Genomic DNA, 72,089 nt, shown 5'->3' with positions numbered 1-72,089 from the left:
TACGATCAAGATCAGGGACTCACGGGAAGATATCACAACACAACTCTAAAAATAAATAAGTCATACAAGCATCATAATACAAGCCAGGGGCCTCGAGGGCTTGAATACAAGTGCTCGATTAGAGACGAGTCAGTGGAAGCAACAATATCTGAGTACAGACATAAGTTAAACAAGATGCCATAAGATGGCTAGCACAAACTGGGATACAGATCGAAAGAGGCGCATGCCTCCTGCCTGGGATCCTCCTAAACTACTCCTAGTCGTCAGCGCGGCCTGCACGTAGTAGTAGGCACCCGCGATGCAGTAGTAGTCGTCGTCGATGGTGGCGTCAAGCTCCTGGGCTCCAGCATCTGGTTGCGACAACCAGGTAGAATGGAAAGGGGGAAAAGAGGGAGAAAAGCAACCGTGAGTACTCATCCACAGTACTCGCAAGCAAGGATCTACACTACATATGCATGGGTATCTATGTAAAGAGGCCGATATCGGTGGACTGTACTGCAGAATGTGAGAATAAGAGGGGGATAGCTAGTCATGTCGAAGACTACGCTTCTGGCAGCCTCCATCTTGCAGCATGTAGAAGAGAGTAGATGGTAAGTTCACCAAGTATCATCGCATAGCATAAACCTACCCGGCGATCCTCCCCTTGTCGCCCTGTGTGAGAGCGATCACCGGGTTATATCTGGCACTTGGAAGGGTGTGTTTTATTAAGTATCCGGTTCAAGTTGTCATAAGGTCAAGGTACAACTCCGGGTCGCCTGTTACCGTAGACACGGCTATTCGAATAGATCAACTTCCCTGCATGGGTGCACCACATTACCCGACATGCTCGATCCCTCTGGCCGGGCACACTTTCCTGGGTCATGTCCGGCCTCGGGAGATCAACACGTCGCAGCCCTACCTAGGCTCAACAGAGAGGACAGCACGCCGGTCTAAATCCTATGTGCGCAGGGGTCTGGGCCCATCGCCCATTGCACACTTCCACGTTGCGTACGCGGCCGGAAGCAGACCTAGCCCCTTTAATACAAGCGCAGCCTTACAGTCCAAAGCGGCGCGTGCCGCTCAGTCGCTGACGTCAAAAAGAGCTTCGGCTGATACCATGACGCCGGTTGCCCATATCTTGTCCCACGTGGCGGTTAGTGCGTATAAGGTCAACGACCCAACTCAGATCAAATACCAAGATCTCGTTAAGCCTGTTATTATGAAGTAACCGCGGACGCCGACCAGGGCCATGCCCACCTCTCTCCTAGGTGGTCTCAACCTGCCCTGTCGCTCCGCCACAAAGTAACAGTCGGGGGCCGTCGGGAACCCAGGCCCACCTCTACCGGGATGGAGCCACCTGCCCCTTCAGCCCCCATCTCCGAACAGTATCATAAGTAATGTAACAGTATAAAGTATATAACATATGCCCGTGATCACCTCCCGAAGTGATCACGGCACAGTAGTATAGCATGGCAGACAGACAAGAGTGTTGGGCCACTGATGGAACACTAGCATCCTATACTAAGCAGTAGGATAGCAGGTAAGGGTAAGAACTGTAGCAACAATGACAGGCTATGCATCAGAATAGGATTAAGCAAAAGAAGTAACATGCTACACTACTCTAATGCAAGCAGTAGAGAGAAGGAATAGGCGATATCTGGTGATCAAGGGGGGGCTTGCCTGGAAGCTCAGCCGAGAAAGAAGGGTCGTCAACACCGTAGTCAATCGGGCCACCAGCAGCGGCGTCAGTCTCGTAGTCTACTGGAGGGAAGAGGGGGAAGAAACAATTAATACAATGCAAACAAATGCATATCGATGCATGATGCTACCTCTTGAGCACTGCGTTGGTTTTCCCTTGAAGAGGAAAGGGTGATGCAGCAAAGTAGCGTAAGTATTTCCCTCAGTTTTTGAGAACCAAGGTATCAATCCAGTTGGAGGCTACGCGCGAGTCCCTCGCACCTACACAAAACAAATAAATCCTCGCAACCAACGCAATAAGCGGTTGTCAATCCCTACACGGTCACTTACGAGAGTGAGATCTGATAGATATGATAGGATGATATTTTTGGTATTTTTGTGATAAAGATGCAAAGTAAAATAAAAGCAAAGGAAATAACTAAGTGTTGGAAGATTAATATGATGAAGATAGACCCGGGGGCCATAGGTTTCACTAGTGGCTTCTCTCAAGAGCATAAGTATTTTACGTTGGGTGAACAAATTACTGTTGAGCAATTGACAGAATTGAGCATAGTTATGAGAGTATCTAGGTATGATCATGTATATAGGCATCATGTCCGAGACAAGTAGACCGACTCCTGCCTGCATCTACTACTATTACTCCACTCATCGACCGCTATCCAGCATGCATCTAGAGTATTAAGTTCATGGAAACAGAGTAATGCCTTAAGCAAGATGACATGATGTAGAGGGATAAATTCATGCAATATGATAAAAACCCCATCTTGTTATCCTCGATGTCAACAATACAATACGTGCCTTGCTGCCCCTACTGTCACTGGGAAAGGACACTGCAAAATTGAACCCAAAGCTAAGCACTTCTCCCATAGCAAGAAAGATCAATCTAGTAGGCCAAACCAAACTGATAATTCGAAGAGACTTGCAAAGATAAGCAATCATACATAAAAGAATTCAGAGAAGATTCAAATATTGTTCATAGACAATCTTGATCATAAACCCACAGTTCATCGGTCTCAACAAACACACCGCAAAAATAAGATTACATCGAATAGATCTCCACAAGAGAGGGGGAGAACATTGTATTGAGATCCAAAAAGAGAGAAGAAGCCATCTAGCTAATAACTATGGACCCGAAGGTCCGAGGTAAACTACTCACACTTCATCGGAGAGGCTATGGTGTTGATGTAGAAGCCCTCCGTGATGGATGTCCCCTCCGGCGGAGCTCCGAAACAGGCCCCAAGATGGGATCTTGTGGGTACAGAAGGTTGCGGTGGTGGAATTAGGTTTTTGACTTCGTATCTGCTCGTTTGGGGGTACGTAGTCGGTGGAGCAACAGGGGGCCCACGAGGGTGGAGGGCGCGCCCTGGGGGGTGGGCGCGCCCCCCTACCTCGTGGCCTCCTCCTTTGTTTCTTGACGTAGGGTCCAAGTCTCCTGGATCATAATCTTCCTAAAAATCACGTTCCCGAAGGTTTCATTCCGTTTGGACTCCGTTTGATATTCCTTTTTTGCGAAACTTTGAAATAGATAAAAAAACAGCAATTCTGGGCTGGGCCTCCAGTTAATAGGTTAGTCCCAAAAATAATATAAAAGTGAATAATAAATCCCAATAATGTCCAAAACAGTAGATAATATAGCATGGAGCAATCAAAAATTATAGATTCGTTGGAGACGTATCAGGCATCCCCAAGCTTAATTCCTGCTCGTCCTCGAGTAGGTAAATGATAAAAACAGAATTTTTCATGCGGAGTGCTACTTGGCATAATTTCAATGTAATTCTTCTTAATTGTGGTATGAATATTCAGATCCGAAAGATTCAAGACAAAAGTTTAATATTGACATAAAAATAATAATACTTCAAGCATACTAACAAAGCAATTATGTCTTCTCAAAATAACATGGCCAAAGAAAGTTATCCCTACAAAATCATATAGTCTAGCTATGCTCTATCTTCACCACACAAAGTATTTAAATCATGCACAACCCCGATGACAAGCCAAGCAATTGTTTCATACTTTTGACATTCTCAAAACTTTTTCAATCTTCACGCAATACATGAGCGTGAGCCATGGATATAGCACTAAATGTGGAATAGAATGGTGGTTGTGGAGAAGACAAAAAGGGAGAAGATAGTCTCACATCAACTAGGCGTATCAGCGGGCTATGGAGATGCCCATCAATAGATATCAATGTGAGTGAGTAGGGATTGCCATGCAACCGATGCACTAGAGCTATAAGTATATGAAAGCTCAACAAAAGAAACTAAGTGGGTGTGCATCCAACTTGCTTGCTCACGAAGACCTAAGGCATTTTGAGGAAGCCCATCATTGGAATATACAAGCCAAGTTCTGTAATGAAAAATTCCCACTAGTATATGAAAGTGACAAAATGAGAGACTCTCTATCATGAAGATCATGGTGCTACTTTGAAGCACAAGTGTGGTAAAAGGATAGTAACATTGTCCCTTCTCTCTTTTTCTCTCTTTTTTTTATTTGGGCCTTTTCTCTTTTTTTATGGCCTCTTTTCCTTTTTTTATTTTTCATTTTTCGTCCGGAGTCTCATCCCGACTTGTGGGGGAATCATAGTCTCCATCATCCTTTTCCTCACTTGGGACAATGCTCTAAAAATGAAGATCGTCACACTTTTATTTTCTTACAACTCAACAATTACAACTCGATTCTTAGAACAAAATATGACTCTATATGAATGCCTCCAGCGGTGTACCGGGATATGCAATGAATCAAGAGTGACATGTATGAAAGAATTATGAACGGTGGCTTTGCCACAAATACGATGTCAACTACATGATCATGCTAAGCAATATGACAATGATGGAGCGTGCCATAAATAAACGGAACGGTGGAAAGTTGCATGGCAATATATCTCGGAATGGCTATGGAAATGCCATGATAGGTAGGTATAGTGGCTATTTTGAGGAAGGTTTATGGTGGGTGTAAGATACCGGCGAAAAGTGTGCCGTATTAGAGAGGCTAGCAATGGTGGAAGGAAGAAAGTGTGTATAATCCATGGACTCAACATTAGTCATAAGGAACTCATATACTTATTGCAAAAATCTACAAGTTATCAAAGCAAAGTATTACGCGCATGCTCCTAGGGGGGTAGATTGGTAGGAAAATACCATCGCTCGTCCCCGACCGCCACTCATAAGGAAGACAATCAATAAATAAATTATGCTCCGACTTCATCACATAACGGTTCACCATACGTGCATGCTACGGGAATCACAAACTTTAACACAAGTATTTCTCAAATTCACCACTACTCAACTAGCATGACTCTAATATCACCATCTTTATATCTCAAAACAATTATCAAGCATCAAACTTTTATTAGCTTTCAACGCACTCATAAAAAGTTTTTACAAATCTTGAATACCAAGCACATTAGGATTATTTAAGCAAATTACCATGCTATTTAAGACTCTCAAAATAATCTAAGTGAAGCATGAGAGATCAATAGTTTCTATAAAACAAATCCACCACCGTGCTCTAAAAGATATAAGTGAAGTACTAGAGCAAAACTATATTACTCAAAAGATATAAGTGAAGCACATAGAGTATTCTAATAATTTCCAAATCATGTATGGCTCTCTCAAAAGGTGTGTACAGCCAGGATGATTGTGGTAAACTAACAACTAAAGATTCAAATAATACAAGACGCTCCAAGCAAAACACATATCATGTGGTGAATAAAAATATAGCTCCAAGTAAAGTTACCGATGGAAGTAGACGAAAGTGGGGATGCCTTCCGGGGCATCCCCAAGCTTTGGATTTTTGGTGTCCTTAGATTATCTTGGTGGTGCCATGGGAATCCCCAAGCTTAGGCTCTTTCCACTCCTTGTTCCATAATCCATCAAAATCTTTCACCCAAAACTTGAAAACTTCACAACACAAAACTCAACAGAAATCTCGTGAGCTCCGTTAGCGAAAGAAAACAAAAGACCACTTCAAGGTACTGTAATGAACTCATTCTTTATTTATATTGGTGTTAAACCTACTTTATTCCAACTTCTCTATGGTTTATAAACTATTTTACTAGCCATAGATTCATCAAAATAAGCAAACAACACACGAAAAACAGAATCTGTCAAAAGCAGAACAGTCTGTAGTAATCTGTAATTAACTCAAACTTCTGGAACTCCAAAAAATCAGCCAAAATAGGACGACCTAGACAATTTGTTTATTGATCAGCAGCAATTGGAATCACTATTTTATCACGTTCTGGTGATTTTTAACAATTGTTTTCGTGAACAGAAAGTTTCTGGAAATTACTGCAAGATCAAATAACTATCATCCAAGAAGATCCTATAGGTTTAACTTGGCACGAACACTAATTAAAACATAAAAACACATCTAACCAGAGGCTAGATCAAAGATTTATTCCTAAACAGAAGCAAAAGGCAAAAAACTAAAAATAAAATTGGGTTGCCTCCCAACAAGCGCTATCGTTTAACGCCCCTAGCTAGGCATAAAAGCAAGGATAGATCTAGGTATTGCCATAATAGTGGTATGGCAAGTTATGAAAAAATTTCTCATATTATCTACGTTCAGCAGCAAGTTTTCTTTGAGGCAAGCAAAATATAATCAAAAGGGCTAAATTTAATGGGACAAAAGTCCCCAAGATCAATCTCGGGAGGTATGGGTTCCTCCCTAGGCCCTTTGTATTGCACAACCAATTCATCATTACAAGCATTCTTTTGGCAAAAAGTCACAAGCCTTTGTTCAAGAGGAAAACCTAGTCCATTATTCTGAATAGCAAAATCATCATTAAGCTCGGAAATCCTATCAACTAGAATATCAGCTGGAACTTTTTCCTAAGATTTTCATTATAAGCAATCTGATCCAAAGATTGTAAACGCATCATGTCTTCTTGATTAAAAAGGATAGCTTCAATGGTAGGATGACTAGCATCTACCCTATAATGCGCAAAGATTTCTTTGGCCTCTTTTATTTTGAATCTAAACTCATGAACCAAAAAGATAGTGGCAACACGCTTAACAGAAGAATGCTCAATATTAGAGAATTCTAGGAAAATTCTTTGTATGCAAGGATGCATGTGCATAAATTGCCTTTCAAGTTCAACTATAAGCATGGCAAAAGCGTCCGCAAGACTACTAGTTCTATGGAGAATAGAACCGCCCATAGAAGGCAAAGTACCAGCACAAGTAAAGAAATCTTGAATAACTCCTTTTCCAATAATATTACCACTACCAATTCGAAATCTTTTTGTATGCAAGGTAGGGGGTTCTTCAGCAGGAGCATCAGAATTTTCTATGATATTATTATTGTCCATATCGGCAATAATTTCCCCAATTTCAGACATAATGACAAAGAGAGCGAGGGGCAAAAAGAAGAAGGCGAACGAAAAAGAGAGGACGAATAAAACGGCAAGGGTGAAGTGGGGGATAGGAAAACGAGAGGCAAATGGCAAATAATGTAATGCGGGAGATAAGGGTTTGTGATGGGTACTTGGTATGTTGACTTTTGCGTAGACCTCCCCGGCAACGGCGCCAGAAATCCTTCTTGCTACCTCTTGAGCACTGCGTTGGTTTTCCCTTGAAGAGGAAAGGGTGATCCAGCAAAGTAGCGTAAGTATTTCCCTCAGTTTTTGAGAACCAAGGTATCAATCCAGTAGGAGGCTACGCGCGAGTCCCTCGCACCTACACAAAACTAATAAATCCTCGCAACCAACGCGATAAGGGGTTGTCAATCCCTACACGGTCACTTACGAGAGTGAGATCTGATAGATATGATAGGATAATATTTTTGGTATTTTTGTGATAAAGATGCAAAGTAAAATAAAAGCAAAGGAAATAACTAAGTGTTGGAAGATTAATATGATGAAGATAGACCTGGGGGCCATAGGTTTCACTAGTCGCTTCTCTCAAGAGCATAAGTATTTTACGGTGGGTGAACGAATTACTGTTGAGCAATTGACAGAATTGAGCATAGTTATGAGAGTATCTAGGTATGATCATGTATATAGGCATCACGTCCGAGACAAGTAGACCGACTCCTGCCTGCATCTACTACTATTACTCCACTCATCGACCGCTATCCAGCATGCATCTAGACTATTAAGTTCATGGAAATAGAGTAACACCTTAAGCAAGATGACATGATGTAGAGGGATAAATTCATGCAATATGATAAAAAAACATCTTGTTATCCTCGATGGCAAGAATACAATACGTGCCTTGCTGCCCCTACTGTCACTGGGAAAGGACCCCGCAAGATTGAACCCAAAGCTAAGCACTTCTCCCATTGCAAGAAAGATCAATCTAGTAGGCCAAACCAAACTGATATTCGAAGAGACTTGCAAAGATAACCAATCATACATAAAAGAATTCAGAGAAGATTCAAATATTGTTCATAGATAATCTTGATCATAAACCCACAATTCATCGGTCTCAACAAACACACCGCAAAAAGAAGATTACATCTAATAGATCTCCGCAAGAGAGGAGGAGAACATTGTATTGAGATCCAAAAAGAGAGAAGAAGCCATCTAGCTAATAACTATGGACCCGAAGGTCTGAGGTAAACTACTCACACTTCATCGGAGAGGCTATGGTGTTGATGTAGAAGCCCTCCGTGATGGATGTCCCCTCCGGCGGAGCTCCGGAACAGGCCCCAAGATGGGATCTCGTGGGTACAGAAGGTTGCGGCGATGGAATTAGGTTTTTGGCTCCGTATCTGATCGTTTGGGGGTACATGGGTATATATAGGAGGAAGGAGTACGTCGGTGGAGCAACAGGGGGCCCACGAGGGTGGAGGGCGCGCCCCCCTACCTCGCGGCCTCCTCCTGTGTTTCTTGACGTAGGGTCCAAGTCTCCTGGATCATAATCTTCCTAAAAATCACGTTCCCGAAGGTTTCATTCCGTTTGGACTCCGTTTGATATGCCTTTTCTGCGAAACTCTGAAATAGGCAAAAAACAGCAATTCTGGGCTGGGCCTCCGGTTAATAGGTTAGTCTCAAAAATAATATAAAAGTGAATAATAAAGCCCAATAATGTCCAAAACAGTAGATAATATAGCATGGAGCAATCAAAAATTATAGATACGTTGGAGACGTATCACATGACATGACAAGTAACGGTGCTAGGTGTGCCCTAACGCAGTAGGAGGTGAAGTCGGCGAAGGGGGAAAACATCTGAGAAAGTATTCCCGGTGTTTCGCCTTTTCGGACAGATGAATCGGAGGGGGAAAGTTGCGTGTTCGATATGCTAGGGATGTGTGGTGGACGAACGGGCTGCGTATTCGGATTCGTCTCGTCGTTCTGAGCAACTTTCATGTACAAAAATATTTTCATCCGAGCTACGGATTATTTTATATTAATTTTTAAAGTTCTAAATTATTTTCTAAATTATTATTATTTTTAAATTCGAAAATTAAATGTTAAAATGCTATGGGTGTACCCACAGATGGGCTTGTGTGGCTGACCAGTAGGCCCAGTTGACTTAGTCAACTGCCCAGTCAGTAGAGGCTGACTGATGGGGCCGGTCAAAATCAACAGCCCAGTCAGCATTGACTATTGAGTGGTCAAACTGACCAGTGGATCCCGCTTGTCATAGTCATAGTAATTAAACAGGGTTAATTAGCTTCAACTAAATGATTAGGTTAATCTAATCCGGATTAATTAAGTTAATTAATTCTTTAATTAATTAATTAATAGTTTAATTATTAAATTATTTTTTAATATCTTTTTTATAAACATTCTGGGGCGTGGGGCCCATATGTCATAGGCATAGGGGGCCTAATGGGCGTGGGCGCTAGCGGATCGGGCGACGGGCGCTGGGACAGAACCCGCCCGGTACGGGGAGGTCACTAGGCGACGGGGAAGCAGGGGGCCGCGTACGGGGGCCGGAAGTGGCGGACGGCGCCGACGAAGGGTGATGCCGACGATTGGCAGTGGCGGGGCGGAGGTGGCCGACGAGGGAGCGACCAAGCGGCTAACGAGGGGCTCCAGGGGCGGGGAGGATCCGCGGGCGACCAGCGTCGAGGAGCAGGGGGTGTGGCCACACGCGGCGCGCGTGCGCGGTCGACGCGGTCGGGGCACGCGACAGGGGGGAGCAGAGCGCGCGGCGATGCGGGGGACGTGCCCGCGCGGGCGGAGCAGTGCAGCAACAGCAGTGGCGAGCGGAGGCGGGCGCGATGGCGCGAGCAGCGGCAGCTGGGCAGAGCGCGGCGGCAACGCGAGCAGGCGGCGCAGCCATCGGTGGGCTCGGGCGGGAGCGGGCAGAGGCGCGGGGGCCGGCGGGCGCGCGCCTGGGCGCGTCCAGGGAGCGGCGTGCATGGCCGGGGGCGTTCAGGGCGCGGCCATGAGCGCGGCGAGCGCGCACGGGGGAAGCGGGCGGGCGCGGCCAGGGTCATGCGCGCGCGTGCGGGCGCCGGTGAGCGAGGCCCTGGCCGAAGTGGCCGGAGCAGAGGAGGAGGAGGAGATGCCGGGGCCTCACCACGGGGCCATGGGGTCTAGGCAGTGGGGGTTGAGGAAGAGGACGGTGACGCGACGCCGACGAGGAGGAGATCCCGCGAGGGAGAGGAAGGCGACGGTGGCCGCAGCGTCGTGGGTTCGGGGGAGAGGAGGCGCCGGTGAGGTGGTCCTAGGCGGCGGCGTGGTCCGAGCCCCCAATTTTCCCGATCCAAATCAGGATCGATGGGGGTGGAGGAGAGACGTGGGGGAGTGGAAGGGGGCGAGTGGGGGCGGTGAGGGGTTAGGGTTTCCGTCGGGGTGGGGATAAGGGGAGTGAGGCGTGGCCGGCTGGGCCGGCCTGGTCGACGGAGCCGACTGGGCCAAGAGGCCCAGTGGGAAAAAGGTGGGTGGCCTTTGCCTTTTTTTGTTTTCTTTTTTTATTTTTTTTCTGTTTTATTACATTCATCAATATATTTTAGTTTTGTAAAATATATTATTAGTACCTAAATTAGTTTTATGAATTACACCATGGCCACAAAAGTTTAAACCCCAAATAAATTAGTTTAAAATTTTATAAAGTATAAAAGTTATTTAACTAAATGTTTTTGCTGCTGTTTTATTTATTCAAGGGCATTTAATTATTTCATAAAAATGTGGTCTCTCCACCCTAATTACCTATGCAATATTTGGTTCACTCCGAACATTTTAGTTTAAATATTTGAAAAAATTTATTGTTTGCTTGATTTTGAATTTGAATTTGAATCGGTTTCAAACTAACGCGAGATTAGCAACAGTAATCGAAGTGACGTGGCATCATTAGTAGGGGGTTACTGTAGCTTAATTATCCGGGCGTCACACCTATATAGCATCGACTCCGACTTATAGCAAGCATGATGAATATAAGGACGATGACAGTGGATAATAATTGTCTTACATATTTAGGAACATAATTAAAAAAAGCCACATGCGGCAACGCCCGAAATACACAAGGGCAAAAGAAGAAGGAAGACAACGATCTGGCTCGCTGATCTCTACTTTCTTGATGCGTTGCTGTAGGCCGCGGGAACTAGTCTCCGCGGCGAGCGGCGATGAGCTCTTTCTTGTCCTCAAGATGCTGCATGAGAGCATCCATGGATTCCTCCACCAGCCTTCTGCGCTCGATGCGCAGCATGGCATTCTCGTCCATACGTTTCTCAACGATGACGCCGGTCCTCTTCAACAAGGCAGTGGTCTGCTCCTGCTGCTCCGCACTTCCGATGATCTTCGCCCTTAGCAGGTCGCGCTCGGCCCGGAGCTTCGCATTGCTCTCATTTAGTTGCCGGATGACGCCGGTAGACTGTTGAAACGAGGCTTTCAGGTCATCCTGCAACCTCGCCCAGCTGGACATCTGATCCATCTGCCTAAGGACGAGGGCACGCATGCACCTATAAGAGTCCTCGCCTGCCCGTGAGACATTTTCCCGGGCCGCCGCGGCGCGGGAGGACATCTCTGCTGCATTCGCGGCGCGGTGGGACATCTCTTCTGCTTCCGCAGCGCGGCCGGACCAGTCTGCTGCATCGACGGCGCGGCGGGACCTCTCTGCTGCTACGGCCGCGCGGCGGGACATGTTGGCTGCTTTCACGGTGAGGCGGGACATCTCTCGTGCTTCCGCTTCCAGGCTCGCCTCTGGTGGCAATCTCTCGACCCAGAACTCACGCTGGCCATGGCAGATGCAAGGGAACGATGATGAATGACTTGTTTGCTTTTGTGGATGAGGAGTTGAGGAGGAATGTGCAGTCATCTTGGAGTAGTAGTATTTATAACCGAGTAGTAATATGCTCCTAAGTGGGAAACCGTTTGGGTTTTGATCTGTGTGAACAGGTTTACAATTTGGAATGTGACGGGACGCGGCCTCCCTGTTCTTCTAAAAAAATTGTGACGGGATGCATTCTCAAAATTTACTGACGGTTATAAGTGCGGCACTATTCCCGGAAGGCGTAACGTGGGCACGTACGCCTTGTCGGCCGCGTATGTGGCGTTTGCACCATAGGGTGCACCACAATAGGCAATGTCAGCACACTTCTTGTTCCAACAACCGTGCACACTCGTTATTACCATCGCGCACGCTTCTTTTAATTAGAATGTGTGTGCCCGTCTAGCGCACACATGTTGATCTATCTTACTGTTTCAGTTTGTTGTGGCTAATCGCAAACAGTTCATCCATGTGAAGTGTATGCCATCAATCGCAGACACTTTGATCTGGCTGACCCATTTCTGTTCTGTTGCCTAATCGCAAATAGTTAATCCTTCTGAAGCGTATGCCCTCAATCACACACACCTTGATCTGGCTGACCGTTTCTTTTGTGTTGCCTAATCACAAACAGTTCATCCGAGTGAACCGTACGCTCTATATCGCACACGCCTTCATCAGGCTGCCCGTTTCTTTTGTTCCGCCTAATCGCAAACAGTTCATTGGAGTGAACCGTATGCCCTGGATCGCACACGCAACTAAAATCTGAACCGTGGTTGATGGCTCCGCCATCGCAAATGTTTTGCACCTTTTTGACGGTTCTTTTACACCATCATTTGCGATTATTGCATCGCACACAGTTTCGTCGAAGGGTCACTGATCGTAGTGTCACGCTAGCACCATCCTGCAGTAGTGCATATATTTTTAAGTGGCCTTCATAGGCATTGAAGAGTGTACAAAACATTTTATTATAAGAGTGGGAAAAGCATTTCCTAAAAAAATAGAGCTTTACCGTTAGAATGGTTGACTAATACAACTACGATAGAAGACAAAGACCGATTAGAGGGCACGGAGTCATGGGTCCACCGAGCTCCTCCCTGCGAATCGTCATTGTTTCAAGTGATATAGCTTGAAAAAATTACAACTACAGACTGCAGTTTAAAGGGCACTGGCTTGTTCAGACTCAGACAACCAACTATTGACCTCAGTGTTTATGCTTCGAGAGCATCTCATTTCATCATCATAAAGATCATCTATATGGTCCAGCAATTCGTTATCATGGCACAAATAAACTAAGCATTAGGTCTTTCAGGCACAAGACATGAGCATCAATGCTTGAAGGATAATCACTCAGAAAGCAAAGTTAATTAGCGTATGAATGTCTTTTAGTTCCCCTGCCTCATGTTTCCAGATAATTTTCAAACACAAAGATAAGAAACTAAGCTAACCTTTGCTCCTGAATATTCTTCTGGTTCATTTTCCAATATATTATTTGGTTGAAATGAACTTCGAGGCAAACGGGGGGGGCAACCATCTCTGCTGGACATGAAAAATGTCCCATCAGGGTTAACTCACAGTGTATTTAGTCCCATTGGAAAAATCCATGCAATTCAACCATGTAAGCCAATAGGCTACTTACGATGTTATTTAATTGAATTATTGGGTCTATCTGTTTAATTGAATTATTGGATTTGTCGTTTTTATGCCATGCATTGACATAAGTAGTAGTAATATATAGAATCAAATCAGTTTGAAACTTGCCGTCAAATTTGGGACTGCAATTCACACCAGTAGCGCTATCAATTTGTTCCGACTTTCTGTAACGCCCGGATAATTATGCTACAGTAAACCACTGTAAATGGTGCCATGTCATCGATTTTACTGTTGTTAAGTTCGCATTGATTCAAAGTCGGTTCCAATTTCAACATTTAAAATAAGTAAAAAGAAAAGGAAAAAGCAAATAAAAGAAAAGGAGAAGGCAACAGAAAGAAAAAAATAGGGGAGAGGCACCCGCCTCTCACTGGATCTTGGCCCTGCTGGTCGGCCCACCAGGCCCACCCGGCACCCCTGTATAACCCCTCCCACTCCCGTGACCTAAACCGCTAGCCCCCCCACTCCCCACACACTTCCCCCCCCCACTCCCTCGATCTGGATCGGGGGGCAGCGACCCCGATCCCGCGTCGCCCCGCCGCTCCTCGTTGGCGCCCGCCTCCCGTCTCCTCCCGCACGGCGCCCGCTCCCCCCTCGACCCGTACTAGATCGGGGGCTTGACCCCGCGGCGCCCCGAGCCCCCCCTCGCCGGACCGCCTCCCCGACTTCACCGGATCGTCCCCGTCCTCCTCCCCAGCAGCTCCATCGCGTCGTCGCCGTCCCCATCGTCGACCACCGCCGCCCCGAGCTCCGGCGCCTCCCCGAGCTCACTTTAGCACATCTACAGGGCCTCGTGAGCCCTCTTCCCCTCCCCCTCTCTCTCCCATCACCGGATCCGGCCGCGCCTCCGCGCCCCCTGATACGTCTCCAACGTATCTATAATTTTTGATTGCTCCATGCTATATTATCTTCTGTTTTGGACATTATTGGGCTTTATTATTCACTTTTATATTATTTTTGGGACTAACCTATTAACCGGAGGCCCAGCCCAGAATTGCTGTTTTTTGCCTATTTCGGAGTTTCACAGAAAAAGAATATCAAACGGAGTCCAAACGGAATGAAACCTTCGGGAACGTGATTTTTGGAACGAACATGATCCAGGAGACTTGGACCCTACGTCAAGAAACAAAGCAGGAAGCCACGAGGTAGGGGGCGCGCCTACCCCCCTGGGCGCGCCCTCCACCCTCGTGGGCCCCCTGTTGCTCCACCGACGTACTCCTTCCTCCTATATATACCTACGTACCCCCAAACGATCAGATACGGAGCCAAAAACCTAATTCCACCGCCGCAACCTTCTGTGCCCACGAAATCCCATCTTGGGGCCTGTTCCGGAGCTCCGCCGGAAGGATCACGGAGGGCTTCTACATCAACACCATAGCCTCTCCGATGATGTGTGAGTAGTTTACCTCAGACCTTCGGGTCCATAGTTATTAGCTAGATGGCTTATTCTCTCTTTTTGGATCTCAATACAATGTTCCCCCCTCTCTCTCGTGGAGATCTATTCGATGTAATCTTCTTTTGCGGTGTGTTTGTTGAGACCGATGAATTGTGGATTTATGATCAAGTTTATCTATGAAAAATATTTGAATCTTCTCTGAATTCTTTTATGTATGATTGGTTATCTTTGCAAGGCTCTTCGAATTATCAGTTTGGTTTGGCCTACTAGATTGATCTTTCTTGCACTGGGAGAAGTGGTTAGCTTTGGGTTCAATCTTGCGGTGTCCTTTCCCAGTGACAGTAGGGGCAGCAAGGCACGTATTGTATTGTTGCCATCGAGGATAACAAGATGGGGTTTTTATCATATTGCATGAATTTATCCCTCTACATCATGTCATCTTACTTAAGGCGTTACTCTGTTCTTATGAACTTAATACTCTAGATTCATGCTGGATAGCGGTCGATGTGTGGAGTAATAGTAGTAGATGCAGGCAAGGCACGTATTGTATTGTTGCCATCGAGGATAACAAGATGGGGATTTTATCATATTGCATGAATTTATCCCTCTACATCATGTCATCTTGCTTAAGGCGTTACTCTGTTCTTATGAACTTAATACTCTAGATTCATGCTGGATAGCGGTCGATGTGTGGAGTAATAGTAGTAGATGCAGGCAAGGCACGTATTGTATTGTTGCCATCGAGGATAACAAGATGGGGTTTTTATCATATTGCATGAATTTATCCCTCTACATCATGTCATCTTGCTTAAGGCGTTACTCTGTTCTTATGAACTTAATACTCTAGATTCATGCTGGATAGCGGTCGATGTGTGGAGTAATAGTAGTAGATGCAGGCAGGAGTCGGTCTACTTGTCTCGGACGTGATGCCTATATACATGATCATACCTAGATATTCTCATAACTATGCTCAATTCTGTCAATTGCTCAACAGTAATTTGTTCACCCACCGTAAAATACTTATGCTCTTGAGAGAAGCCACTAGTGAAACCTATGGCCCCCGGGTCTATCTTCATCATATTAATCTTCCAACACTTAGTTATTTCCATTGCTTTTTTACTTTGCATTTATTTTACTTTGCATCTTTATAATAAAAATACCAAAAATATTATCTTATCGGATCTCACTCTCGTAAGTGACCGTGTAGGGATTGACAACCCCTTATCGCGTTGGTTGCGAGGATTTATTTGTTTTGTGTAGGTGCGAGGGACTCGCGCGTAGCCTCCTACTGGATTGATACCTTGGTTCTCAAAAACTGAGGGAAATACTTACGCTACTTTGCTGCATCACCCTTTGCTCTTCAAGGGAAAACCAACGCAGTGCTCAAGAGGTAGCAAGAAGGATTTCTGGCGCCGTTGCCGGGGAGGTCTACGCAAAAGTCAACATACCAAGTACCCATCACAAACCCTTATCTCCCGCATTACATTATTTGCCATTTGCCTCTCGTTTTCTTCTCCCCCACTTCACCCTTGCCATTTTATTCGCCCTCTCTTTTCGTTTGCCTTGATGTCTTTCTTGGCTCGTTTGCTCGCTTGGTTGTAATAGTTGAGTATTTATTCCTAAACAGAGAAGCTAAGATCTATGGATCCTCATCCGCTTGCTAATCTTTTTAAGAGATCCAATTATGATGAACCAATTGCTAGTGAGTTTTGTGCACTAGATTATCTTTATGAAGTTTTGCTTGAAATTTGTGAATCTGAACATTGTGATGAAGAAATTTATGAAGAGATTCACGATAGCTCCTTGAATAAAAAGCATGATTGCAATAATTTTATTATAAATTCTCTTGATGTCAATTGTGCTAATATTATGCAAAACCCTAAGTTTGGGGATGCTAGTTTTGCTATGTCTACTACTTGTTGCAATGATCATGATTGGGGTGATAGTTCTTCTTATAATCTTGAAATTTTATTTAAGCCCCATGATGAATATGAGATTGATAATAATGTTTGCAATAATATTGAAAGTGTGTTTGGAAGAGTGTCGACATTAGATCCCACATATTTGGAGAATGTTCAATCTTATGATATTTTTGATAAAAGTGGGTTTGGAGAGGTCATGACTTTAGTTAATGTTAATCCCACTATTTTGGAAGAGTGTCAACTTTGCATGCATGTGGATCATGTTGAGAATATTGTATGTGATAGTTATATTATTGAATTTGATAATGATCCTACATGTAATTATTATGAGAGAGGAAAATATTGTTATAGAAATTTTCATGTTACTAAATTACCTCTCGTTATGTTGAGATTGCTATTGTTCCTTTCTGCTTCCTTGCATATGCTAGTTTTTGCTTGCTATGATAATTTGTTTTTCTATAAGATGCCTATGCATAGGAAGTATGTTAGACTTAGATGTGTTTGTCACGTATTTCATGATGCTCTCTTCGCGCTTCAATTCTTGTATTTTATGCGAGCATCATTAAAATTATCAATGCCTAGCTAAAAGGCTTTAAAGAAAAGCGCTTGTTGGGAGACAACCCAATATATTTCCTTTCTGTCGTTGAATAAATATTTGATCTAGCCTCTGGTTAGATGTGTTTTTATGTTTTAATTAGTGTTTGTGCCAAGTTAAACCTATAGGATCTTCTTGGATGATAGTTATTTGATCTTGCAGAAAATTCCAGAAACTTTCTGTTCACGAAAATAATTGTTAAAAATCACCAGAACGTGATAAAATATTGATTCCAATTGCTTCTGATCAATAAACAAATTTCCTAGGTCGTCCTATTTTGGCTGATTTTTTGGAGTTCCAGAAGTTTGCGTTAGTTACAGATTACTACAGACTGTTCTGTTTTTGACAGATTCAGTTTTTCGTGTGCTGTTTGCTTATTTTGATGAATCTATGGCTAGTAAAAGAGTTTATAAACCATAGAGAAGTTGGAATACAGTAGGTTTAACACCAATATAAATAAATAATGAGTTAATTACAGTACCTTGAAGTGGTCTTTTGTTTTCTTTCGCTAACGGAGCTCACGAGATTTTCTGTTAAGTTTTGTGTTGTGAAGTTTTCAAGTTTTGGGTGAAAGATTTGATGGATTATGGAACAAGGAGTGGCAAGATCCTAAGCTTGGGGATGCCCATGGCACCCCCAAGATAATATAAGGACACCATAAAGCCAAAGCTTGGGGATGCCCCGGAAGGCATCCCCTCTTTCGTCTACTTCCATCGGTAACTTTACTTGGAGCTATATTTTTATTCACCACATGATATGTGTTTTGCTTGGAGCGTCTTGTATGATTTGAGTCTTTGCTATTTAGTTTACCACAATCATCCTTGCTGTACACACCTTTTGAGAGAGACACACATGATTCGGAATTTATTAGAATACTCTATGTGCTTCACTTATATCTTTTGAGCTAAGTTTTGCTCTAGTGCTTCACTTATATCTATTGGAGCACGGTGGTGGATTTGTTTTATAGAAACTATTGATCTCTCATGCTTCACTTATATTATTTTGAGAGTCTTAAAATAGCATGGCAATTTGCTTTAATTAATATCATAAGAAATTTGATGCTTGATAATTGTTTTGAGATATAAAGGTGGTAATATCATAGTTGTGCTAGTTGAGTAATTGTGGAATTGAAAAATACATGTGTTGGAGTTTGTGATTCCCGTAGCATGCACGTATGGTGAACCGTTATGTAAGGAAGTCGGAGCATGAAGTATTTGTTGATTGTCTTCCTTTGTGTGGCGGTCGGGGTCGCGCGATGGTTAACTCCTACCAACCCTTCCCCTAGGAGCATGCGTAGTAGTACTTTGCTTCGAGGGCTAATAAATTTTTGCAATAAGTATATGAGTTCTTTATGACTAATGTGAGTCCATGGATTATACGCACACTTACCTTTCCACAATTTTCTAGCCTCTTCGGTACCGCGCATTGCCCTTTCTCACCTTGAGAGTTGGTGCAAACTTCGCCGGTGCATCCAAACCCCGTGATATGATACGCTCTATCACACATAAACCTCCTTATATCTTCCTCAAAACAGCCACCATACCTACCTATAATGGCATTTACATAGCCATTCCGAGATATATTGCCATGCAACTTTCCACCATTCCATTTATCATGACATACTCCATCATTGTCATATTGCTTTGCATGATCATGTAGTTGACATTTTATTTGTGGCAAAGCCACCGTTCATAATTCTTTCATAGATGTCGCTCTTGATTCATTGCATATCCCTGTACACCGTCGGAGGCATTCATATAGAGTCATATTTTGTTCTAAGTATTGAGTTGTAATTCATGAGTTGTAAGTAAATAAAAGTGTGATGATCATCATTATTAGAGCATTGTCCCAAGTGAGGAAAGGATGATGGAGACTATGATTCCCCCACAAGTCGGGATGAGACTTCGGACTAAAAAAAACAGGCCATAAAAAAAGAGAAAAGGCCCAAATAAAAAATGAGAGAAAAAGAGAGAAGGGACAATGTTACTATCCTTTTACCACACTTGTGCTTCAAAGTAGCACCGTGATCTTCATAATAGAGAGTCTCTCATTTTGTCACTTTCATATACTAGTGGGAAATTTCATTATAGAACTTGGCTTGTATATTCCAATGATGGGCTTCCTCAAATGCCCGAGGTCTTCGTGAGCAAGCAAGTTGGATGCACACCCACTTAGTTTCTTTTTGAGCTTTCATACACTTATAGCTCTAGTGCATCCGTTGCATGGCAATCCCTACTCCTCGCATTAACATCAATTGATGGACATCTCCATAGCCCATTGATTAGCCTCGTTGATGTGAGACTTTCTCCTTTTTTGTCTTCCCACATAACCCCTACCATTATACCTTATTCCACCATAGTGCTATATCCATGGCTTGCGCTCATGTATTGCGTAAGAGTTGAAAAGGCTGAAGCGCGTTAAAAGTATGAACCAATTGCTTGGCTAAAACCGGGGTCATACATGATATGAATATTTTGTGTGGGGAAGATGGAGCATAGCCAGACTATATGATTTTGTAGGGATAACTTGCTTTGGCCATGTTATTTTGATAAGACATAATTGCTTAGTTAGTATGCTTGAAATATTATTGTTTTTATGTCAACATTAAACTTTTATCTTGAATCTTATCAAATCTGAACATTTATGCCACAATAAGAAGAATTACATTGAAATTATGCCAAGTAGCATTCCACATCAAAAATTCTGTTTTTATCATTTACCTACTCGAGGACGAGCAGGAATTGAGCTTGGGGATGCTTGATACGTCTCCAATGTATCTATAATTTTTGATTGCTCCATGCTATATTATCTTCTGTTTTGGACATTATTGGGCTTTATTATTCACTTCTATATTATTTTTGGGACTAACCTATTAACCGGAGGCCCAGCCCAGAATTGCTGTTTTTTGCCTATTTCAGAGTTTCGCAGAAAAACAATATCAAACGGAGTCCAAACGGAATGAAACCTTCGGGAACGTGATTTTTGGAACAAACATGATCCAGGAGACTTGGACCCTACGTCAAGAAACAAAGCAGGAAGCCACGAGGTAGGGGGGCGCGCCCTCCACCCTCGTGGGCCCCCTGTTGCTCCACCGATGTACTCCTTCCTCCTATGTATACCTAATGATCAGATACGGAGCCAAAAACCTAATTCCACCGCCGCAACCTTCTGTACCCACGAGATCCCATCTTGGGGCCTGTTCCGGAGCTCCGCCGGAAGGGGCATCGATCACGGAAGGCTTCTACATCAACACCATAGCCTCTCCGATGATGTGTGAGTAGTTTACCTCAGACCTTCGGGTCCATAGTTATTAGCTAGATGGCTTCTTCTCTCTTTTTGGATCTCAATACAATGTTCTCCCCCTCTCTCGTGGAGATCTATTCGATGTAATCTTCTTTTGCGGTGTGTTTGTTGAGATTGATGAATTGTGGGTTTATGATCAAGTTTATCTATGAACAATACTTGAATCTTCTCTGAATTCTTTTATGTATGATTGGTTATCTTTGCAAGTCTCTTCGAATTATCAGTTTGGTTGGGCCTACTAGACTGATCTTTCTTGCAATGGGAGAAGTGCTTAGCTTTGGGTTCAATCTTGCAGTGTCCTTTCCCAGTGACAGTAGGGGCAGCAAGGCACGTATAGTATTGTTGCCATCGAGGATAACAAGATGGGTTTTTTATCATATTGCATGAATTTATCCCTCTACATCATGTCATCTTGCTTAAGGCGTTACTCTGTTCTTATGAACTTAATACTCTAGATGCATGCTGGATAGCGGTCGATGTGTGGAGTAATAGTAGTAGATGCAGGCACGAGTCGGTCTACTTGTCTCGGACGTGATGCCTATATACATGATCATACCTAGATATTCTCATAACTATGCTCAATTCTGTCAATTGCTCAACAATAATTTGTTCACCCAACGTAAAATACTTATGCTCTTGAGAGAAGCCACTAGTGAAACCTATGGCCCTCGGGTCTATCTTCATCATATTAATCTTCCAACACTTAGTTATTTCCGTTGCTTTTACTTTGATTTTATTTTACTTTGCATCTTTATCATAAAAATACCAAAAATATTATCTTATCATATCTATTAGATCTCACTCTCGTAAGTGACCATGTAGGGATTGACAACCCCTTATCGCGTTGGTTGCGAGGATTTATTAGTTTTGTGTAGGTGCGAGGGACTCGCGCGTAGCCTCCTACTGGATTGATACCTTGGTTCTCAAAAACTGAGGGAAATACTTACGCTACTTTGCTGCATCACCCTTTCCTCTTCAAGCGAAAACCAACGCAGTGCTCAGGAGGTAGCACCCCCGACCACGTCACCGCGTTGTTTCATCGCCCGCACGCTACTCCGCTCGTGCCCGATGCTTCATGGCTGCACCCCGTAGCCATCGCCCCCGCGCGACCCCGCCACCGCAGCTTGCCGCTCCGCCCCTGGCCGCCGGAGCCCTGGCCGCCGGAGCCCTGGCCGCTGCTCCGGCCGGCCTCGCCGTGCCCTGGCTTCGCCCAGTGGCCGCGTGCGCCCGGCCCAGCCGTGGCTGGCCGGCCACTGTCGCCGCCCCACCCTAGGTCATTGACCACAGGGGCCCCCGCCCTGGCCAGATGGGTCTATGACAGCCGGGGCCCAGCCCCCTTTTTCTTGAACGAAAAAGAAATGAACAAAATATAAATGTTAATTAAAATAATTAGTACGTTAATTAATTACTTGATTAGTTAATTAGGTAATTAGCATAATATAACTCAATGACAAACGGGCCCCGTTGTTAATTAAGCAAGTTCTTTTTTCCTAAACTACTAAAGTTAGAGTCAATGACATGCGGACCCACTTCTACTTTTTTCACTGGTTGACTAGTCTCTGTTGACCTGGTCAATTGGGCCCTCTGGCCCCACCTGTCAGCCACTAAAGCCACTGTTGTGTACACTTCTCTGTGTACACTTAGCAATTAAGTATTAGTTTATTTTTGAATTAATAATAATTTCAAAATATTATTAAACCTTTGAAAAATCATATAAATTAATCCGTAACTCGGATGAAAAAGTTTTCTACATCAAAGTTGCTCAGAACGACGAGACAAATCGGAATACGCTCTCCGTTCATCTGTCACATGCCCCTAGCATAGCGAACATCGAAATTTTCCCCTCTGGTTCGTCTGTCCGAAAATGCCTAACACCGGGAAAACTTTTCGGATGTTATCCCCCTTCGCCAGTATCGTGTAGCACCGCATTAGAACACCCCTAGCCCTGCGTGTTACCCCGTCACGCATCTGTGTTGCATATGTTTGCATTATATTTACTGTTTCTTCCCCCTCTTCTCTCCGGTAGACCCCGAGACCGCTGTTGATGCCCCTGTGATCGACTACGTCGACGATGACCCCTTCTTCCCTTTCAGCGGAGCTTCCAGGCAAGCCCCCCCTTTGATCATCCCGATATCGCCCATTCCATTCTCTCATGCTTGCATTAGATTTTGCTACAGTATTTGATTGCTCCTATTCTAATGCATAGCCTGCATTTGTAACCTGCTGTTGTACCTTACCTGCTTATCCTAAACTGCTTAGTATAGGTTGGTTAGTGATCCATCAGTGACCCCACCTTGTCCTTGTTGCCCCTGCTTCATCATCGACGACTCGATCAACGTGCTCGATGACTAGAGCCCGACACCTCACATCACATCACGCCCCTTTTGTTGCTTGACTCTGCAGAGCTACTATCGAGTGCCGAGGGTGATCCCTCATAACGCACTCCTGATGAAAATTCTATAGTGTAGCTATTCGGTCGTGGTCATCGAGGGTGATTTCCTCTTTCACCATTCCCGATATGGCTCTGTCGTTTAACACCTCAAGTGTGAACCTCGAGGGTGGTCCCTCTTACGTTCACCTTGATGATTACATTGGGTCGAATCCACCGGGGGTGATTCCTCGGGTTTTCCCCTTGATGTTTGGACACACGGTTACCTTGACTTTACTTGAGACCACTGTTGAAGTCGGGTCGGCCCCGAGGGGTACCCACGAGTTGATGTGAAAGTCGGGCGGGCCCGTAGAGCACCCACGAGATTTCTACGTGGCACGGCCGGGCAGTCTGGGCCCTTGCCGTAAGTCCATGAGACGGGGCGACGGGGTCACATTATCGTGAGTCTCTGCTCGTCTCCGCGAGCCCCCAATGCACTAACAGGTTTGGGTATTTGTTCTGAGTTGGCCTCTGGCCTTTACGCACTAACCACCACGTGAGAATAGATATGGGCCTCGACGTCGCAATATCAGCCGAAGCTTTGTCAGACGTCCAGTTCAGCATTGCGGCACGGTCGGATCGTGCTAGCCATCCGAGGCAGTGCTGGTATTCACCCTGCTCGCAACGACCCGGAGTGCAATGGGCGATGGGCCCAAGACCCCGGGGCACTTAGGATGTAGACCGGTGGGGACCTCTCTGCTGAGCCTAGGTAGGGCTGCGACGTGTTGATCTTCTGAGGCCGGGCATTGACCCCAGAAAGGTGTGTCCGGCCAGAGTGATCGAGCGTGTTGGGTAACATGGTGCACCCCTGCAGGGAAGATATATATTCGAATACCGTGTCCACGGTAATGGACGTTCAGACTTGTATCCGGATCTTATATAACTAGAAATGGATACTTGAGATATGTGATGGATATGTGGCTCCGAGATTGCTTTCTCGCAGAGAGTCGAGGAGGTATCTCCTGGCATTAATGTTACAACATGTTTGATAATTATAAACTGCTATTCTTTACTCTTCCACATGCTGCAAGATGCTTGGAGCTGCTTGAAGATGGCAGTCTTCGATAGGCTAGGCCTTCCCCTCTATTCTGGCATTCTGCAGTTCAATCCATAGATACAACCCTTCCATTTGATACCAATGCATACTTAGTATAGATCTAATGCTTGCGAGTACTTTGGATGAGTACTCACGGTTGCTTTGCTACCCCTTTTCCCCCTTCTTTCTTCTTTCCTGTTGATGCAACCAGATGGTGGTTCCCTGGAGCCAGATGCCACCGCCATCGGATTCTGCTACATGGAGACTGCCGATGACCAGGAGTAGTTAGGAGATCCCAGGCAGGAGGCCTTGCCACTTCAATCGTTGATGTTTGTGCTAGCCTTCTTAAGGCAGTCTTGTCTAACCTTATGTCTGTACTCAGATATTGTTGCTTCCGCTGACGCTTGTGTTTCGAGCTTCTGTATTCAAGCCCTCGAGGCCCCTGGCTTGTAATATGAAGCTTGTATTGTTTTATTTGTGTCTAGAGTTGTGTTATGATATCTTCCCGTGAGTCCCTGATCTTGATCGTACACATTTGCGTGTATGATTAGTGTACGATCGAATCAGGGGCGTCACACTTTCCAAGTTGAGGCTTCATCACTCTGAGTTTAAGACCAGAAAGGATTGAGGCTCGAACTTTTTCACCACAACCATCTACATGATGCCCATTAATGAAGTCGATGCCCTGCGGATGTTCAATTGGAATTAGGAAACATCACAAATACACATATATAGGATATTAGGGGCTAGGTAAAATAACCTCCGTACTTCTTATAGGTCCCTGATCTACCTTGATCTCATCCTTGAAGCCTGGAATTGTTGATAAATAAAGGAACATCAATGAACCAACAGAGGCTTTCTAGCAAACTGCGGATCCTAAAATTTCCTTTATCTGTCAATGCAAAAAGAAGCTTAAAATCATCAACCTAAAACATGAGTAGATTAATCATAAATTCCTCAGCGTTGCCTTGTTTAGCTAGAAGGAAAAAACATAAACTCCACACTGACCACACTGAAGTTAAAATGATGCAAAAAAAGGAAGATGGTGAAGCTTTCAAGTAAAATAATAAGCAGGTCAAGGGACACCATACATAGTTACAAGGTCCACCATTTTTCCTACAGACTTACCCAGAAGTATAAATCTTGACCCTTGACTGTTGAGATCTAAGTATGCTCTATCACACTAATAACAAATATAGCCAATGAATATGCCCAAAGTAGAAAACATACAATGGATTTGAATGCTCAAATTATGGCATAATTTACTTTAGTAGTATTTTCATACCAATCAAGAGTTAGCGAGCTTTCCAAAAAAATTAGAGAGAGTCTATTAAACATTGTTAGCCTCTCAAGTATGCACCCATACTTCAACTTCCCGCCCCACATGTGGCTCCCTCATAACTATATATGGCCCAAAAGTGGGCTACAAATTTTTTATTTCAATTGCAGAAGTCGGTCCAGACCTCTTGACCTATACCGCGTACAGTTGGATGCGCCAACTAGTTTAATCAAAAGACTGAACTTATGGAGAAAGATGGACAATGCACATATACTTCACCATAAATTGAAGGATTAATTTAAACATTGTCCAACACAGCCTAACCTCCCTAGCTTCCCACAGTTTACCACTGAGATCAGTAACCAGCATACAGGCACCGCCTAGATCACCAGGAAATGGAAACCAACCCCCGTTAATGATCTACCCAACCCAAGTGCCCAACGCCCTAGCGATCCAAGGGAGATGCGAGCTATGCAACATTCGTGTCCTCTAGAGGTTGGCAGCGCACCTATTTCCATGTCCAACTCGAGATGGGGTTTAGTCTCATGCACCTTAGATTTGGACGAAGAGCTGAGGACAGTGTCGGTGAGGACGCTGAAGGGGTTGGAGGAGGACGATGCGACACTACGTAGCCGGCCCGTCCGGCACCATATTACGCATGGCCATTTCCCCACCGAGCGCGTGTAAACCCGAGTAACCGATGGCGTTGAGGCGTTGTCGATGTTGTTGATGATTCCTTGGATTCTTCCACGGGTTTGAAGATCTTCCCTTTGTACCAACTCTAGAGGCCCTCGATCGCGTCTCTCGAGCGCTTCTTCTCCTTGCAAAGCGATAATTGCAACCATGTTTGAAGACCCCTTGGATGTCATCATGGTCTCATACTTATCTTCCTTCCGAGGAGTTTCCAAGGGTGCAAATCCAATACTTTGACCTCAGACAGCATGTGAACAAGGAGACTATGTGGCGCACTCCCGAGGCTTATTTTTCAGTCACCTTTAAACTTCACCTAGATAGTTGTAGATGTGTGTAAATCATGTTTATATGAAAGTGGGTAAAACATTTTTTGAGAAGTTCAGATGTCTGAAACAATACCGTTCAATGGCACTTAAATACTTCTAGATTCCCACGATGCAAAACATATACCTGAAAAGTGGATGAAATTTCAAATGGAAAACGTTGGTTGCATTCCTACCAAATTTTATACGGGGGTGGTGAGTTGATGGATATGATGATCCAGGGAAGAGAGGACGGGTCCTGCAGCGCGACACAACATCAGTGTTGGTATATGTGCATTACCTGAAGATTGTTATAGCCCAAGTTTGCAGACTTTTCTTTGCAACATTTCTTACGCTGAATTAGACAGATTAATTTAGAACTCCACCAAAGTTGGGTAATGTATATCACACATGTTTAACTTAGATAATGAGTAATGTGCGCGCGTCCAACATGTGCATTCTTGAGGCATCTATTTTCAAGCCGGCTTCATGGGCGTTGTAGAGTGTACAGAACACTTTTTATATAAGAGTGGGAAAAGCATTTCCTCAAAAAAGCGCTTTACCGTTAGAATGATGGGCTAATAAAACTACGATAGAAGATGAAGGCCGACCAAAGGGCATGGAGTCATGGGTCCACCGAGCTCATCCCTGCCAACGGTTCCGCCTCCCAGCCTCCCCGCTGTCAAATCGTCATTGTTTCATTCAACTGATATAACTTGAAAAGGTTTTAATCGTAGACTGCAGTTTAGAAGGCATTGGCCTATTCAAACTCACACAACCAATTATTGACTTCAGTGCCTATGCTTCGAGAGCATATCATTTCATCATCATAAAGATCATCTATATGGTCCAACAATCTGTTATCATGGCACGAAGAAACTAAGCATTAGGTTTTTCAGCCACAAGACATGACGATCAATGCTTGAAGGTTAATCACTTAGAAAGAGAAGTTAGTTAGCAGATAAGTGTCTTTCAGTTCCCCTGCCCTCACGTTTCCAGATAATTTTCAAACATAGAGATAAGGTACTAAGCTAACCTTTGTTCCTAAATGTTCTTCTTGTTTATTTTCCAATATATTGCTAGGTTGCAATGAATTTCGAGTCAAAAGATGGGGACAACCATCTCTGCTGGAGCTGTAAGCTGTCCCATTAGGATTAAATCACAGTGTATTTAGTCCCATTGGAAAAAGCCATGTTGTTCAACCATGTAAGCCGAGATGCTACAGACGATGATAATTAATCAAATTATTGGATGTGTTAGTTAATTGAATTATTTGATGTGTCATTTTTATGCCATGCATTGACATAAGTACTAGTAATATTTAGAATCATATCATATTGAAACTTGGCGTCAAATTTGGGCTTGAAATTCACACCAGTAGCGCTATCAATTTGTTTCGACTCTCCAAGGTGAGGCTTCATCACTGTGAGTTCAGGAATAGAAAGGATTGAGGCTTGATAATTTTCACCAGAAGCATCTCCATGATGCCCATTAATGAAGTCATTGCCCTGCAGATGTTCAACACGAACTAGGAAACATCACAAATACACATACGTAGGGTATTGGGGACTAGGGAAAGTAACCTCCATACTTCTTATAGGTCTCTGATCTAGCTTGATCTCATCCTCAAAGACTGGAACTATTGATAAAGGAACAAACATCAATGAATAAATAGAGGCTTTGAAGCAAACTGTTGATCCTAAAAGTTCTTTTATCTATTTATGCAAAAAAATCTTAAAATCATCAACCTAAAACATTAGTAGATTAATCATCAATTCCTTAGCACTGCTGAGTTTAGCCAAACACAAAAAACATAAATTTCACATTGACCACACTGAGGTCAACATGCTGCAAAAAAATGGAAGATGGCAAAGCTTTCAAGTAAAATAATAACTAGGTCAAGGGACACCACACATAGTTACAAGGTCCGCAATTTTACTTACAAGCTAACCTAGAAGTATAAATTTTGATCCTTGACAGTTGAGATCTAAGTATGGTCTACAACACAAATAATCTGATATAGCCAGTCAATGTATATGCCCAAAGTAGATAGTATACAGTGAATTTCAATGCTCAAATTATGGCATAATTTACTTTACTAGTATTTTCACACCAATCAGGAGTTACCGAGCTTTCCATTTTTTGAGAGAGAGTCAATTAAACTTCCCTAACCAATAGAGCCATCATGGTTAGCCTCTACATGTATGCACCCATACTTCAACTTCCTGCCCCATGTGTTGCTCCCTCATATCAAAATATGGCCCAAAAGTGCGCTACAATTCTTTACCTTAAATTGAACAAGCCGGTCAAGACCTCTTGACCAATACCATGTAGAATTGCATGCGCCAACCAGTTTAACCAAAAGACAGAACTGATGGAGAAAGATGGGCAATTCACATATACTTCAACATAAATTGAAGGATTAATTTACAGGTCAAAGGACAGCAGACAAAGCTTTCAAGTAAAATAATAAGCAGGTCAAGGGAGACCAGACATAGTTACAAGGTCTGCCATTTTTCCTACACACTAACCTAGAAGTATAAATCTTAACCCTTGACTGTTGAGATCTAAGTATGGTCTATCACACAAATAACAGATATAGCCAACGTATATGCCCAACAAAGTAGAAAACATACAATGAATTTGAATGCTCAAATTATGGCATAATTTACTTTATTAGTATTTTCATACCAATCAAGAGTTAGCGAGCTTTCCAAAAAAATATTAGAGAGAGTCTATTAAACATGGTTAGCCTCTACAAGTATGCACCCATACTTCAACTTCCCGCCCCACATGTGGGTCCTCATTTCTAAATATTGCCCAAAAGTGGGCTACAAAATTTTAACTTATATTGCACAAGTCGGTCAAAACCTCTTGACCCATACCATGTAGAATTGGATGCGCCAACTAGTCTAATCAAAAGAGTGAATTGATGGAGAAAGATGGACAATGCACATATACTTCAACACAAATTGAACTATTAATTTAAATATTTAACAACTAAACACTATAGTAATTTCAACATGCTGACCTTCTAGAGTCATAAGCTGGTGTGATACCATACTCCAAATGTAACATTTGGCTTGAGCGAAACAGTAGGGTTTTCGATCGTGTTGCCGTCATGACCCCTAGGGTGGTGGCAAAAATTCATGCCTGACTTGCTGCGTTGGAAGCAAGCTAGGATTAGGTTTGATGCTCATGGGGTTGCGAAGTATAGGTTCCTTGTGTTTTTCTGTTGGTGGTATTGGTCAGCATCTATGTTGTGCCATCACATAACTGAATAGATTCTCCTGTTTTCTTAATATATAAGACACACAATCCTCTTGCGTGATCTAGAAAAAAGTGTAAAAAGACCAAGACTTTAAATTCCAGAGTATTGTTCGCAAATTAAAAATGTGTACACAATTGCTTACATAAACAAAGTGGATGGCAATACGCATATCTTGTTGATGTATTCATTCTTAGAAAAATTTATATTATTTAATTTTCTTGTAACACTCTAATAGCATGTCCAGTAACATACTTCGTGCACATGGTAAGGAAGAAAAGCATTTCAATTTTCTAGAGAACATGTATGGTATAACTACAAAAGTGCACTTGCAAATATTTGATATCTAAGGTCTTCAAAAATATTATTCCCTCTCAGTGTAAATGCCGAAATTAACACCTCATTATCAGTTAAATGTCAAACTAGATCCCTTTCACTACAAGACACGGATGATTCAAATTAAAACAGGGATGCAGGAGTACTTTACAATAACCAGGAAAAATTGGCACCGAACAAATGGACATGTGAGAAGCTTAGTACACCATTTCCAAAATTTTATTCACATTTCCCCGGATGTGTTTTTTCTCATTCCTGACAAGTCCTATGCCCTCTGTTATCTGTGGAATGAAGAACATACTCTATTAGAAAGACAAAAAAAATTACTAGTGTCTGCCTCTATGTGTAATCCCTCCGTCACCAACCAGCTGCCTTGCTGTGCATCCCTAAAAAATGCCTCACTATGTATTCTTCCTCCCAAAAATCATGTTTGAATATCCAAATGAAGCTCCCAACTGAATTATAAATTCTAGCACATGATCTTTTCTTAGTTCGACGACGTAAGTGCTTGATAGGACAACGAGACTAAATGGGATATATCACGTACATGGTATGTATGTACATATATGTTGTTATATGTCCATTACCTGAAGAATGTTTCTGCCAAAGTTTGCAGGCTTTTGTTTGCAACATTTCTTACGTTGAATTAGACTGATTGCTTGAAAACTCAAATGAAGTTGGGTAATGTATATCACACCTTTTTCACTAGGGTAATGAGTAATGTGCGTTCGTCTGACATGTGCATTCTTGAGGCATCTATTTTTAAATCGGCATTGTAGGCGTTGTAGAGTGTACAAAACACTTTTTATTATAAGAGTGGGAAATGCATTTCCTCAAAAAAATAGAGCTTTACCGTTAGAATGATGGGCTAATACAACTATGATAGAAGACGAAGGCCGAGCAGAGGGCACGAAGTCATGGGTCAACCGAGCTCCTCCCAGCCAACAGATCCGCCTCTCGGCCTCCCCACCGTCAAATCACATTGTTTCAATTGATATAGCTTGAAAAGGTTTCAACTACAGACTGCAGTTTAGAAGGCATTGGCCTGTTCAAACTCAGACAACCAACTATTGACTTCAGTGCTTATGCTTCGAGGGCATCTCATTTCATCATCATAGAGATCATCTATATGGTCCCACAATATGTTGTCATGGCACAAATAAACTAAGCATTAGGTTTTTCAGGCACAAGACATGTGGATCAATGCTTGAAGGCTAATCACTCAAAAAGCGAAGTTAGTTAGCAGATGAGTGTCTTTTAGTTCCCCCTGCCCTCATGTTTATACATAATTGTCAAACATAGGGAGAAGAAACTTAGCTAAACTTTGCTCCTGAATATTCTACTATTTAATTTTCCAATATATTGTTTGGTTGAAATAAACTTTGAGGCAAAAGAGGGGGAACAACCATCTCTGCTGGAGCTGAAAAATGTCCCATTAGGGTTAACTCACAGTGTACTTAGTCCCATTGGAAAAATCCATGCAATTCAACCATGTAAGCCAACAGGCTACTCACGATGATATTTAATTGAACTATTGGATGTGTTAGATTAATTGACTTATTGAATGTGTCATTTTTATGCCATGCATTGACATAAGGACTAGTAATATTTAGAATCAAATCTGTTTGAAACTTGCCGTCAAATTTGGGCCTACAATTCACACCAGTAGCGCTATCAATTTGTTTCGACTTTCCAAGGTGAGGCTTCATCGCTCTGAGTTCAAGAACAAAAAGGATCGAGGCTTGAAAATTTTCACCACAAGCATCTCCATGATGCCCATTAATGAAGCTGCCCTGCGGATGTTCAATTGGAACTAGGAAACATAATAAATACACATATATATAGGATATTGGGGACTAGGGAAAATAACCTCCTCACTTCTTATAGGTCCCTGATCTATCTTGCTATCATCCTTGAAGCCTGGAATTGTTGATAAAGGAACGAACATCAATGAATCAAAGGACGCTTTTGAGCAAACTGTTGATCCTAAAAGTTCTTTTATCTATTTATGCAAAAACAAGCTTAAAATCATCAACCTAAAACATCAGTAGATTAATCATAAATTCCTCAGCATTGTTTTGTTTAGCCAGAAAGGAAAACATAAATTCCACACTGACCACACTGAAGTTAAAATGATGCAAAAAAGGAAGATGGCAAAGCTTTCAAGTAAAATAATAAGCAGGTCAAGGGACACCAGACATAGTTACAAGGTCCACCATTTTTCCTACAGACTTACCTAGAAGTATAAATCTTGACCCTTGACTATTGAGATCTAAGTATGGTCTACCACACAACTAATCTGATATAGCCAACGTGTATGCCCAAAGTAGAAAATATACAGCGAATTTGAATGCTAAAATTATGGCATAATTTACTTTACTGGTATTTTCATACCAATCAAGAGTTAACAAGCTTTCCAAAAAAATTGGGAGAGAGTCTATTAAACATGGTTAGCCTCGACATGTATGCACTCGTAGTTCAACTTACCGCTCCACGTGTGGCTCCCTCATATCTAAATATGTACCAAATGTGGGCTAATTTTTTACCTTAAATTGCACAAGTCGGTCAAGACCTCTTGACCCATACCACATAGAATTGGATGCACCAACCAGTTTAATCAAAAATACAGAACTGATGGAGAAATATGGACAATGCACATATACTTCACCATAAATTGAAGGATTAATTTAAACATTTTACAACTAAACTCTATAGTAATTTCAATATGCGGACCTTCCAGAGGCATAAGCTGGTGTGATACCATACTCCAAATGTAACATTTGGCTTGAGCGAAACAATAGGGTTTTCAGTCGTCTTGCCGTCATGACCCCGTGAGGGTGGTGGAAAAAATTCATGCCTAACTTGCTGCTTTGGAGACAAGCTAGGATTAGGTCTGGTGCTCGTGGGTTGTGGAGGATAGGTTCCTTGTGTTTTTCTATTGGTGGTGTTGGTCGGCGTTTATGTCGTGCCATCATGTAACTGAATCATTTCTCCCGTTTTCTTAATATATAAGACACACAATCCTCTTGCGTGTTCTAGAAAAAAAGTGTAAACAGATCAGGACTTTAAATTCCAGAGTATTGTTCGCAAATTAAAAATGTGTACACAATTGCTTACATAAACAAAGTGGATGGCAATACGCATATCCTAATGATGTATTCTGACTTAGAAAACTTTATATTATTTAATTTTCTTGTAACACTCTAATAGCATGTCCAGTAACAAACTTCGTGCACATGGTAAGGAAGAAAAGCATTTCAAATTTCTAGAGAACATGTATAGTATAATTACAGAAGTGCACTTGCAAATATTTGATATCCAATGTCTTCAAAGATATTATTCCGTTTCAGTCTAAATGCCCAAATTAACATCTCATTATCAGTTTAATGTCAAACCTGATCCCTTTCACTACAAGACACGGACGATTCAAATTAAAACAGGAATGCAAGACTACTTTAAAATAACCACAAAAAATTGACACTGGACAAATGGACATGTGAGAAGCTTAGTACACCATTTGCAAAAAAATCAAATTTCCTCGGATGTGTTTTTTTTTCTCATTCTTGACTAGTCATGGCCCTCTATTATCCGTGGAATGAAGAACATACTTTATTAGAAAGACGAAAAATGTTACCGGTGTCTGCCTCTATGTGTAATCCCTCGGTCACCAACTAGCTGACTTGCTGTGTATACCTAAAAATGCCTCACTATGTATTCTTACCCCGTGTTTGAATATCCAAACAAAGCTCCCAACCGAATTATAAACCCCAGCACATGATCCTTTCTTCAATCAAGTACATAAGTGATTCATAGGACAACGAGACTAAATGGGATATATCACGTACATGGTATGTATGTGAGTATATGTTGTTATATGTCCATTACGTGAAGAATGTTTCAGCCCAAGTTTGCAGACTTCTCTTTGCAACATTTCTTACACAGAATTAGACCGATTGCTTGAAAACTCCAACGAAGTTGGGTAATGTATATAAGACCTTTTTCACTTGGGTAATGAGTAATGTGCGGTCGTCTGACATGTGCATTCTTGAGGCATCTATTTATAATTCAGCTTCATAGGCATTGTAGAGTGTACAAAACTCTTTTTATTATAAGAGTGGGAAAAGCATTTCCTCAAAAAATAGAGCTTTACCATTAGAATGATGGGCTAATGCAACTATGATAGAAGACGAAGGCCAAGCAGAGGGCACGAATTCATGCGTCCACCGAACTCCTCCCAGTCAACGGATCCGCCTCCCGACCTCCCAGCAGTCGAATCATCATTGTTTCAAGTGATATAGCTTGAAAAGGTTTAAACTACAGACTGAATTTAGAAGGCACTGGCCTGTTCAAACTCAGACAACCAACCATAGACTTCAATGCTTATGCTTCGAGAGCATCTCATTTCATCATCATAAAGATCATTTGTATGGTCTAACAATATGTTCTCATGGCACAAATAAACTAAGCATTAGGTTTTTCAGGCACAAGACATGAGGATCTATGCTTGAAGGCTAATCACTCAGAAAGTGAAGTTAGTTAGCAGATGAGTGTCTTTCAGTTCCTCCTGCCTTCATATTTCTAGATAATTTTCAAACATAGAGATAACAAACTAAGCTAACCTTTGCTCCTCAATATTCTTCTGTTTGATTTTCCAAATATTGTTTCATTGAAATTTACTTCGAGGCAAAAGAGGGGGAACAACCATCTCTGCTGGACCTGAAAAATGTCCCATCAGGGTTAACTCATAGTGTATTTAGTCCCATTGGAAAAAGCCGTGCAATTCAACCATGTAAGCCAACAGGCTACTAACGATGATATTTAGTTGAGTTATATGATGTGTCGGTTTAATTGACTTACTAGATGTGTCATTTTTATGCCTTGCATTGTCATAAGTACTAGTAATATTTAGAATCACATCAGTTTGAAACTGGTCGTCAAAATTGTGCCTGAAATTCACACCAGTAGCACTATCTATTTGTTTCGACTTTCCAAGGTGAGGCTTCATCACTCTGAGTTCAGGACCAGAAAGGATTGAGGATTGAAAATTTTCACCATAAGTATATCCATGATGCCCATTATCGAAGTCGCTGCATTGCAGATGTTCGATTGGAATTAGCAAACATAAAAAATACACATACATGGGATATTGGGGACTAGGGAAAATAACCTCCATACTTCTAATAGGTCCCTGATCTAGCTTGATCACATCCTTTAAGCCTAGAATTGTTGCTAAAGGAACGAACATCAATGAATCAAAAGAGGCTTTCAAGCAAACTGTCGATCCTAAAATTTTCTTTTTGTTGATGCAAAAAAGGATAAAGTCATCAACCTAAAACATGAGTAGATTAATCATAAATTCCACGGCATTGTTGAGTTTAGCCAAAAGGAAAAAAACATAAATTCCACACTGACCACATTAAAGTTAAAATGATGCAAAACGGCAAAGCTTTCAAGTAAAATAATAAGCAGGTGAAGGGACACCAGACATAGTTACAAGGTCCACCATTTTTCCTAAAGACTTGCCGAGAAGTATAAGTCTTGACCCTTGACTGTTGAGATCTAAGTATGGTCTACAACACAAATAATCAGATTTAGCTAGCATATATGCGCAAAGTAGAAAATATAGAGTGAATTCGAATGCTCAAATTATGACATAATTTACTTTACTATTATTTTCATACCAATCAAGAGTTAGTGTGCTTCCTTTTTTATTTTGAGAGAGAGAGGGGGGAGTCTGTTAAACATGGTTAGCCTCTACATGTATGCACCCATTCTTCATCATCGCACCCCACGTGTGGCTCCCTCGTATCTTAATATGGCCCAAAGATGGGCTACATATTTTTACCTTAAATCGCACAAGTCGGTCAAGACCTCTTGACCCATACCACGTAGAATTGGATGTGCCAACTAGTTTAATCAAAAGACAAAAGAGATGGAGAAAGATGGACCATGCACATATACTTCAACATAAAATCAAGGATTAATTTAAACATTTTACAACTAAACTCTATTGTAATTTCAATATGCGAACCTTCCAGAGGCATAAGCTGGTGTGATACCATACTCCAAATGTAACATTTGATTTGAGTGAAAGAGTAGGGTTTTCGATCGTATTGCCGTCATGACCCCGAGGGTGGTGGCGAATATTCATGCCCGACTTGCTGCTTTGGAAGCGAGCTAGGATTAGGTATGGTGCTGGTGGGGTTGTGGAGGATAGGTTCCTTATATTTTATTGTTGGCGGTGTTGGGCGGCGTCTATGCTTTGCCATCGTGTAACTGAATCATTTTTCCTCCTCTCTTAATATATAAGACACGCAATCCTCTTGCATAGTTATAGAAAAAAATGTAAATACATCGGGACTTTAAATTCCAGAGTATGGTTCGCAAACTAAAAATGCGTACACAGTTTCTTACATATACGAAGTGGATGGCAATACGCATATCCTGTTGACGTATTCTTTGTTAGAAAATTTTATATTATTTAATTTTCTTGTAACGTGCTAATAGCATGTCCAGTAACAAGCTTCTTGCACATGGTAAGGAAGAAAAGCATTTCAATTTTCTAGTGCACATATACATTATAATTACAAAAGTGCAGTTGGAAAGTGTTTGATATCTAAGGTCTTCAAAAATATTATTCCCTTTCACTCTAAATGCCCAAATTAACACCTCATTATCAGTTTTAATAGCAAACCTGATCCCTTTGACTACAAGACATGGATGATTCAAATTAAAACAGGGACGCGAGAGTACTTTAAAATAACTCCCAAAAATGACATTGAACAAATGGACATGTGAGAAGCTTATTACACCATTTGGAAAAAAATATTCACATTTCCTCGGATGTGTTTTTCTTTCTCATTCCTGACTAGCCCTATGCCCTCTGTTATCTGTAGAATGAAGAACATACTCTGCTAGATAGACAAAAAAAGATATTGATGTCTGCCTCTACGAGTAATCCATGCGTCACCAACCAGTTGCCTTGTTGTGTATCCCTAAAACAAATGCATAACTATGTATTCTTCCTCCCAAAAATCATGTCTGCACATCCAAATGAAGCCCCCAACCCAATTATGAACCCCAGCCCATGATCTTTTCTTTTTTCGAGGAGATAAGTGCTTGATAGGACAACGAGACTAAATGGGATATATCACGTACATGGTATGTATCTATGTATATGTTGTTATATGTCCATTACCTGAAGATTGTTTCATCCCATGTTTGCAGAATTTTCTTTGCAACATTTCTTACACAGAATTAGACTGATTTCTTGAATACTCCAATGAAGTTGGGTAATTGATATCACACCTTTTTTCATGTGGGTAATCAGTAATGTGCGCGCGTCTGACATGTGCATTCTTGAGGCATCTATTTTTAAGTAGGCTTCATAGGCATTGTAGAGTGTACAAAACACTTTTTATTATAAGAACGGTGAAAGAATTTCCTCAAAAAATGGAGCTTTACCATTAGAATGATGGGCTAATACAACTACGATAGAAGACGAAGGCCGAGCAGAGGGCACAAAATCATGGGTCCAGCGAGCACCTCCCTACCAGCAGATCCGCCTTACGCCCTCCCTGCCATCGAATCGTCATTGTTTCAAGTGATATAGCTTGAAAAGGTTTCAACTGTAGACTGCAGTTTAGAAGGAACTGGCCTGTTCAAACTCAGACAAACAACTATTGACTTCAATGCTTATGCTTCGAGTGCATCTCATTTCATCATCATAAAGATCATCTATATGGTCCAACAATATGTTATCATGGCACAAATAAACTAAGCACTAGGTTTTTGAGGCACAAGACATGAGGATCAATGCTTGAAGTATATATAATCACTCAGAAATTGAAGTTAGTTAGCAGATGAGTGTCTTTCAGTTCCCCCTGCCCTCATGTTTCCAGATAATTTTCAAACACAGAGATAAGAAACTAAGCTAACCTTTGCTCCTGAATATTCTTCTGGTTCATTTTCCAATATATTGTTTGGTTGAAATGTACTTTGAGGCAAAAGAGGGGGAACATCCATCTCTGCTGGACCTGAAAAATGTTCCATCATGATTAACTCACAGTGTATTTACTCCCATTGGAAAAAGCCATGCAATTCAACCATGTAAGCCAAAAAGCTACTGACAATGATATTTAATTGAATTATTGGATGTGTCATTTTTATGCCATGCATTGACAGAAGTACTAGTAATATTTAGAATCAAATCAGTTTGAAACTTGCCGTCAAATGTGGGCCTGCAATTCACACCAGTAGTGTTACCAATTTGTTCTGACTTTCCAAGGTGAGGCTTCATCGCTCTGAGTTCAGGACCAGAAAGGATTGAGGCTTGAAAATTTTCACCACAAGCATCTCAAGGATGCCCATTAATGAAGAAGCTGCCATGCAGATGTTCAATTGGAATTAGGAAACATCACAAATACACATATATAGGATATTGGGGACTAGGGAAAATGACCTCCATACTTCTTATAGGTCCCTTATCTAGCTTGATCTCATCCTTGAAGCCTGGAATTGTTGATAAAGGAACAAACATCAATGAATCAAAAGTGGCTTTCGAGCAAACTGCGGATCCTAAAATTTCCTTTATCTGTCGATGCAAGAAAAAGCTTAAATCAATAACCAAAAACATGAGTAGATTAATCATAAATTCCTCAACGTTGTTTTGTTTAGCCAGAAAGGAAAAAACATAAATTCAACACTGACCACACTGAAGTTAAAATGATGCAAAAAAGGAAGATGGCAATGCTTTCAAGGTTAAATAATAAGCAGGTCAAGGGACACCAGACATAGTTACAAGGTCCACCATTTTTCCTACAGACTTACCTAGAAGGATAAATCTTAACCCTTTACTGTTGAGATCTATGTATGGTCTACCACACAAATAATCTGATATAGCCAACGTGTATGCACAAAGTAGAAAATATATAGTGAATTTGAATGCTAAAAGTACGGCATAGTTTACTTTACTGGTATTTCCATACCAATCAAGAGTTAGCGAGCTTTCCAATTTTTTATGAGTGAGAGTCTATTAAACAGGGTTAGCCTCTACATGTATGCTTCCATACTTCAAATTCCCGTCCCACGTGTGGTTCCCTCATATCTAAATATGACCCTAAAGTGGGCTACAAATTTTTACCTTAAATTGCACAAGTCAATCAAGACCTCTTGACCCATACCATGTAGAACTAGATGCACCAACCAGTTTAATCAAAAGACAGAACTGGTGGAGAAAGATGGACAATGCACATATACTTCAACATAAATTGAAGGATTAATTTAAACATTTTACAACTAAACTCAATAATTTCAATATGCGGACCTTCCAAAGGCATAAGCTGGTGTGATACCATACTCCAAATGTAACATGTGGCTTGAGCGAAACAGTAGGGTTTTCTATTGTGTTGCCTTCATGATCCCGAGGGTGGTGGCGAAAATTCATGCCTGACTTGCTGCTTTGGAAGGAAGCTAGGATTAGGTCTGGTGCTGGTGGGGTTGTAGACGATACTTTCCTTGTGTCTTTCTGTTGGTGGTGTTGGTCGACGTCTATGTTGTGCCATCATGTAACTGAATCATTTCTCATGTTTTCTTAATATATAAGACACGCAATCATCTTGTGTGTTCTAGAAAAAAATGTAAATAGATCAGGACTTCAAATTCTAGAGTATGGTTTGCAAATTAAAAATGTGTACACAATTTCTTACATAAACGAAGTGGATAGCAATATGCATATCATGTTGATGTATTCTTTCTTAGAATAATTTATATAATTTAATTTTTCTTTTAACAATCTAATAGCATGTCCAGCAACAAACTTCTTGCGCATGGTAAGGAAGAAAAGCATTTCAATTTCCTAGAGAACATATACAGTATAATTATAGAAGTGCACTTGGAATTGTTCGATATCTAAGGTCTTCCAAAATATTATTCCCTTTCAGTCTAAATGCCCAAATTGACACCTCATTATCAGTTTAATGTCAAACATGATCCCTTTCACTACAAGACACGGATGATTCAAATTAAAACAGAGATGCGAGAGTACTTTAAAATAACCATGAAAAATTCACGCTGGACAAATGGACATGTGAGAAGCTTAGTACACCATTCGCAAAAATTTATTCACATTTCATCGGATGTGTTTTTTTCTCATTCCTGACTAGTCCTATGCCCTCTGTTATTTGTGGAATGAAGAACATATTCTATTACAAAGACAAAAAAAAGTTACTGGTGTCTGCCTCTACGTGTAATCCCTGCGTCACCAACCAGCTGCCTTGCTGTGTATCCCTAAAAAAATGCCTCACTATGTATTCTTCCTCCAAAAAATCATGTTTGCATATCCAAATGAAGCCCCCAACCCAATTATAAAGCCCAGCACCTAATCTTTTCTTCGTTCATGGACAAAAGTTCTTGATAGGACAACGAGACTAAATGGGATATATAACGTACATGGTATGTATGTACGCATATGTTGTTATATGTCCATTACCTGAAGAATGTTTCAGCCCAAGTTTGCAGACTTTTCTTTGCAACATTTCTTACGCTGAATTAGACTGATTGCTTAAAAACTCCAATGAAACTGCTAATGTATATCACACCCTTTTTTACTTGGGTAATGAGTAATGTGAGGTCGTCCGACATGTGCATTCTTGAGGCATCTATTTTTAAGATGGCTTAATAGGCGTTGTTGAGTGTACAAAACACTTTTTACTATAAGAGTGGGAAAATCATTTCCTCAGAAAATAGAGTTTTACCCGTTAGAATGGTGGGATAATGCAACTACGATAGAAGCGAAGGTCGAGCAAAGGGCATGGAGTCATGGGTCCTTCGAGCTCCTCCCTGCCAACGGATCCACCTCCCGGCCTCCCCGTCGTCGAATCGTCATTGTTTCAAGTGACATAGCTTGAAAAGGTTTCAACTGCAGACTGCAATTTAGAAGGCACTGGCCTGTTCAATCTCAGACAACCAACTATTGACTTCAGCTCTTATGCTTCGAGAGCATTTCATTTCATCATCATAAAGATCATCTATATGGTCCAACAATTCGTTGTCATGGCACAAATAAACTAAGCATTAGGTTTTTCACGCACAAGACATGTGGACCAATGCTTGAAGGCTAATCAGTCAGAAAGCAAAGTTAGTTAGCAGATGAGTGTCTACCAGTTCCCCCTGCCCTCATGTTTCTAGATACTTTTCAAACATAGAGATAAGAAGCTAAGCTAACATTTGCTCCTGAATATTCTTCTGTTTCATTTTCCATTATATTGTTTGGTTGAAATGAACTTTGTGGCAAAAGAGAGGGAACAACCATCTCTGCTGGACCTGAAAAATGTCCCATCAGGGTTAACTCACAGTGTATTTAGTCCCATTGGAAAAAGCCATGCAATTCAACCATGTAAGCCAACAGGCTACTGACGATTATATTTTACTCCCTCCGTTCCTAAATATAGGGTGTATAGTTCTTGGCACGGAAATTAAAGAACGCACATGGAGGGAAAATTTCACAAGTTTTGGGCAAGATTACACCTGACTAATTGACATGAGAAAATAGAGGAGCTTGCCTGATATAAGGAAATGTAATCAAATCCCTAAAAAAATATCCAAACGAGTGTTGCAATGCAATACACCTTATATTTTGGATTTTTTTTCTCAAAAATCTATACACCTTATATCGAGGAACAGAGGGAGTATTGAATTATTGAATGTGTCGGTTTAATTGAATTATTGGATGTGTCTTTTTTATGCCATGCATTGACATAAGTACTAGTAATATTTAGAATCACATTAGTTTGAAACTTGCCTCAAATTTGGGCTTGAAATTCACACCAGTAGCACCATCAATTTTTTCCGACTTTCCAAGGTGAGATTTCATCACTCTGAGTTCAGGACCAGAAAGGATTGAGGATTGAAAATTTTCACCACAAGCATCTGCATGATACCTATTAATGAAGTCGATGCCCTGGGGATGTTCAATTGGAATTAGGAAACATAAAAAATACACATATATAGGATATTGTGGACTAGGGAAAATAACCTCCATACTTCTAATAGGTCCTTGATCTAGCATGATCTCATCCTTGAAGCCTCGAATTGTTGATAAAGGAACGAACATCAATGAATCAAAAGAGGCTTTCAAGCAAACTGCTGATCCTATAAGTACCTTTATTCGTTGATGCAAAAAAAGCATAAAATCATCAACCTAAAAATGGAGTACATTAAACATAACTTCCTCAGCATTGCTAAGTTTAGCCAAAAAGAGAAAACATAAATTCCACACTGACCACATTGAAGTTAAACTGATGCAAAAAAGGAAGATTGCAAAGCTTTCAAGTAAAATAATAAGCAGGTCAAGGGACACCAGACATAGTTACAAGGTCCACCATTTTTCCTAAAGACTTACCGAGAAGTATAAGTCCTGACCCTTGACTGTTGAGATCTAAGTATGGCCTACAACACAAATAATCCGATATAGCCAGCGTATATGCGCAAAGTAGAAAATATATAGTGAATTTTAATGCTCAAATTATGGCATAATTTACTTTAGTAGTATTTTCATACCAATCAAGAGTTAGTGATCTTTCCATTTTTTGTGAGAGAGTCTATTAAACATGGTTAGCCTCTACATGTATGCACCCATTCTTCAACTTCCCGCCCCACGTGTGCTCCCTCGTATCTAAATATGGCCCAAATATGGCCTACCCATTTTTACCTTCAATTGCACAAGTCGGTCAAGACCTTTTGACCCATACCACGTAGAATTGCATGCGCCAACTAGTTTAATCAAAAGACAGAACAGAGGGAGAGAGTTGGACAATGCACATATACTTCAACATAAATTGAAGGATTAATTTAAACATTTTACAACTAAACTCTATAGTAATTTCAATATGCGGACCTTCCATAGGCATAAGCTGGTGTGATACCATACCCCAAATGTAACATTTGGCTTGAGCGAATTAGTAGGATTTTCGATCGTGTTGCCGTCATGACCCCGGGGGTGGTGGCGAAAATTCATGCCCGGCTTGCTGCTTTGGAAGCGAGCTAGGATTAGGTCTGGTGCTGGTGGGGTTGTGGAGGATAGGTTCCTTGTGTTTTCTGTTGGTGGTGTTGGCCGCGTCTATGCTTTGCCATCATGCAACTGAATCATTTTTCGTCCTTTCTTAATATATAAGACACGCAAGCCTCTTGCGTGTTCTATAAAAAAATGTTCATAGACCAGGACTTTAAATTCCAAAGTATGGTTAGCAAATTAAAAATGTGTACACAATTGCTTACATAAACGAAGTGGATGTCAATACGCATATCCTTTTGATGTATTATTTCTTAGAAAAAAATATTATTTAATTTTCTTGTAATGCGCTAATAGCATTTCCAGTAACAAACTTCTTGCACATGGTAAGGAAGAAAGGCATTTCAATTTTCTAGAAAACATATACAGTATAATTATAGAAGTGCACTTGGAAATTGTTTGATATCTAAGGTCTTCAAAATATTATTCCCTTTTAGTCTAAATGCCCAAATTAACACCTCATTATCAGTTCTAATGTCAAACCTGAACCCTTTGACTACAAGACATGGATGATTCAAATTAAAACAGGGATGCGAGAGTACTTTAAAATAACCACGAAAAAATGACACTGAACAAATGGACATGTGAGAAGCTTTGTACACCATTTGGAGAAATTTATTCAAATTTCTTCGGATGTGTTTTTTTTTCTCATTCCTGACTACCCCTGTGCCCTCTGTTATCTGAGAAATGAAGAACATACTTTATTAGATAGACAAAAAAATTACTGGTGTCTGCCTCTACGAGTAATCCCTCCGTCGCCAACCAGCTGCCTTGTTGGGTATCCCTAAAAAAATGCCACTATGTATTCTTCCTCCCAAAAATCATGTGTGCATATCCAAATGAAGCCCCCAACCCAAATATAAACCCCAGCACATGATCTTTTCTTTGTTCGAGGAGATAAGTGCTTGATAGGACAACGAGTATGTATGTACCGGCATGTACGTATATGTTGTTATATGTCCATTACCTGAAGATTATTTCATCCCGTGTTTGCAGACTTCTTTGCGACATTTCTTATGCTAAATTAGACTGATTACTTGAAAACTCCAATGAAGTTGGGTAATTGATATCACACCTTTTTTAGGTGGGTAATGAGTAATGTGCGCGCGTCCGGCAAGTGCATTCTTGAGGCATCTATTTTTAAGTCGGCTTCATAAGCTTTGTAGAGTGTACAAAACACTTTTTATTATTAGAGTGGGGAAAGCATTTCCTCAAAAAATAGAGCTTTACCGTTAGAATGATGGGCTAGTACAACTACGATAGAAGACAAAGGCCGAGCAGATGGCATGGAGTCATGGGTCCACCGAGCTCCTCCCCGCCAACGGATCCGCTTCCCGGCCTCCCCGCCGCCGAATCGTCATTGTTTCAAGTGATATAGCTTGAAAAGGTTTCAACTGCAGTTTAGAAGGCACTGGCCTGCTCAAACTCAGACAACCAACTATTGACTTCAGTGCTTATGCTTCAAGAGCATCTCATTTCATCATCATAAAGATCATCTACATGGTCCAACAATCCGTTGTCATGGCACAAATAAACTAAGCATTAGGTTTTTCAGGCACAAGACATGAGGATCAATGCTTGAAGTCTAATCACTCAGAAAGCGAAGTTAGTTAGCAGATGAGTGTCTTTCAGTCCCCCCTGCCCTTATGTTTCTAGATAATTTTCAAACATAGATATAAGAAACTAAGCTAACCTTTGCTCCTGAATATTCTTGTGGTTCATTTTTCAATATATTGTTAGGTTGAAATGTACTTCGAGGCAAAAAAGTGAGAACGGTCATCTCTACTGGACCTGAAAAATGTCCCATTAGGGTTAACTCATAGTGTATTTAGTCCCATTGAAAAAAGCCATGCAGTTCAACCATGTAAGCCAACAGGCTCACGATGATATTTAATTGAATTATTGGACGTGTTAGTTTAATTGAATTATTGGATGTGTCATTGTTATGCCATGCATTGACATAAGTACTAGTAATATTTAGAATCACATCAGATTGAAACTTGCTGTCAAATTTGGGCTTCCAATTCACACCAGTAACACTATCAATTTGTGCCGACTTTCTAAGGTGAGGCTTCATCACTCTGAGTCCAGGACCAGAAAGGATTGAGGATTTAAAATTTTCACCACAAGCGTCTCTATGATGCCCATTAATGAAGTCGCTGCCCTGCGGATGTTCAATTGGAATTAGGAAACATCACAAATACACTAGAGAAAATAACCTCCATACTTATTATAGGTCCTTGATCTGAGGTGCGTGAGCTGCTGCAGCCCCGGCGAGCTGCTGCGAGGGACGGGCGGGGCACGAGCTGCTGCGGACCCGCAGCGCGAGGGGCGTGCGGGGCGCGGCCAGGGCGAGAGCTACTGCAGCCCCAGCGAGCTGCTCTTGGGGGGGCGAGCTCGTGGTGGCACCGGCGCGGCGAGCGGCGGTAGGGGGAGAGCCACGGGGCAGGCGTGGTGAGCTGCGGGAGCGGGAGCGGGCGCGGCGAGCTGCAGCATGGGGAGAGCGGCGGGCCGGCGAGCTGTGGGCACGGCGAGCCATGGGGCAGGCAGCGGCACAGGGAGAGCCGCGGGACGCGGCGAGCTGCGGCACGGGGAGAGCCGTGGGGCAAGCGCGGGCGCAGCAAGCTGCAGCACGGGAAGAGCCGCGGGGCGAGCGCGCACGGGAGGTCGGGGCGGCGGCACGTGTTCGGCTGAATGACGACGCGGACATGTCAAAAATGCGTTTGGCCCCATTGGACGCACCGGCCGACGCCAATCGAAAAAACAGACACAAACAGACAAAGGGGCGACCCAAACAGACAAAAGGGAAACAAAATCGGTGTCCGTTTGGGTCAGCAGCCCGTTGGAGTTGCTCTTAGGCGTGGGGAACAACACCAACCAGCCAGCCACCAAGCTGCCTTTCATACCAACCGAGCTTACAACTTTAGTACAAACGAGGTTGCACAGCCCTGTACACGTATGTTACACCAACACGAGGAAACCCTATCATTTTGATCTTCACATCAAAACGCACTAGCTGTTCCTTGGGGAAAAAAGGGGGTAAGCCGATCATACACACACACAAACAAATTACAAACACCCACCCACTAACACAGGCGCACGGTCAACAAGCTCAGGTCAGGCAGCAGCGATGTCACTGGCACTGGCAGCATGGCCCTGGTTCTCACCGGCTGCCTCGTCCACGGCCATGTTGTCCACGGGCTCTCGCTCCTGCTCCACCGCCACGGCACGCCCCTCGTCGGAGGGCCGCTCTTCGCTCTCCATCGGAGCGGGCTGAGACGGGACCGTGGCCGTGCCGGAGCTGCTCCCCTGCTCCGCCGCCAGGCTCACGAGGCCGTTCTGCTTCATGTAGCTCTCCAGGGGGCGGTTCGCGACCTCAAGTAGGCTGACCATGCTCACCCGGGGCTGGCCGCCGTGCTGCTGCTCCTCCTCGCGGCTGGCGGGGTGGAAGTTGAGGTCTATGTGGCCCTTGTTCGCGTCGGCCTTGTCGAACATGATCACGTCGCAGTCCCGCGTGGTGTCCACCGTCCGGGGGGACCGCGACAGGTTGCTTCCCTCGGGCTCGTCCCTGCCCACCCAAGCGATCCTCTTGCTCGCCTCGGCCTCCTCTCGCTCCGACTGCCGTTGCTTCTTCCTCATCATGAGCGTCTTGAAACGGCGCCTGACGGTCATGCACACGTTGCAAGTGCACGCCGGGTTGTGCTTCGGCCCCTTGCCGCTGGGCGGCTGGATGCACACTATGCAAGTGCAGCCGGGCCGGTGCCGGGGGTGCTTGGTGGTCGTTGCAACCGAAGCAGCGCCTTGGTTCCCGACCTCCCCAAAGACTGCGGCAGTGGCCAAGGCGTCAAGGCTCGACGCATCCATTTCGGGGATGCTCTGCTTCAAGAAATAGTTGCTCTTCCGCCTCCTGATCTCTGCAGTGATAGTTAGCCTTTTAGGTTCTGTTTAATGGTGATGTCTTGTGTAAAAGTTTCCTCTTTCCATTTTTATTTTCATTTCTACTTTTCCCAAGGTGAACCTGCCCAAATGTCCTTTCTTTATCATGGATATCTTGTACTCTTGTTATCGGGGCCAGCAAATAATGCATACCTTCGTACTGCTGGAGAATACTTTGTAACTCCTTGTGGGCTAATTCTTCAGGTGCAGAGCAGGAACAGCTGCACATGGTAGCAACTGATTTAAGCACAAGCAGCTAAGCAGAATGTGAAAGCACCATGAAATACCATGAAAATAATATGAAACACTAACAAAGAGAGGCTACGACATTATTGCACTGGTGTGTCTGTAAAAGCAATGTAATTATAACTAGAATTATTTCACATTGAAGAAAATCGTGATGAACGCAGGGATAACAATAGAGAATTGTTTCAAGGCTGGAGAAGTAATAGCAAACAATATTCTGAATAACATCACAGAATATTCTGATTGTATTTAGAGTTCTAGACTATTAGACAGCTCATGAGTAGACAGTATTAGATACGCGATGCTACTAAGTTTTTCATAGACCTAATCAAGATATCATATGCAATAAAGTAAAAAGGTTTTTTTAGCACAAGTAAAAAGGTGGTCAGTCAGAGGAGAAAACAGAGGTTGTTTAATTAAAAGAAACTTTTGCTCAGGTATGGCTGTGGGCCAGTTTAGACAAAACCAGAATCAGTATGCAGTCCATCATCACACACCCTACTGATCATCATAATTGACAGCTTTTAGCGGAATAAAAATAGGTTCCGTCACAAACGTGAAATAGTATTACCTTTTTGGATCCCATGTGTTGTCAGCACATCTCCACTTGGAGGCAATAATGACATTAAGAGGCACACGACGCCATTTTGAGCAATCATCACACTGAATCCATTGGTCTTGTTCCCTAAATATACACAATCAGGTATTTGCACAACTTGGTACAACTGAAGCTAAGAACATAAACTTCCATATGATTTCCTGACATGTTGAAAACTAGACTACCATGGTATTTTGTTGTTCATTGAGTTTCTTACCCTGTAGAACGACTGGTGAAAATTGATCTCTTTGCAAAGACAGGAGGTTCCTGCATGTACGTGGTAAAGTTAGAATAGGTTCAGTTATCGAAGTCCATTGCTGAGAATGAAGAGTTGTCTTTTTAGGCTTCCAATGAAGGGTGCCTTGAAGTGCTGGAACGTGAAGAACGAAGCCAGCTTACATCATATTCTTCAAATTCATAGTCCTCAATCATCACAATTGTTGGTTTTGCAGATGGAGCAGGACGCAACAACTCCTGTGCCTCTTCCCAGGAAAGCTTCAGTTCCAGGGCCTCCTCGTTATCCATCAAAAGCCTCCTGCTTTTGGAACCAATATTGCGGCTTCTTTTGTGTAAAAACTGAAAAGACCCCTCATCTGGCCTGCCACCAAATCTATCTGCCTTAAGCCAACTAACATCCCCATCAGCTGAGTTGGCATGATGATCAAATAGAGAGCTTGGCTGGAGATCTGCAGCTCCCTTCATTGACTGAAGAAATCCTGAGTAACCACTTACTATGGATAGATTCTCATTTGTGTTAGAAAAGAATGAATCACCGAGAAGGGAACCAGTTGCAATGGCTGAAATCTGTGAGTCCTGTGTAGAAGTAACATAAATACATTGAAGTTAAGCTGAAGGCACAGAATAGGGAACAGAATTGCTTTGAAATTCAAACTTACTGGCAAACTGACAGTGTTTGTGGCCTTTCGGAAGCCCATAACAAGTTTCCCTCCAGGTTCTATCCGACTGAAGGTCACTGTAGACAATGAAAAACACCAGTACATATAAAAATCTTCCCAGTTAAATCACATACACCAGTACATATAAAAAAATTCCCAGTAAAATCACATACTCCCTCCGTTTTTATTGACCCCGCATATTAGCTTTGACTGAAGTCAAACTTTATGAAGTTTGACCAAGTTGGTAGAAAAATATATGAACAATTTACAATAACAAATCTATATGATGTGAAAATTTATTCAATGATGAATCTAATGGTATTGATTTGGTGGTGTATATGTTAATATATTTTCCTACAAACTTGTTGAAAGCTCATAAAGTTTGACTTTAGATAAAGCTAATATTGGAGTAAATAAAAACGGAGGCAGTACAAAGAACATGGTATAAGCCGATAAACTATGCAGCATATTCACTTTATATAGCATGGAAACCATGTAAAGATGACAAAGGTTACTGAATCATGTAAGAGCTGTTGCTGGACATGACAATTTAAAACAGAAATACAGTGATATGGATACAACAAAAATACGATGAACACATGTCATATATCTCACTTGCACTTATCCATTCCGTGATAACTGGCAATGCATCTAATTTAGAAAGTTGTAACTGCTTAAGGAGATTCATAATTTGTTTCCTTATTGACGTACAATTTTATACTTCGGTTGCTTTCCCAATAAAATTGACAAAGTAAGCACAAATGTTAGATATAATAAGATTTACATAGGACCTTTTTCATTCACAGGATTATATAAATACAGGAATATGAAAAGTTAGGGATTGGTGTCATGATACGCTGAGTCGTAGACACAAAGGAAGGGAAATATTTTTAAGGGTTGGGTGTTTGCTATTGTCATAGACACAAAGGAAGGGAAATTTCCTTCGGAATTGCATGTGAATTATTACATAGGAAAAATTGCTATGGTTCCATGGTTTTCAGTTCTACAAATCAAACAAGCTGAAAAATTACCAAGGAATAGAATCTTGCAAAATTCCTATGGAATTCCTTTGAATCAATGAAATCCGAGCATAAACCATGAACATGTGCATGATGCAATAGAGCAAGCGATGCTTATTATCATATATATAATATGATAATAAGATTCCTCAAAAAATCATATATAAGAAATAAGTTGCAAATCACCTGTATCACCAGCTTGTAATTGTAAGGACTGTATGCATGGCGTAACACCCTCCAAGACATACATTCTGCTGTTGTTATTTGGCCAGAATCTGAACTGAAAATGCCACTCTTTGCCTTTTGCATCTTGAATTGTCAAGGGACGACCTTCTGGCTGAGAGATTGGTGGGAAATAGGCCTACATAGAGTACCTCAACAACTCAGGATTATAGGGGAGAAAAACTTATATATGTTATGGGGATATTATCAAGCAGTTTGCTGCCCGACATCACAGCAGCTATGTGAATGGCACTTTCTAACCATGAAACAGGTTTAACTTGATCACTTAGACAGGAGTATCACCAATATAATGATGTTTCCATTCTAAATAGGCATATAATGATGTTTCACAATGAGAATGCATATAGGCAGAACAGCAAGGGACTAAATGCTAATTAGATTGACTTATTGTCTGTGTTACATATAAATATAATGCGTTAAAATAGGTTCTCTTGAACATGGGCAACTGTGCTTCCCCAAATCCTAACATCCGGGAGCTCATGGTGCTCCTTGCATAAAGGTTTTTATTCATGCAGATTATATGGCAAGGTGAAATCGAAATGTGTGGCAAGAGCATACTAAATTATGAAGATAAAGCAGAAGAGTTGCTATACAGAAGAGACATATCACCTCGGCACAGGCTTTTGGAAGAACAAGTCGTCCTATGCGGCCTGCATCACTAGCACTTAGAACCTTCTCAAACAGTGGAACGATGGTTGAATTCGAACTTGCAGCAAAATACAGTCAAGGAACACAACACAATATCCACAACAAAAATAAATACAGAGGATATTCAAGACGCTCCCTATCCTACTTGATCAACTATGCATCATGTAATTTGCACGTAAATAATTAAAGCATCAATGTTGCCAAGGAGTTGAAAAAACAATATTAAAGGATACTCTCCAGAAATTTGCTGCAGCTCTTGATCTGTTATTCTTGGCCAATACCGTGGAAGTAATTGATTGCGACCCCTTCCTTCAGCAGGTGGTCTGGCAACACGAAGATGTGGAAAACCATCTCTCATTGGGTCGAAAGCAGCACCTTCGGCAACCCTTGGTGGTCTGGTGAGAAAATGCCGAGCCCTCTGCGCATGCTGAAATGGAGATAATGTAGTGGCAAGTTCTCTTCCTTCAGAAAACGGTGTTGTTGGTGACACCATGGGTCTTTCCATAGTTGAAGTAGCCTCCATCTTGTTTCCATTATTAGCAATGCCCAAGCTCATACTGAGGCCTGCCTCTGAAATTGATTCACTTGTTGTGCTATCGGCTGTCGGGTCTCTATTATCATCTCTTCGTGTACACTGGGATTGGGGAGACTCTAATGCACTCTGAGGCCTAATTAAGAAAGGCATCCTTCCCATGTCCCCAATACTGAGTGTTGGTTGCTCCCACTTAATCTGCCTTGCGCCATTTTCAATTTCCTTTTGCCTCAAAATGTTACTGCTTTGCCCAATTTCCAAGTTTTTTACCATGAATGGATGATTGCTCTTAGCTATAATAGCAATATCATCATTTCTGGAATCGAGCATAAGGGACGGCGACTCCAACGGTCTACCTGGCAAAAATTCATCGCTTTTACCAAAGAGTCTCTGGTTATTTTGAGGAGGTAAAAAAAGCTTTGGAGCCACTTGACATGGAACCTGCAGAAGGAACAATCAGATTTGGAAAGAAAAGAAATGGAAGATGACGCGACAAAGAAACTTACAGGTTGAGGTCCTGGATTCTTCATGCAATTCACGCATTGAACTCCTCCGCTGTCAAGCAGATCAAAGGAATTCTTCGAAGCAACACAGCCGCAATGGAGACGCTGAAACGGCGGAGCCCCTTGGAATTATTGTTCTGAAACAGCTTGGTTGCATATAACTCACAACATGTGTCACAGTCTCACTCACCTTCCCACAAAACGAACAGTCCCTCCAACCAGACTCCTTTTGGTGGAATATATCGCAGAAGACAAGCTGCTCGAACGCCAACCTGAGAGCAGCGGAAATGATATGGTAAGAATCGACAGGGCCAGAAAATTAAACTGTAAAATGGTAGTAACAGGGTAACAGTAATTTCCTATGTTGCAGGAAAAACAATCTTCAAATACTAGATTAAACTGTAAAAACAATCTTCAAATACTAGATTAAACATGTCATCGAAAACCAACGGCAAGAGAACTTCCAGTGTCACAGCACCTAATAGTTACTGCCAAGCAAGGAGCAAGTCTGAGTCAACCATACAGGGCGCAGAGGTGACTTTCACCAATAAGCAGGCAATGTTTCCTCAAGCAAGCACCAGCTCTGAGTCAACCATACAAGACACAGAGGTGACTTTTACCGATTCGGTCACAACTCATAAGCATAGAGGATCGATTTCCACAATTAAGCTGCTGCAAGCAATTTTGTGTCGGCCCTGAGTAACTGAACGATTACAGAAAATCTGAATTGGACATGAGCTCCACACAACCAACTGCTGCTAACTATCTGTTCTATGTCGCTGGTAGGTATCCACGCAGGCTACAGCCGAGTCAACCCCACTTTTCTGAAAAACTGCTGCTGCACGCGCAAGACAAAAGGGAAATCCTCAGATTGCCCAACCGCAACTAGGAACAAAACACCTTCTCCCCGAGAGGAAAAGGCGCGGGGGGCAAAGGCCAAAGGCAGAGCATCGGGACGAATCGATTCGTCCAGCCAGCCAGTCCATTCGGAACAGAGCACGCACAGCAGGCGCCGAGGGAGGAAGGGAGGAGGTGGTAGCAGGAAGGGGAGGGGAGGGCGTACCCGCACTTGTCGCAGAGCACGGCGAAGCCGCCGGATCGCAGCGGCCAGCCCTTCCGCCACTCGCCCACCCCCGCCGCCGTCGGGGCCGGCGCGCCGCACGCCGCGTTCATGCACCTCGCCGCCGCCGCGGCCATGGCCGCCCGCTCCGCTCCGTCGCGCGCGCACGACTCCGCCGCCCTCCCTCTCCGATCAAGCTGCCGCTGCTGCTGCTGCCCCCGCCGAAAAGGGAAAGCAGAGTACACCTCGCCTCACCGCATCACCCACCCCCGACCCGGAGATACGGAGATACGAGGGAGGGAGGGAGGGGGCTGCGCGCGGTGGGGGAGGCGTAGTTTTCCGCTGGATGTGGAGAGAGCAACCGACGCACGATCGGTGGCGACTGGTGCACGCGGATGCGGATGCGGGCAAGCCAAGTGAGGGAGGGAAGGACAAGGACGAGATGGGGGATGCCGGATGCCGCAGCTGCCTGCGAGCAGTAAACTAGCACTCCCACACTACTAGCACTACTCCAAATCCAAACTAGTAGTACGAAAAGGGGATTGAGGAGGAATTCCTTTTTCTTCCGTGAAATAAAGCCAGCTGAAAGCAACGACCGGGATTTTTTAGGGGGAGGGGTTGGGGACGGTAAAGCCAACTGCGAGCGTGGCTTTTTGTTCCTGTGCGTGCGTGCGTGCGTGCATGCACGACATGGCACGCTTTTCCTATGGTTTCCGCCCCGCTGGCTGGCCGGCCGGCAGTTGTGCTGGCTGTTGCTCCCCTCCACGACGTCGGCTCGGCTGCGGCCGCTCGCAGTCATGGGCGCACATGCCAATCAGGCTTGTATCACAGCCAGGCCAGGCCTTCACTTGTTCATTTTCTATTGCCGACGTTGCCGGGGCGGAGTAGAAATGAGAGGAGGCGAGAGCTCCTGCTTTTGCGCATGCCTGACGGGGCACAGGGCTCGGTTTAGTTTATGGCGGATTGTTCTCCCGGAAGAAAACAAAAAGGAGACGATGAACTGCATGCGTGTCTGTGCCTCTGCCTCTGCGCTGCACCGAATTCAATGCGAGCGAGGAATTTTAGAATCCCAACCAGTCCAGACGCCGACCCGCCCGCCCGCCCACCCGCCGGCCGGCCTTCAATGCCTCCGGCTCCGGCGCCGCCCGCCCGCCCCGATCCTGCGTGTGACGTCGCCTTCACTTCAGGTGGCGTGGCCCGAGTAAGCACCGCACGCACGTTTAATTCTAGCCGGCCTCGTCGGCGGCGCCTGCTTTCACGAACGCACTGTGCGTGCTCCGGCGCGGCACACGCGCTCACATATCGCACGCAGGGGACGTACGGCTCAGCTCGTAGCGAGCGGACCAGTGCGGAGAAAACGCGGCACAGGGAATTGAAGGCGCTCGCGGTGACCTGGTCGGCCGGCGGGGCCCGCGCGGTGGCCGTCGCCGTCGGGGCACAGGGCGTGCCTCGCCGCGACGTGGACGTGTGGGGCTCTCGGTTTCTCACGTCGTCACGTGAGCCGCGCACGTTGCGCCTGTTGCTTACGTACCCCTGGGCTGGACCGGCTTGAGGCTGCTTGCGTCTACGTGCACGCATGCTGCCGTCGGCCTCCTCCGGCTGACCTCCGGGGCCCGGGGGTCGGGTCGACGTCGGGCGGTACTACTGGTGAAGTGGACGTACAGTACGAGCGGAGCAGTAGCTGTACGTACTACGTAGCCAGCGTCTCCGTGGCCACGAGGTGAGCGCGGCTACGTGCACCCGCCCGACATGGCGCACATCGCCGACGGCGACGGTTCGGGCGCACGGGCGCCGCGCCGGGGCCCGCGTGGAGGCGACCGGTGACTGTTTTCCTTTTTCTGGCGACGGCGACCGTTGCGTTTTTTTTTTCTTTGAATGGTGGGACGAGTGGAGGAATGATGAGCGCGCATCGGGAAGGAACGGAAAACGGGACACGGTGAATACGTGACGTAGTACTATCATATTCGCCCAAAGACCACGATACGACAGGTGGCAGACTCTCTCGTGGCGTGGGTGTGCGTGGGAGGGCAGGTGATTTGGCAGTTGGTTGGGCCCACTGCTCGGTCGTGTTCAGTGTTGGAACAGTCGGGTGATTGGCTGGGTTCAGAGATGCGAGGAACGGCGCAGGCACGTCGGTCGTCCGGACCGATCGGGCGTGTCGGCCCGCAAGGGGAAAATTTCACGGATTTAGAAATAAATTCAAATGTTTTCAAAAGAAGTTCACAAATTTTCAAAAGAAAAGTTCTCAGAATTTTGAAAGAAGTTGTAAAAATGAAAAGAGTTTGTGGATTTGAAAAAAGTCCACGGATTCAAAAAAAGTCCACGAGTTCTGTAAAAAGTTTCACGCATTAGATAAAAACGAAAAAAAGCTAAGAAATTGGAATAAATTATTCACAAGAGGTGAGGTGGCGTGGTTGGTAAGGACAGTTTTTGCAAAAAAAAGGGGAGGTTGCAAGTTCAAAACACCTTATGTGCACACCTTTTTTTAGCAGTGTAACAGAAAAAAGACATTTTAACAGGCAAAAAAAATACAAATTCATTGAAAAGTTAGTCAACTTGAAAAGTTCATCAAATTTAGAAAATTTTCATTATTTTGAAAACAAGTTCATTGAATTTGAAAAAGTTCATGAATTCAAAAGATTCGGAAAAAAGTTCACAGAAACGAAAAAAATTCATAAACTCGAGAAAAGTTCACGAAATTGAAAAAAGAAGAAAACCGGCACAAAAAAGCAAACAAGCTGGAATCTAGCACAAAAAAATGATCGTTATTAAAAATAGAATGAAAGAATAAACTATCACGAAGCGGATGTTTTCCTGGATGGTTAGCGCGCTCGTACATTGCCTGTGAGGTGCTGGGTTCGAAACGTCATGGCGCGTGTTTTTTGAAACGTTTTGCAGAAAAAAAGAGTATGATGGGCCGGCCCAGTGCGCGCTGTGGTCAACATTGCTGCTGCTTGGCCCGCAAACCAGACAAATCCCTGCCACGTCAGCGTTTTTATGTATCAAACCATGTCAAGGTTCGATTTAGACCGGGATTGTATAGTTCAGGGTGCAATCGACCGGGATTTCAATTTGAGGGTTCACTTCGCCAAACCTCTACGAGTTTAGGGTTTAAAATGGACTTTTTCCGCCCGCAAGCGGGGCCTCCAGCTTCACGGCGTTTCCCTTCTTCTTCTTTTTCCTCGACAACTGTTTCAGGGCGTCCTTGGAGCAGCCTCGTCCCTTAGACTCCTGCAGCCGTGCAGAAAAATGGACTGGAATTTCTTTTTTAACAGTCTTATTTCGTTGTTCCCGTATCGTCTTTGAGGTGATAAGATGGGGCGTAGCTACCTGGCACGGAATTCTCAAAAAGAAAAGAAAAACTACTTGGCACGGACAGAAGGTGTCCGTCGCCGTCGCCGCAGAATCTCCACCGATACGTCGACGACGACACGAAAAGCGACGGTTAAACAAATCGGCCGACGTGGACGGGAAAACTGCAGATGCGCCTCACGGCAGAAGAAAAAGAATTATTAACGGATAAGGATGGCCTGATCGATCGTGGTGCCTTTGGGAAGCGGGTGATTCTAGCTTACGCGACCGGCATCGCACAATGACGGACGGCTTTATGATTGATATAATATTTCACGTTAAAATTTGCGCTCCTTGCAGATGGATTGGGCGATAATAAATGCAGAATCGGTCACGTTAACCTTAAGCCGGAGAGGTCTGGACATGTGCAACTGCTCAACCACTGTATGCACGCGTGAAGTACTGACTGTGCTACCGTACCGTACGTGCATGCACGATATACTGTTACGTCTGTGGCTTATTAGATATGTTAGCTACGTGTCCTAGAGCAACTTGAGCAGAGTAGTTGCTCGGGGCCGTACCCCCACTCTCATTTATTAAACATGGAGCTCATGTTTTCTTGAAAAATAATACTACCTCCTTTCCGGTTTATAGGTCTCAATTCAAAAATCTCGCCAGCCAAGATAGATGATGAGTGTTGAAATAATTTTTGTAGTTTGTAAAAGCACTCAATTAATGCGCTTGTTTTCCTTAAAGATTTGTACTCCCTCCGTCCCAAAATTCTTGTCTTAGATTTGTCTAGATACGGATGTACCTAATACTAAAACGTGACTTGATACATTCGTATTTAGACAAATCTAAGACAAGAATTTTGGGACGGAGGGAGTATTTACCAATGCATTAATTGCAATGCATGCATGCATGAAGTACATGCATTGGTCAATTTTCTCATAATCCTTGCATGCAATGAATTAATGCACCTTGAAATCTTAACATGTCAGGGGAACAATCAAATTGAGACTTATAGAATGGGAAACCTAAAATTTTGAGATAAGCCCTATAAACCGGAAAGGAGTATTAATACTCCCTCTGTTCAGGTGCATAGGGCATCTAAGAAGCTGCATCGCAACCTAGCTGCGTCGAGATTGAATGGAGGATATTAAACCAAAAATCAATGGCAATACCGAACTCCTATTTGGCCAGTTTGAAAGAATGTGAGGAGCCAACCACTACGTTGTTTTCACATGTCATTAATTCCTGAAGAGCACCATGCAAATTCTATTTAATGTCTCAGCCACTAAAAATAGTAGCATGCAAAACGATAATTAAAAATCACGAAGAATGAGGAATTCCTTCCATGCATGGTGACTTATATACTTGGAATTTTAAATTTTCATTAGATGCTCTATCCACCTGGACGAAGGGAACTCTATAGCATCTACACTCTTTTCTTTTAACTGAAACCACCAAAGTCCTTTACAACCACTGAAACAAAAAATTAAGAAACATCACACACTACACAACCTATGGCACCTACCCAACTCGAATTTTGTCCAAAAGAACCACCTGCCAAATCAAATTGACATAAGATGATCACCTCTTGATGCAAACGACAGAAAAGACCAACTGGGCCGTGGCGGCGGCAGGCGCGCCAGCCGAGACATGGCACCTACTGCTGCAGCCGATGGCGGCAACCCTTGCACCACAGGATTTGCTGCAACTTTGGGACGGAAAATAGATGACATGGCACCTGCCGCCATGAGCCGTAGCGGCAGCCAAGCATATCAAAAATGCAAGTGCGTAGGAAGATAGGAAGCAACGTTTGAGACGATGATTATGCTATTTACAGGCAACAAACTCCAAACCACAGCGCGGAGTCTTAAAACATCCATAATAACAAATTTAAAAGCAAGAGCAGACTAGAGCAGCAAAATAGCCAAAATGAGCTTCTCTGTCATCAGGATTTTCTGCGCGGGCTTGTTGAACTTCAGATTATGATCTTCCCTGCGGTCGAAGAACACCGAAACACCAGCCTTGAGATTAAATTAAATTCGAACTCCCTGAAATAATCTCCAAAGCTCCCAGGTGAAATTAAATTTGAACTCAAGATGGTACTACTATGGGCGTGTTTGGTTACATTGCCAATCGAGCCTGGCCCGGCGAGCCTGGCTCTAGTGAGCTGGTTTGAGGGGATGCAGACAAAAAGACCCCAGATGCATGTAGTTTGGTTGCCTGCATGTACCTTAGTTACACGAGACAACCATTTTTGACTCGGCGTTTGGTTGCCCGCATTGCATTAGGCGCACATATGACATGGTGTTTGGTTGCAACCTGCATAAGGTGTTGTCACCACTTCTAACTAGTGTTGAGCTTACCACACACAATCTGAACATGTAGTGCCAGCTAGTTAAACAAATGATAGTTCATCCTAACTACTATCAAATGAAAGTTCAAATTATTAAGAGCCATTGGCTAAATAGGGGATAGTTCATCGGTGTTGCTGCTACCAGATCTTCCTCTTCCTCTTCTTCTGCTTCTGCTTCTGCTGCTGCTGCAGCTTCTTCTTCCTCCTCCTCTTCTTCAAATCATGCACTGACCTCTGTTAAGCCACATTGCCTCTGCCCACTTCAACCTTTTGTTCTTCCAAGCGTCATTGTCAAATGCCTCCACACCATGGCCGGAGCTAACAACATCGTCAGGCTCGACCTCTTCCTCCTCAGGCACGTGTTCATCAAAGCCCGACTGGAGGATCCAGTTATGCAGAATGCAACAAGCAAGAACAAGCTTAATCTGAGTGGAGTATGGGTGGAATGGCTTCTGATCCAGGATCTTAAACCTATTCTTCAGAGCTCCAAATGCTCTCTCAACAGTTACTCTAAGGCTGGAGTGTCTGAGATTAAACAGCTCATGTCAATCCTACGATAGTTCCTACCAGAGAACTCGTTGAGATGGTACCTGGTTTTTCTGAAGGGTGGAAGAATACCCGGCCGACATGCATAGCCAGCATCTCCAAGGTAGAACTTGCCGTCGGGGATGTTGATCCCATCAGGTCGACTTATGTTGTCACTAAGAATGTTAGCATCATGCGCTAACCCGTCCCAACCAGTCAGCACATATGTGAACTTCAGATCAAAGTCAACAGCAGCAAACACATTCTGGCTTGTGTAGTGCTTCCTCCCCTTGTATGCTGCAGACTATGACCTAGGAACTCTGGCAGTGACATGAGTACCATCTATTGCCCCAATGTAATCCTGAAAATGGCATCACAAGCCTGTGTTAGTGCTAAACTTGAACAATACAAGCATATCAAGCCATGCAAAGTGTATATTCACTAAAAAAAATACACTTCCGTGATGATACGTGTTTGTCACAGTAGGTCGCGTTTTCTGTCATGCATGTACATCCATGACAAATTTATGACGGAATCAAGATAGTCATACCTGTGCTGTCGTAGAAGTGTTCCATGACATTGCCAAAATTATCATCACGGAAGTGTCCACTTCCATGACGATAAATCACGCGTCACAGAAGTGCTTTCGTCAAGGGTGACCGACACGTGGCATCCACCGTAACGGAACGCCGTTAAGCTATCGGGTCGGGTTTTGGATCCGACAACCCGTTAACAGCCGCGACCAATGGGGATTTTCCACGTGTAAAATTATCATTGGCTGGAGGAAACACGTGCCGGCTCATCATTGGGACAGATGCCATCCACTCATTGGACAGAAGGCGCCTATGATACGTCGACACGTGGCACGGCCCAACAGAGGCCCATTCCTGTGAAAAGGCCGGCCCGTTTGACTTGGTCAAAAGGTGGCGGGCCGGCCCATGTAAAGCCTGTTAACGGAATGTTCGCATATAGCCCATTTACAGCCCGCTAACCCAAGGCCCTTTACGCCCTATCCGAATTAGGCCCAGTAGCGTCATCTGGGCCACCCAATATGATTCCAGCCCGTTTTCACTTCTGGCCCATGTATGGCCCATGACGTCTTTCGGCCCATATGACGCCCTATGTAACTCTTGGCCTATTAACGGCCCGTGGTGAAACTGGCCCGTAATGAACAGTGTATCACTTTACACCCATTAACGGCCCGTGGTGAAACTGGCCCGTAATGAACAGTGTATCACTTTATACCCATTAACGGCCCGTTATTCCGTTGGACCGTTTCCAGCCCATGTTATCTTTCGGCCTTCTCAGAGCCCATTTATTCTTGGGCTCATTTCCAGCATTCGTTTACTTACGGCCCGTTACTGTCATTTTCTACTTGTGGGCCAAATTCAGCCCGTGGTTACAGTCGGCCCGTTTGTGGTCCGTTAATACGTTGGGCTGTTTTCATAGCGTCATCAAATACGGCCTATTAACGATGGCCCGTTATGGTCGGTCCATGAACGGACGATTCCAACTCTAGCCCGTTTACGGCCATAATGCGACCTGTTATTGGCCCATGTTTGGCCAATCGATCATACTGCCCGTATAAGGCCCATTGATGATACGGCCCGTAGAAGGCCCATTGTTTCTACGGCCCGTAGAAGGCCCACAGTTTCTACGGCCCGTAGGAGGCCCAGTGTCACTACAGTAAATATTAGCCCATGGTTATTGTGGCCTAGTTTTAAAAAATAGGTTATTGCAGCCACTAGCAAACCGCGGAAAAAGAACTGCAATGACTACAAGCAAACAACTAACAAGACAACAAGGAAATAAATAAGCAAGCAACTTACGCTATGCTATCACGGCTATCACACATATTACATCCACTGGGCATCAAAGTTCGCCACCAGTGCAAATAAACGCGCCGACAAAAGAATATACAAAACTGAGAGCACTTCAGAAGGCACTAGGCCTGGCCACGTCGGGCCCCCCAAACAGCCGAAGAAGCTGAGTAGACCTCAGTTGTGTCAACGATAGATGCATCAACACTAGATTTAAGGCATGATGGTGCGCACGACAGTCCTCTGACATCTTCATTGCATCTTTGACTTCAAGTCGGAGCTGAGCTGAAGCAAGCCTTTCCGCTTTAAGTTGAGACTGAAGAAGTCGAACTGATTGAGGCAGCGACTGCACAGAGGTTGTCTCACACCTGCTGGTGAGTAGCTTCAACTCACTGTCTTCATCAAGACAGGACCTTGGGGTCATCCCGCTGTCCTCAAGATGGTTTGGCTCACTATCTTCCCTAAAGTTCTGCCTGGCGTAAGAGATACGAGTCTGAAAGAGAAACAAGGAGGCACGTAACAGGTTTCACAATTATATAAGCAAATAAATGGATCTGTTCTGCATAAGGAACATGTTTTTACAACTACAATTTGAAACTGGTAGTTGTTGCAAACATCCAATCAGATGTAAACAGCAAAGCAAACAGCAGTGGAGGAAATGATGCCTATCCAAATCTATACTAGAACAAAGTTTGAAGGCTTGAGAAGGATGAACTTACATTACATGTTAACACGCGCTGGACAAAGCCCTTCTCCATGTTGATGGAAGGATAATTCAATAAATTCCCCAAAGAAAATTCTTTATAAGCGTTGCCATTATTCTACATTTTGCAAAGAGTAAATATAGATCAAATAATATTGGAAGAAACAGAGGATAGTGAAGCTCTGGTGCAGACTGATGATACATAATCAAATAGCAATTAATTAAGTACAGCGTTACAAGGCAAAAGGGAGAGAGGTACTGACAATAGTAATGCAGAGCCCATTATTGTTTTGAGATCGTATGATCCTTTGAGCAAGGAGATTCATCTGAAATTAGTTTTCATACAAGAGAGAAGGTAAGGCACAAGCAAAAATTTAGGAGTTCAAATTTTGAATTGATATCATAGACAGTACCTGACGCTGGGCTCCCAGCAGTTCTAATAGGGGTTTGGCCACTGGAGTAGGGGTAAAGTGTTGGTACAGTTGGCCCTGTGTTTTCTGTGGCTGCTGATCTATCTGATTTAACAGGTATCACTACCTTTTCCAAATACCTAGTTTGTACTCCTTGAGGATCTGCACTCACCCTCTTCCTTTTGGACATCTATTACGAAAGAACAACATTTGACTGGAAAATCATAGTGTGACGACACATGGAATAGGTACAGAAAATGGATAGGTATGGCATATACTCATATATGATGCTTAAACTAAGCAGATGGTGTAACAAAGTAGAAGTAATGCAAGAGGTCAGATGCAAAATATGTGCGACCAATACAACTTTGCAAAGTTAGAGCAAGCACCTTGATGGGTGAATAAGATAGGCCATCCTCCACCATGCCAAGTTTGTTAGCCAGTGGATCGTTCCGCAATATTCCTCTCGTGCGCCCATTCTCATATTCATTTTGATAATGTTCAATATCTGACATGCATGAAAACATAAAAACAAGTGAGATTTTATTTGTAATGCAGAAGTGATTCTAATCCAATACTGCCTCCCTGTAAACCCCTTTGTGCTATCTCTGCAATTCTTTTAAAAGATGCCATGCATGCTGTAATTTGTTGTGTGCATTAATATAATGTGGCCTACTACTCAAAATATGAGAGCTCCAGAAGTGATGACACTTCGCAGATGATAGCTTCAACATATAGTAAAGAACAACAAGTCGACCTGACCTGACAGATTCAAAATATACTAAGGGAGAACAACTCGACCTGACCAGTCGACCGCAAGAGAAGAGTATCATCTTAAAGAAGAGCAGAAGAGCAAGCAGATTGAAGATATTACAAGTCTTTCAATACAATGTCGGTTGGCCACCCATGATGAACCAGAGCGCACAGAGAAATACTATTCTTTCCGGTCTCTCCATATGTGGCTCACATGCATTTCGAAACTAAAGTAGGAACATTTAGCTAACCAATTAAACATCTCTCAGTTTTACTAATATCTGCAATAATATCAGATATGAATTTGTACAACTAAGCTTGTTTAGCTCGATGGGTGGAGCAGTGCTATTACGACACGAACCACGTAGGCTGATTGTGGTCATCATAAAATGGGGAAAACATAAGCATGATGAGTACAGTGTTGACCGTGGTAGTGGGATGGAAGATCTGAAGCTGCAAACCGCGCAAAGGGTAGTTATCAACCGATGTTTGCTTTGAAATAACAACTAAGATTTGGTATGGACAAGAAAGTACGGTCAACAAGTGACAAAGAAATGCAATTATGTTGTCTCTCTATATGTCGCGACATGCATTTGGAAACTCAAGTGGGACCTTTAGCTAACCAATTAAATGTGTCGGTTAACTAATATCAGTATCATATCACAATCATATTTGAACAACTAAGCTTTCGAATTCTGAGTGTTGTGTTGTTTAGCTTGAAGGGTGGAGTAATGCTAGTACGACATAAAGCACCTACGCAGATCATAGTAGAGTAGATAAAAGGGGAAAACCCTAAGCATCAAGAGAAAAATCAAGAAAGTGGAACTAGCTGGACCAGTGGGTGGCGCACATGCTTTTCGAAATGAATATAGGAACATTAGGTGACCAATTAAACGTTCTCTGTTTTAGTGATGTGAGCATCATATCAGATTCGCATTTCAACACGTAAGCTTTGGGTTGAGGTCTTGAGGAGCAGTGCTAGCACGACACGAAGCACCTACGATGATGGTAGTGAATATAAAGGGGGGAAACCATAAGCTTTACGAGTATAGTGCCCGTGCCATGGCGGGTCTGAAGGTGCAAACCGGACAAAGCTACTTCGCAACCAATGTTTGCTTTCAACTAGCCACTACGATTTGGTCCGGACAAGAAAAGTACAGTAAACAAATTAGGATCTATTTTCCGGGTGAGATCAATAACTTAAGCACATATGGAAGAGTACCACCTCTCTTGCGACGCCGTGTAGGCCTATGCTGATACGTTGAGGGTGCTGCGGGTGCGATGGCTGTCGGCGGCGGGGAAGAAGACTTTAGACGGCAGACGGCTGGGTCGGGGGATATATCCTGTTGCCGTGGACGAGGCGGTCGTAGGAGCGGCAACGGCAAGGTGGATGACGGCGCCGATGAAGCGAGAGGAGGCGATGAAAGGATCCTGGTCCAGCGTCGTGGATGAGAGACGTCCATCTCTTGCAGTGGACGACGGGGTAGGGGTAGCGGCTCCGGCAAGGTGGAGGATGGGGTGGCGGACGGAGGAGGCTGGCCACAGTGCGGAGGTTGTCGTGCCGCCGACGGTGTATGAATGGGGAAATGGAGGGGAGGGGGGATCTCAAACTTTGGGACGCGCTTCTCTGAAATGGGGGAAAGTTACAAACTTATCCCCCATTTAAAATTTCGGACATCGCGTCGGTTGGGGATAGGACGGTAATCTCGCATCTCCCAAATATTTGTCGGTAACTATTTCGGGCGAGGAGAGGGTGTTTTTCCGCCCATGGTTGGCGCCCACGGTTGGCGCCCACGGTGTATGAACGGGCCTGACAGGTAGGGCGGTTGTGTCACGTTTGATGGAAGTTACACATCTGCCCCTATTTAAAATATTAGCCTACATCGATTTCGGACGAGGAGAGTTTGTTTTGCCGCCTACCGTGTATGAATGGGTAAATGGAGGAAGAGACACATGTCTTTCGGACGAGCTTGAATCAAATGTGTTTTGCCGCCCACGTTTGGTGCCCACCGTGTCTGAATGGGATCAGAGGCCGTCGTGTCACGTCTGATTGAAGTTACTAGTCTACCCCTATCGACAGCAGTGTAAATCCGGTCGATAAGGATGTCAAGTGTCAGGGGTAGACAGTAATTTCCATCTCGCAAACACTTGCTTCGGGCAGCCCACAAATTATAGTGGGTGTTTAGCCGCTTCGTTCAAAACTTGGGAGAATTAGCATTCACGTTTGCCCTGGGACCTGGCAAACTAAATTCAAATCCAATTTGTATTCGATTACGAATATCCACAGATAATTATACATTTTGTTATTTATTTCTTCAAAACCACAACAAAGATTTATTCCACCTTTATATATGATTATGATTTATAAATGCCGTGATCTTCGAATTCAGTAGGTTGGATACACTCTGAGTCAAACAGTTATTTCATCCAATACAATATGCTCACACGAAAAACAGTTCACCTTATGTCAATCATACAAGTACTGAGGATTACCTCGCCTAAAAAATTTGGATCATTACAACACATGGACAACATAGGGGGTCTTGCAACATAATCCATTCAGAGACATGACACAACATGCAAGTACAATAATCTAATGACAATTTCAACTGGTATCTAAAGAAGAACCGGGATTACCTTGGGCTTCAGATAGCAGAAACAGCAGGACCTCCTCCGTCTTCAAATGCAACATTCTTACTTCCTCCAATTCTTGGGTTGCTTGCATAATGCGTGCCGCTAATTCCGTAATTTCCAGCCTCAAGATAAAGATTACCTCATTCATGGCAGCCACACCATCTCTTTCTGCCTCTAGTAGAGCCTCAAGCACTATAATATTTGTGCTCAGACTACTCTCCGGCGGTGTTGCCTCTGAACTGCTACCATCTGGTAACATGGATGGCGCACTGCTTCCACAAATAGATTCTGGGGTTGTACATTGTGTCCTAGTGTGAACGGCATCCTGAAAGGTTTCTGCTGGACATCAGTAAGAGATAGTTATCGTATGATCCAGGCAGTAAGCTTACATGGTAAACGACGGACGAATTATTGCCAAGCATGGCAAACTATATTTAAATGGTTCGAAGCAGCATCAGCCAAAAAGAAATTAACATGGTAAGATGAAACTAGGGATGTAAGTGGCAAATAAACGACATCCGCCAGTCCCATCTAGTTAGTTTTTGCTACCTCCCTAGTTCATTTTCCTCAAAAAACAAAAACTCTTTTGAACTATCATACCACTAGTGGACTTTAATCGGGATTAAACGGGACCCAGTTGACATCCCTAGTTGAAAGGGAGTGTACAACCGCTATATTTAAGTTGCCAAGGCATCTAAGCAGTTGAAATAATCTGAGAAAGCACTTAACAGTGTGGCCTCATATAAACTACGAAGACAGTCTTGTGATGAAGTTGAGAGGAAAAGTTAAGGACTCAAATGAAATAGGCATGCATTTCTTTACGATAGTACAACAGGCACTGCTGACATATTGGCCAACTCAGGTATAGCGTAACAACAAATAAGCATTCGAATCAAGCAATACAGCAAAGCAGACAACTTAACTATTTGTAATTCGGTAGGATTACACATTGAGGGCACAAGCCAAGAAAGCAGCCCACTCGCATTACATTTCACATGTACTAAAACACACTGGCTTACCATATGTTGCTGTGAAGCCTAGCTGTTGTTGCAATGTTCTTTGAAGATATCGTCAGCATCCCATGGTTGCAAATCTAGTTCTTGTAGTTTATTCTGCACCATCTATTTAGGTAAAATTAATTTTAATCGCATGCACTGGTCTGAATGGATCATCAATGGTTCATCTAAACTAATGAAAGAAGGGTGTGTGCATACACGACAATATATCTGCTTCCCTCTATTTTTATGCTTGTTCGAGGTGTCAGCCCCAAAAGAACAAATATTTTGCTTGATGGGGTTGGCAGCTCCATAATTAATAGAAGCATCAAATTAGTCATGCAACTTGGGAAGATCAAGAACACACAAACAAGTAATGAACAGAGGCTCGGAGCAGTGATGTAATAGCTAGCATCAGAAAATGTAGGGTAAAACGAACAAAAAGCAGCGGAACCACATGCTAGTTTGCTGATGTGTAATTAAGCATAGAGAACATTAAGCAGTCTGATGGAACCAACAGGTGGCATCAGAACAAAACTAAAGCATATTAACTATATGTGCACTGGTATGTAATTTAGCACATGTAACATGTTCACTGCCAGAAGTATGGCCCTATAGGTGCAAGCAGAATAACGCGTCTCATGAAAAACTGAATGATGCCCTGAAGAAATTCAAAGGTGCGGTGCTTATGCTAGGAAAGTGAACGTAGGCGCCGGCCGTTGGATAATAGTACCTGATTCTCGGCGGCGTATGGGTATCGTTGTCATACTTGATAGCTAAGGATCGTTGATGGTGCTCGTGTTGCGGTTGAGTTTGGGCCGGCTGTCGCCGTCGCTGAAGCGGCTCCGGTGCTACGGTTGTGGCGCCTGTCGACATACAAGAAAGCTCATCTGTGGTAAGTGAACAGTTGCACGATAAAGAGAAAAACCGAAGGAGTACAAATCAAAATAACCTGATGAGGCTGCGGCGTCGGTAAAGCAGGGCCGGTGGAGTTGAATATGGCGTCCGTGGAGCGGGTCCGGTGCAGTGGACGAAGGCTTCGGCGGGCGCGTTGTACAGTGCTTCCGGTGAGGCGGATCTGTTGCGGTGGACGAGGGCTTGTATGAAGGGCCAGCGAAGGGGCGGACGAGGGAGTTAGTAAAGGGCCTACGCTGTGGTGGACGAGAGCGCCGGTTAAGCAGATCCGGTGCGGTGGACCATGATGGCGGTCAAGGAGATCTGGAGCGGTGGACAAGCCAGTCGCTGAAGCGGCTCCGGTGAAGTGGTGAGTTGGCAGTTGGGGGTTCCAAGGTGCGGAAGGTAGATCCGGTGGGGTGTGAGGTCCACCGCTGCGGTGGAGGACTAGATTCGGCGGCTTGCCGTGGTTGGGGGGGTCGGGGAGGGGAAGGGGAGGGGCTCCGGGGAAGAATGTTGGGGGAAAAGAGGGGAAAACAATGGAGTTACCAAAGCAGCCCTTTTCCGTTCATGTGGCAGGGGTAAAACAGGAATATCGCAGGGCTAAACTTTCGGGCGCGTGATATTTCGATGTGAGCGAGAAGTTTGAAAGCTTTTGGCGCCTAAAATTATTAGTATTCTGCTCTCGTACGGCCGACTATGATATCATGGCCGACAATTTGTTTGTTTTACACGCAAAAAAAATGTGCAAGTTTTGAAAATCAATGTCTCCAACTCGAAACTTAGATTGTCCATTCAATTCAAATATGGATCATTGAGCTACTACAAGCAAATACCATCATACGGTCCAATTCAAATGAAATTCCAAATGTGTTTATCCTAAATATGATGACAAAAGCAAAAATGTGTATGTGTATGAATAAAGTGGATGATTATAAAGTTTGAACATGCCCGCATGTGTATATCTCTAGGTTTGATATATGAATTTGAAATCACGAAATCCCGGCTTAAAAAATGTACCTCCGTTTAAAGGAATTACAAAAGCTAATGATGGAGTCGAATTCCAAAATTCCAATCTTAGGTTTGTAATTCTGGTACATCAAGGTATATCACGCATGTTCAAAAGTATCGTTATCTCATAGTACAACCTGTGAAACAAATTGATCAACCATGAGTGCACAATATCTCAATTACGCTAAAGTCCCTCAAATATAGACACCTCACTCTTTATCTGAAGTCAACCCCCCCCCCACCACCACCACACACACACACATAGAGAAGTCGTTCTCTCCCCCAAACACCAACACACGAGCACATTAACACCCCTCTCTCTTGTAAAGTCCGGACCCCAACATAGGTCTCTATCACTTTGTCTCTCGGGCATGCACACATCTCTTCCCTCACTCTCTAGGTCTCCCGCTATCTCTCTTACCCAAGCACACACACCATGTAGAGTGTATATTTCCCATACACACAAAACGTCGCCCCCAAACGTCTATCTCCCTAGTCATGTGGTTCTCGCGCACTCACCTCACACACCATCCCCACTGCAAACAAGCACACTTTGTCTCCTTGTGCACCACTCTCCTCTTTCTATCTCTCCCACATGCGGACCCGCCCCAGCTCCTTCCCTGTATACATAAATGTCGTGACTCTTTGCATAGCTCCCTAATGTATAATCGTTCTTGATTTCGCACATTGTTCTCTACACCATCTATTCTAGATCTCTCATGAAGTCCCTATCACACACACGATGACTCGCTTCCCTTGCGTCTCCATTCATAGGCCAATTTCGGACAACATCAACATTGTCTCCCTATCTATACGCCATTTATGGACACAAACGACCCCTCTCGCCCCCTCTCTTCCTCTCTCTCTCTCTCTCTCCGTCGCTATCTCTCTCTTTCTCTCGCTCTCACACCCCTCTCCCACATACACACTCGATGTCTCTTCCAAATAGTCTGCTCCCCCCGCCCGCACCCGTGCTATCTCGCTACTACACATGTCACACCATTCCCCCTTCCCTTATACTAGGTTTACATCATCAGTGGTCTCTCTACTCCACATACACTCTCTCCCTCTCACACACAAACGCGTGCACAAACACACACAGACACGCACAAACACCCATTTATCTGGATCCTCATCTCTCCTCATGTCCGCATGTGTATCTCACACACTCACTCTCTAATTATGTATATGTGTCTCCACGTTACACAACACAAAGCCCCATGTACATGTCTCTCTCTATCCTCCACACACATAGACACAAAGAATCTGTTATCATTGCCTCAGTCTCTAACATATCACACACGCACACTGTCTCTCTCTCTCTCTCTCGCAAAGACGCTCAACAAGGGTTTCCCCGTGAATAACTTACCATCTATTCATCAACAGTCGTGGCAGTACGGCGAACACGAGACGTGAAAAATAATAAATCTACACGTGCTTAGACCACCTAGTATGACTACTAGGACTAGAGCAAGCCAAAAAGCGCGCCGCCGTCACCCCCTCCTTGTCGGCGATGGAAAAATCTTTGTTTTACACAGTCGAGAAGTCATTGTGCTAAGGCCCCACATGTCGAGGCATTGAATAGAATGTAGATGCTAGTTTACGGAAGCAAGTATCGATAATACGTTTGTATCTCCATACTTATATTTCTTCTCTTATAAAAAACCGAGTTGGTGATGATGGTACGTGTGCCATCTTGCAATATAGACCGTCCGATCTATATCTGACGGATGGAAATTAAACTAAAAGATACCCGCACCCCTCTCCACATTTGCAGACAAGGCCTTCCCTCGTTCATCCTTATCTCCAACAAACCTCATTGTTGAGCAATTAAGAAAGGAAGCCTCTGGAACAAACTGGCCTGGTGGTCGCTACCGGCGTCGTCAATCCCCATGCCTCTGCTCAGTCCGACCACCAACCACCACCACACCCCACTCCTCTTCACCTTATCTCATATTTCTCGAGATATCATTAGTTTTTACACATGGGATTACTCCCGCAAGGGTCAATCACAACAAGTGTTTTATAAAAAAATGCATCTTGATGTTTCATGCAATGCACGGATCTTGCTCGTACTCCTACACAAGACTAAGTTGGTGATGCTGGTGTGTCTGCCATCCGTCGTTTCTGACCATTAGATCTACATCTAACGATTGTGAGGTAAGTTGTTGCCTTTTCTCACCAACATCCCACTTGTCTACCAATTTGCAAAAAAACCCATAATTAGTATCTTAAAACCAACCACATCCCTCCCTGACCTCACCAAAACAGCCCAAGGAATCTCTAGTGACATATGTATATCAAAATTAGAGTGTTTTGTACCAAGTTTGTGAATAAGTAATATTCTAATTATGATTCGTTGCAACGGACATGAACATTGCTAGTATTTCCAACCATGCATTTTTCCTAGTATTCCATAGTTTCGAGTTTTCCATCAAGATATTAGTCACTCATGGTTGATATTTACTTTCAATCATGTACACATATGCACTATGTAACTAGCCTTGCTTATTGGCTTCCAAAGCTTAACTTTCACTCCTACTTACAATATGTAGAGTATTTAACAAAAAACTACCACTTTCAACCAGCCCTAGGAAGAATCTATTGTACAAAAAATAGCAAAAACATACCCAAAATTTCTTAATCCCCGCCAAAAACTACCTAGTACTCCAACCGATTAGGTTCGTTTAAACCCATTTATGACAGGGTTGGCCCACACGTCCGTGCTAAGAGGCAGCTTAAACCAACACATTTTGTTTGACCGTTGACACGAGGGACCCACATCTGACCTTCTATCCTGTTATTCCCCCTCAAATCATTATTTTTCCTGAACATTACTTCAAACAATACTGATGCATGTTCGTCGGTGGCGCCGGTGATGAGCGAGTTGGCCGCCGCTCCGCCGGACGGGCCGGACGCCGCGCTGGCCTCCGCACGGGTTGGCAGGCTGGCCCGAGTGTGACTCACGAGCGAGCAAGCCGCCGCGCTGGCCTTCGCTCGAGCCAGATGGCTGGCCTTAGCGCGGCACGCGCGAGCAAGCCGCCGCGCTGCCGTGCCAATCTAGCTAGCAAACCTTGCAGACAAGCAGCTGGACGGAGCTATCTTGGCTAGCTAGCGGTCGCGAGCGCCGGACGGAGCTGGCATCCGGGCTGCCGCAACATGGTGTAACACCCTGAGAATCATGCTACAGTAACCCCCTGTGATTAAGCTAATCATGTTGCTAAACAGGGCTAGATCACATTTGAACCACACCCTTGTCAAACTCCTAGTTCAAACTTCAAATATAATTAAAGTGGAAAATAAAAGTTTTCAAAAATTCAAACAAAAATGTTCAGTGGGTTCTAAATAATACACTGGTAATTATGGTGGAGAAAACACATTTTTATAAAATGTCTAAATACTTTTAAATGAAATAAAACAGAAAAGGAAGTAAACAAATAAGAGAAAACAGAAAACAAAACAGAAAAAGAAAACAAAGGGTAAAGGGCCCGCTCCCCCCCCACTGGACCCGCGGCCCAACCCCCCCCCCCCCGGCCCAAGCTGGGCCGCCACCCGCAGCCGCGCCCCGGCCCAGCCCACCTCCCCCCCCGCGTCCCCTTCCTGTTCCCCCGACCGGGGGCGGAACAGTGGCCGTCCCCGCCGCACCCCCTCGCCGGCGACGGGGAGGATAAGGGCGCCAGCTCCCCCGCCTCCTCGGGCCTCTCTCCCACTCGCCCCCGCTCTCCCTCGGCCTCTGCGCCTTCTCCCCCGCCAGATCCCCCTCCCTCTCCCCTCCGTTCCCCTCTGCCCGAGCGCGCTCGCCGCCGTTCCCGTCGTTCACGCGGCCACCGTGCCCCACTCGCCACCTCGCCGTGCCGTACGACGTCGCCGCCCTCGACTACATCCCCTCCGCC

At 43.6% G+C, this 72,089-nt stretch overlaps 1 protein-coding gene across 2 annotated transcripts; it reads right to left on the bottom strand.

Moving 5' to 3' along the window:
* Positions 1–45,975: 45,975 nt before the first annotated feature.
* Positions 45,976–53,327, bottom strand: LOC109743525 (B3 domain-containing protein Os07g0679700). Of its 2 annotated transcripts, XM_045232593.2 has the most exons (13): positions 52,799–53,295; positions 51,926–52,007; positions 51,739–51,840; positions 50,934–51,673; positions 50,662–50,758; positions 49,996–50,170; positions 48,791–48,867; positions 48,627–48,707; positions 48,294–48,512; positions 48,112–48,161; positions 47,868–47,981; positions 47,204–47,271; positions 45,976–47,028 (listed from the first exon to the last, which is right to left on the bottom strand). In XM_045232593.2, exons 1-13 carry the CDS (start codon positions 52,930–52,932, stop codon positions 46,232–46,234), a joined length of 2,736 nt encoding a protein of 911 aa, XP_045088528.1. In that variant the 5' UTR covers positions 52,933–53,295; the 3' UTR covers positions 45,976–46,231. The 2 variants fall into 2 exon arrangements, with proteins under 2 accessions (XP_045088528.1, XP_020158213.1); XM_020302624.4 differs by having other exon boundaries at positions 48,294–48,707; positions 52,799–53,327.
* Positions 53,328–72,089: the final 18,762 nt, after the last annotated feature.

The sequence above is a fragment of the Aegilops tauschii genome, chromosome 2 (assembly GCF_002575655.3).
Source record: "Aegilops tauschii subsp. strangulata cultivar AL8/78 chromosome 2, Aet v6.0, whole genome shotgun sequence".
Taxonomy (NCBI): Eukaryota; Viridiplantae; Streptophyta; class Magnoliopsida; order Poales; family Poaceae; genus Aegilops; species Aegilops tauschii.
This window is presented reverse-complemented; position numbering and strand designations above follow the sequence as displayed.

Coding starts and splice junctions, on each gene's coding strand:
- LOC109743525 (XM_020302624.4), bottom strand. CDS start 52,932: ATGGCCGCGGCGGCGGCGAGGTGCATGAACGCGGCGTGCGGCGCGCCG. Junction 48,708..48,790: donor CAAACACTGTCAGTTTGCCA/GTAAGTTTGAAT, acceptor ACTTCTACACAG/GACTCACAGATTTCAGCCAT. Junction 48,162..48,293: donor ATGAATTTGAAGAATATGAT/GTAAGCTGGCTT, acceptor ACGTACATGCAG/GAACCTCCTGTCTTTGCAAA.